At 48.8% G+C, this 72,089-nt stretch overlaps 1 protein-coding gene and 1 long non-coding RNA gene across 2 annotated transcripts; both read left to right on the top strand.

The window, feature by feature from the left end:
* The first annotated feature begins 4,857 nt into the window (after positions 1-4,857).
* Positions 4,858-16,990, top strand: LOC144952096 (uncharacterized). Its single transcript, XR_013640575.1, has 5 exons — positions 4,858-5,027; positions 6,065-8,471; positions 10,872-10,974; positions 14,506-14,640; positions 15,596-16,990. It is a non-coding gene; the product is annotated as an uncharacterized LOC144952096 (long non-coding RNA).
* Positions 16,991-28,029: 11,039 nt separating this feature from the next.
* On the top strand, positions 28,030-41,788 carry LOC144952093 (uncharacterized). The gene is made up of 5 exons (XM_078882498.1): positions 28,030-28,229; positions 34,922-35,024; positions 37,878-38,057; positions 39,077-39,211; positions 40,176-41,788. The coding sequence occupies exons 2-5, from the start codon at positions 34,922-34,924 to the stop codon at positions 41,012-41,014; spliced, it is 1,257 nt and encodes a 418-aa protein (XP_078738624.1). The 5' UTR covers positions 28,030-28,229; the 3' UTR covers positions 41,015-41,788.
* Positions 41,789-72,089: the final 30,301 nt, after the last annotated feature.

The raw sequence follows: 72,089 nt of genomic DNA on the forward strand, positions 1-72,089 counted from the left end.
ACTCATCCTCACCAATCACACCCTCACCAATCACCGCTCACCCTCACTGCTCACCCTCACTGCTCACCCTCACCCTCACCACTCACGCTCACCCTCACCACTCACCCCTCACTAATCACCACTCACAACCGCCACTCACCTTCACCCTCACCACTCACCCTCACCACTCACCCTCACTACTCACCACTCATCCTCACCAATCACACCCTCAACAATCACCACTCACCCTCACCACTCACGCTCAACACTCACCCTCACCACTCATGCTCACCACTAACCCTCACCACTCACTAATCACCTCTCACAACCGTCACTCACCCTCACCACTCACTCTTACCACTCACCCTCACCACTCACCCTCACAACAACCACTCACCCTCACAACAACCACTCACCCTCACTACTCACCCTCACCACTCATCCTCACCAATAACACCCTCACCAATCACCACTCACCCTCACTGCTCACCCTCACCACTCACGCTCACCCTCACCACTCACCCCTCACTAATCACCACTAACAACCGCCACTCACCCTCCCCACTCACCCTCATCACTCACCCTCACCAATCACCACTCACCCTCACCACTTACCACTCACCCTCACCACTCTCCCTCACCACTCTCCCTCACCAGTCATGCTCACCACTCACCACTCACGCTCACCACTCACCCTCACTACTCACCCTAACCACTCACCCTCAACACTCACCCTCACCACCACCACTCACCCTATTCCCGTTTTAAAAACTTACTTATGCGTCGCCAAGTATGCTTGAGGGTGATTGGTGATTGGTGAGGGAGAGTGGTGAGGGTAAGTAGTGAGGAATAGTGGTGAGGGTGAGTTGTGAGGGTAAGTGGTGAGGGTGAGTGGTGAGTGGTCAGTGATAGTGAGTGGTGAGTGATAGTGAGTGATAGTGAGTGGTGAGGGTGAGTGGTGATGGTGAGTGAGGGAGAGTGGTGAAGGAGAGTGGTGAAGGTATATATATTTTTGCCTATGATGACAGCAGTACATGCTGACGTTTTGTATGTTAAATGTAAAAGCTAAATGTGTGAATGTGTGTGTCTGTTGGCGACACGCAGTTTGTTAAAAAGGGAATAGGGAGATTGTAAAGTAATCTCCAACCCTCGATTCCTTCGCAACGATTGCAAAGAATCGCTTTTTTCGCGCTTGGGCGACATTTTTAATTACAGAGTTTTATTTTCATTGATATGTTATGTTTTACAGTTTTCAGGAGTTTTTAATTATATTTTTGCCCCGGTCAACGCCGGATATTTCCCATTCGTATCAGTTTATATCAACTCTATAACCAACTTATATTAAACGGGAACAGGGCGATTCTAAATGAATTTACAACCTTCGATTCCTTTGCGCGATTCAGAGAATCGATTCTTGGCGCGTCGGTTTTACATTTTAAATTACACAGTTGTATTTTCATTGGTATGTTATGTTTAAAAGTTTTCAGAAGATTTAAAATGTATTTTCCCCCCGGGCAACGCTGGGTATATCGAGTTTCTACCACAAAGTCGTCGCCTGAGACGTGTGAGGTGTCGAGGCCTAGTACCGTGCAGAGCCTCCGGCCTCGCCTAGATTGCCCACCCGGCCGAGGCTGTGTGCTGTGGCCGTTACCCCCCCCCCCCCGCGCTACAATAATACTGTCTAATCGCTATAATTTTATTATCTACCGACCCTATGATAGTAATTGCACACATTGGGGTGGGGGGGGGGGAGTGAAGAGGACGTGAAACTTTGATGAATTTACCTCAGCGTCGCGTGTTAATGCGTGTGCATATTTTTAACGGGAATTAAAAAAGGCGTCCACCCCGCAGCGACGGCGTTGCTGCCCGTTGCCAGGGGCCAACCGCCCGTTGCCAGGGGCAACCACCTTCCCGCATGCCAGTCGGCAATAGTAAATAAATAAATAAAGAGAAATCGCACTAAATCAATAATTGGTCCGATTTAAAGTTTAGAGACGAAAAATCGGAAATGTCTAAGTTTACCGCGGGGCCGGTGCGTGCCCACCGGCAAAATTTTATCTCGGCGAACCCCACGGTCCAAGAGCTAAATCCCCTGGAAGCGAGCGTATGCAGACGGACGGACGGACAGACAGACAGACAAAAAATGAATTATATAGGTTAGATGGCTGCAGTAGCTCTCCCGCTATATTTCCTTCTGCCTCAGCAGTCCGCCTGCTGTACTTTTTCACCTAAAGATGAATGCTTATGTTGCGATCGAAGCGTCGTGATTTATTTTATTTTTTATCTCCTGACTTTACCGAGAGACCCACAGAGTATACCCTAAACGGTCTAAAGCATTAAACAAATGCCAAATTGATGGAGAGACCCAGGGGTCTGGCGTGGTAGCCCTACCTAGCCCATGGACTATTTTTGTACAGGGGCTTGATATGTAATCGCATTTAGACGCTATATAACTTCATAAACTGACTCACTCATCATACACTGACTCACACATCATACACTTACTCACTCACACATCATACACTCACTCATACAACCACGAACTCACACATCATACACCGACTCACTCACTATACACTCACTCACTACCACTGACTCACTCACACATCATACACTGGCAGTGTCATGCTACCAGCTATGGCTGCAAGTTTGTGCGTACATGTTATGTATATCCTTTATACTGGTAGGAACGAAGTGGACCAGACCACCAATAGATTAATGTGTCCGTCCGTCGGTCCGTCCGTGTATCAACATCGCCCCCTACTGCAAACACTTGGCATGACCCTGTCCGACAAGATGGCCGCACGCTCCCCCTGCGATCTGTGAACTAAACAAGATGGCCATCGCTTCCGGCGCCTTACGGCAAAACTTTAAACTTCGCTTCAAATTTACTTTATTGAAACGCAGCACGTCTTTTTAACACAGATACATTTATTAACACAGAGACGAGATACATTTCATCGCCTTATTTGTGCACGAAAAGCACGGCGCGAGGCCTAGTGCGGCAGGCTTCGCGAGGCCTAGTGTGGCAGGCTTTGCAAGGCCTACTGCGGAAAAGGCATCGCGAGGCCTACTGCAGAGAAGGCTTTGCGAGGCCTACTGCAGGGAAGGCTTCGCGAGGCCTACTGCAGAGAAGGCTTCGCGAGGCCTAGTGCGGCAGGCTTCGCGAGGCCTACTGCAGAGAAGGCATCGCGAGGCCTACTGCAGAGAAGGCTTCGCGAGGCCTACTGCAGAGAAGGCTTCGCGAGGCCTACTGCAGGGAAGGCTTCGCGAGGCCTACTGCAGAGAAGGCTTCGCGAGGCCTAGTGCAGAAGGCTTCGCTCGGTCTACTGCAGAGAAGGCTTCGCGAGGCCTAGTGCAGCAAGCTTCGCGAGGCCTAGTGCGGTAGGCTTCGCGAGGCCTACTGCAGAAAAGGCATCGCGAGGCCTACTGCAGAGAAGGCATCGCGAGGCCTACTGCAGAGAAGGCTTCGTGAGGCCTACTGCAGGGAAGGCTTCGCGAGGCCTACTGCAGAGGCTTCGCGAGGCCTAGTGCAGAAGGCTTGGCTAAGTCTACTGCAGAGAAGGCTTCGCGAGGCCTAGTGCAGCAGGCTTCGAGGCCTAGTGCAGCAGGCTTCGAGGCCTAGTGCGGCAGGCTTCGCGAGGCCTAGTGCGGGAGGCTTCGCGAGGCCTAGTGCAGAAGGTGGTGGTGGGGGGTGGTGGGGTGGTGGTGGTGGGGTTGGGGGGTGGTGGGGGGGTGGTGAGGGCTGGTGGGAGGGGTGGTGTTGAGGGTGGTGTTGGGGGGTGTTGGGGGGGGGCTGTCAACTGGTGTAGGAGGCGGTGCACTTCTCTGCTTCAATTTTGTTGCGATTTATTATCTGCACACAAACAAAACCACCGAGAAGTAAGACGCGCCACCCAGCCCTGCCCCCCCGCCCTCTCCCCCCACCAATATTTGAGTGATATTATGATTAAAAACGATGATGCAGCACCCCCGCTTTTAGTAAGCAAATCACAGCAAGATGAGTTTTTTGCACACTACGAGCAACACATTTTCTCCAGTCACTGCCTTAAACCCGTTCAGTCGACCGAGTGGAACAACAGAATAGGCGGCTAAATACGGACTGAGTGGCACATAGAACACATTCCTGCGGAGGGAGCTGGTAGGAACGTTGGGTTGCTCGGTCAATGGCCAGGGTCAACGGCGGCGTGGTGTATTCCGCAAATATGCCCGACTGTGAAGGCGGGCACAAGCCGGCGTGAGTAGGTTAAACGTTGAGTTTTATAAGGACACCACGGGGTGACCAGCCCCTCCCCACCCAGCCCCTCCCCACCCAGCCCGGTCGATATCCCTGTACCGGTACTAAGTATTATTCCTACCAGCCCACCCCGCAGGGTCCTGTTTGTTAAATTTGAAAGTTGAATCACAGTTCTTATGATTACTGTTACAGTTTTTATAGCTTTATTATGGTGATTTCGAAAACATATGGTTAAGCCATGTTTCTTGCGGAAGTGAGGAGTTGGCCTGATAACTTTGATCTAAATTGGTTGTTATTGTTTGACTTGCATTTACACTGGAATTTTTGCACAGTGTTGTAATATGGTGGGTTTTTTTGGAAGATTTGCTGGTTTATCCAGGATGTTTCTGTTGCGCGTCGTCTTTTTAAGATGTTCTCTGTTCATATTTTGTTTGTTGCGGTTGCACCCGACTCAAGAGCCGCATGGCTCACAGGGCGATACCGAATAAATGAAACTTGAATAAACATTGTTCTGTCGCGTCCAGCACATTATGCTGCATCGTGTCGCTCAAATGCGATACGTTTTTGCATCTTGTCGCTGTGATGCGACGTACGTTGTTGCTGAATCTTGTCGCTTGCTGGGCAGTGAATGGGGTGGGGGAGGTCACTTTCAGACAAAGAGACGGCAGCTTCGGCTGTTGCAGACACGGGGGAGGACACGGAGACACGGACAACGCGGAGACAGAGACACGGACAGCGGGGACAGAGACACGGCCGAGCGTAGCGTCAGTCGCGTGTTGTCTGTCTCCGCACCCGGCAGGGCGCGTCCACGGTGAGCCGAGTGGGGCACGCGGACACGGCGCCGACTCGAGGCCGACTCGCAGTCTCCGTGGAGACGTCGTAGGGAGAGAGACAAACACAGAGACACACACAGTGACACACACAGTGACACACACAGTGCCACACACAGACACAGTGACGCACAGTGACAGACACAGTGACACACACACACAGTGACACACACAGTGACACACAGACACACAGTGACACACAGACACGTACAGAGACACACACAGTGACACACAGACACACAGTCATACACACAGACACACACAGACACGTACAGAGACAGAGAGATACAGTAACACACAGACACGTACAGAGACACAGACACAGTAACACACACAGACACGTACAGAGACACAGGTACATCAACACACTAATACAGCTGTAATACAGAAATGTACAGAGATCCATAGACATTCATACAGAGGGACAGACACAGTGAGACGGAGAGAGACGAGGATACGAACTCTGAGCAGATTTGAAGAGAGAAAGATACACAGACACGACATAGCCACAGATACAGACAAACATACACAAAGACAGAACACAGACAACACAGAGAGATAACAGAGAGACAGCTGTACATGGATTGACTGGAGGTGTTCTTACGAAGAGGGACACGTCTAACGAGGCCGTAGCAGCGCTACTAGAGAGACACGGAGACGAGAGATCTAGAGATAGAGCTGGATGGAGATAGAGAAACAGACACTGATGCAGTTGTAGATACGGAGAAATGAGAGGCAGGAACACAAAGGAATAGACAGATACAGAGAGACATAGAAAAACATAGACATTCATTCTCTAATGGCACCGCCTAATCGCATACTCCATCGCACACTTAGCATACGCCACCACAGCATATTTTAATTCTAGATTTTAAGTTTTCGTAACTGCAAGGATCCATACTCTTTGTTTTTTTCGGTAAAGTCACGTAGGTAAAATGTATATATAAATATTCTAAGCCTGTGATTAGCAAATGTTATATCACACTACGTCTGAACAGTTACGCTTATTGTCTTACAGCTGCGTTTACATGATGCTCACTATGCCGGTGGGACGTCGTTAAGGCAGAATAATCAATAACAATTAATCATCTGCCAAAGACGCGGTAATGATATACTCGGGTCACTTGGAAGATGTGCGTCATGAAACTGCGATGAAAAAGCACCAGGGGAGGCAGCTACCACATCTGCCTCACTGAGGGGGCGTGTCTTGAGCCCACGTGATTGACGCTCGCTCTCCACGTTAGCTAGCTCCAGCAAAAAAAAATCCAGCGGCTGCAAAAATGGAAAACGTTATATCTAACCTTAAAAATTTCCAAAAATTGGACTTTCAATCAAAGCAGGGAGTGATAAACAATGGAAGACCAATGCCTGAGCTTGAGGATCTACTTCAAACGAAGGGACAGAAAATAACACGGTCGTTTCAAATGGAGTGGTACCAACGAAAAGACTGGCTGTGTGGTTGTGCTACGAGGAATCGCCTCTACTGCTTTCCCTGCCTTCTGTTTTCCACTACCGACAACGTTTGGACTAACGCGGGATTTTGTGACTTGAAAAATCTACCAAGGAGCCTCAACAAACATGAAAAATCGACAACTCACATTCAAAGCCAAATTGCTTTAAAAACTTTTGGAGCTTCAAGGATAGATCTGGCTTTGATTGAACAGCGGAGATTAAATATCAGCATCCACAATGCTAAGGTAAAGGAAAACCGTGAGGTTTTAAAAGACCTTATTAATGCGACCTGCTTCCTAGCCAAACAGGACTTAGCATTTTGTGGTAACGATGAGAGTGCAAGCACTTCTAATCGTGGCAACTTTGTGGAACTATTACATGCTTTTGCTGAGAAAGATGAAAAGTTAGCAAGACATTTGGAGACATCCACTGTGTTTTCTGGCTTGTCAAACAGAATACAGAACGATTTAATCGAAGCAGTCGGTGATGTAATTAGAAATGATATCAAAGAGGAGATTCATGCAGCCCCATTTGTTGCAGTCGAAGTAGACGAGACAACGGATGTCATAAACAAAGCCCAGGTCTCTGTAATTTTGCGTTATGTCGCTAAAAGTGAGGTGACTTGTGAGGTGAGGGAGGCGTTCTTGGGATTTGTTGATGTCGGTGATGACAGACAAGCACCGGCTATTGCTGATTATGTTTTGGGAGTGTTGGGGAAATACAATTGCGTTGAAAAGCTGGTAGCTCAGACTTACGACGGAGCCTCTGTGATGGCATCAGATCTTAATGAGGTGCAGGCCAAGATTAAAGAAAAGGTACCTGAAGCCAGGTTTACCCATTGTTATGCACACAAATTGAACATGGTGCTCTCTCATTCAGCAAAATGTATGCCTGAGTGTAAAACGTTTTTTAAAACAGTTGAGGGACTTGCGATGTTTTTCAATAAGTCGACCAAGCGTACCCACCTACTGGACGATGTTGTGAAACGACGTTTACCAAGAGCAGCGCCCACGAGATGGAGCTCAAATTCTAGACTAGTTCAGACAATCAGCATGTACCAATCTGATCTGAGTGCTGTGTTCCGGATTATGAGCGAAAATCCCGATGGTTGGGACAATGACACCCTGATGATGGCCGCCGGATATGATCTCTGGCTGTCCAAAGCATCAACCTGCTTCTTCATAATGGCATATGAGGGCATTTTCAATGAAACCGATGCACTCTGTCGTGTGCTGCAGAATAAAGTAATGGACATTGGATTCTGCTGTGCACGAATCCGCAGCACAATGGGAGTTGTGGAACGCCAGAGACAAGAGTTTGACAGTTTCTATGATCGATTCGAGCAGAAATGCGTCACACTTGGCCTGACAGACAATACCCGAAGTAAACAGCCGATCAGAGATGAGAGGAAAATAATGTTTCATAACATTCTGGACAATATCAGTGTTCAAATAAAAGCTAGGTTTGATCATTTCAGTGAGCTAACTTTCCTTGGTTTGGTTGATTGCACGAAATTTTATGAAATGTCACAACATTTCGATGACACCAAACTGCAGAGCCTATCAAAATATGCAAGGTACTTTGACTTTGTTCGACTAAAGGCTGATCTTATCGGATTGTATAGTTCACAAATGGTGAGGAACGAATGCAAATCACCCGGACAGCTCCTCAGCTTTTTGGCCCAGAATGATCTGATGCAGACGGTTCCCGAGGCGACAAAGTTACTCCAGCTGGTGCTCACTATACCAGCTACAACAGCGTCCATTGAAAGGTCGTTCTCTGCTTTGAAACGACTCAAAACATACAGTCGGAATCGGACTGACCAAGGACGACATTCATCCCTGGCAATCATCTCTATTGAGATGGAGAGACTTTTAAAACTAAAAGAAAATAAAGAGGACTTCTACAACAAAGTCACTGACATATTTGTCCAGAAGGAAAGGCGAATGGACTTCGTAAATAAACAAGTAAAGGTAAGACCAGACAATATATTTTCATTTGTGTCGAATGAGTATGAATAGTGGAACTGCATTAGCCTATAAAACGTGAATCGAATACGTAACTTACCTGTATGCGGGTGTTGTAAAGAATGCTGATATGTATGAAACATACGGCCGCCTAACCAATAGTCATTGTGCAATCTGCCAATTGAATGGTGAATTTAAGCTGCCTCTATCGGGTTCATATGTGTGTAAATCTGGCTCTGACACTAGCCAGTGCCTCGCCAGCCATTGACCTCACCGCACGTCACTGCTCGGAACTGTTTGTTTCTCGTTCTTAAAGTCAACAGTTGTGACGATCGCTGCCTCTTGGGAGTGATACAAAATTATGTTAATTATTCAGATCCATATATAGAGTGACGGGGGCATGGCTTTGCCCATGTAAGGAATACCGGAATGGGAATCGCCGTTTTTTTTTACGATTAAATGCTCGATTAAACAGGAATCGACCAATTTTTAACGATACCAAGCTTGATCCATGTGTAGCGACTCAGAGATACGAGGAGTAGGAGGCACGCTATTTATTATCAGCCTTCACACGGGTTACAAAGGGGTAACTACAACTCTCAGTCAAGACAGCTGGCAGGCTGCCTAACTGACGACGCCGAAAAGGTGTAGACGGTGATGAAGACTCCAGCAGCACGACGGGATCCTACTCCAAGCAACAGCCCCGAGCCTTCGCACGGGATCCTCTTTTATCGTCCCGGCGTGGCCTCGCTCCGCCCCAGCCATGCCCCCCTTCTAGAACCTACTCGCGGGTTCCCCGGGCTTACCTCACGTGCCCCCTAACACCTTTCCCTTACATCCCTCTCTCTGACTTATCACGTGACCTGCTGGCAGACAGGGCTGCTGCAACTGCAGATCCCCTTCTCTGCCAGCAACCCGTGCTATGCTAGATAGTGACCCATTCCATGTCACTACACATGCTTGATCCATGCTCGAACATTCTTTTTTAATCGCTACAGTGATTCCTGTCGTGTGCTTTTCTGGATCTAAAGAAACGATTTGTGGATCAAAAAAGCCCACATTAGTACCGCCCCTTTTACGCTGATTGACTTCCTTCAACATTAACATAATTATTAATTCGGTCTCGTGTTTTATTCTGCGTGGCGCTCGATAATAATTTTTACTGGCACGTTGCACAGAGCTGTGCGTGGTGCTTAACCTTTACTGCAGCCTTGCACCCCTTTGGTTCTCAATCGTTAAAAAATATATAATGTTAATAAATACATGGCTTGATGAAACAAAGTAGTTGTATACTTATGTGCCCGTGCTAAATTTTTTCGATTATTTACCTTCTAAAATAATCTTACCATATTCTTGGGTCTTTCGGTAAAGCCACAAAGATGTATAAAATATCTACGTGGATTTACCCAAAAGACCCAAGAATATGAATTCCTGCAGTCACGAAAGCTTTAAGTCAAGATTTAATCTGACCGTGTCTCCCCAAGTTAAGAACAACTGGTCTAGATTGAAAACTGTATTTCTTTAGAACTGTTTTTTTGTGTTTAGTTAATCCATCGGATGAACTCTGTCCATCCTCTCAGCGGCTTTTGGCAAGCTGTCGCACGCTTTCAGATGTGCTTCTTCAGTTGTCTGGAATACCCTTCCGATATTAGGAAGCCACTGGGAGCTATGCACTTTTAAATCATCTAAATCATCTCGTTTCTTTAGAACGGCGTTTTGTGTTTAGTTTGTTGTCCTCCCCTCCGATTAGCACGGTTGGCTACGTACGGTGTGTGAAAGAAGTTCAACATACATGCGGACTAATATTAATGAACGATAGAGTCCTCAGCAGCAGCCAGGCGTCTACCTCATATGCAGAACAACGCGATTCCCCACAACATGAGTATAATAGGAGTGCCACGGTGGCAAGATGTTAACTACCTTGTCTGGTATGCAGGAGGTCGTGGGTTCGATCTGACCCTGATGATGCATGTTGTCTATTTAGAGTTTGAGTGTCTCTCTCTTTCCCCCCGTGGTCGTTTGGGTTTTTTTCTTCAGGTCTTCCGGTTTTTCCTCTCTACATTTAGAATCAACGTGCGTTTAAGAGTATTTGGCTGCTATAAATGTCCACGTGATGATAAGCCACTTACTTAGTTGAGCTCTCATTTTTGATGGACATGTCGCTTCTGAAAAAGAGCGACCTGGCTACATATCATAAAACTTTTTAACTGAAAGACAAAAGGTGGCTGATTGTGGTTGCTACTGGCTATGCCAACCCCCTCTTGTGTCGTGCTGACTTTTATAAGATCCTCGCTAACAGCACCTGCATTTTCCCCATCAGTCTGCATTTGTGTATGTACAATAGTAAAAAGTGTGTGTGTGTATATATCTTATTAGATGTTAGAATGTCTGTTTTTTGTTCTCCAGATATCTTCATATATGGAATGTCGGGTCATCAAACAAGAAGACGAAGAGAGTGCATGCTCTGGGATGTGTCCTGACTTCACTGTTAAATATGAAGATGCTGCTGGTGAGAAAACACTTTAAAGCCCTTGGCAATAGTCAAATATGAATCATCATTGCAGGAACAACAATTGCTTCTGCTGCTGCAATTGTGATCCCAAATGAGTAAGTTACAGGTATGGTGGCAAGGTGTTAACTACCTCACCTTGTATACAGGAGGTAGTGGGTTCGATCCTGACCCTGACGCCTACTATATATTTTTGGAGGTTGTATGCTCTCCCTGTGGTCACATGCATTTTTCTCCGGGTCCTCCGGTTTTCCCCTCCACATTCATTTAGAAACATGCGTTTAGAGTATTTGGCAGCTTTACATTTCCACGTGATAAACCACTTTGTCGAGCTACCATTTGTGGCCAGGTCGCTTCTGAAAAAGTGGTAAAATAAAATAAAAATTAAGTTTAACACAGATTTCGTGACCAATATTATCCATAGGGGTGCGGCATGTGGAGTGTGCGACCTTCTTGTGCGTTAGTATAAATTTCCACATAGGCATTAATATTAATTAAGGGGGGGGGGCTCTTTTGCAGTGACATCACGCATGGATGTAGCACTGTGCTGCGTAGATTTAATTTTACCGTCACTTTCTGTAAAGAAACGTCATATTTGAAGCGACTTTGCATGATAAATTATTTAATTCAACTCGACCTTCCTCTGCGTTAGTGTAAAAATCCACCCACTCGTGAATATTAATGAGGGGGGTGGGCCTCATGTGGAGTGACGTCACACGCGGGACGGACAGACAGACATTTCTCGGTGATTATAGTAGGTGACTAGCATGGTTTTTTTGTGACAAACCTCACTAATTGGTTGTGTTGGGTGGTGGCGGGTTTAATGACACATTTATATTTACACCATTTAACCCAAATAAAACCTCTTGTAGTTTTATACATCAAAGACAAATATTAAAGAGAAGCCACAGTGATACTGTGGTCATGCGACTAAAACTATAGAACCACATCGTAAATCATTGTAGTCTGCGCTCCTTCAACGGAGGAGTAGGAAAACTAAGCAAACATTCTCTAGAAGCCCTCTCATGGACACCAGACCTCGGCATTGACATTCAGCTCCCCGGACACATTGTTCTGAATATTTGAAGTGTCTTTTTTGAGTAACGGTACTTGAAAGCACACATGCAGACACAGGGGTGCAATGAGCTATTTCAACGAAGGAGGTCGGGGCCTATGAATTATCCAACTGTGGGCCCCCCTCCTTTCTCCCGACTCACTTTTACTGAAATTGCTATGGATGTATTTTTAACCCCCGTATATAATAATATGTAGGCTCTTAACTATATTATTTTAGTTAGACTGAGTATTGGGGTTTAGAGGAAGACAGTCTCACAGTCAGAGTATTACTAAACATATTTAAAGGTAACAATACTCACAATTAAGTTATCCTGCATCTTGGTTTTCATGCGCACGTCAGTTAGTAAAAAACCCTGATGGTGTTCAGTCACAAACATCAGCAGTAGCGGCTACTAGATTTTACGCTGTGTGTATTTTTAGGAAATATTATTTCATTTGTAACTGTTTTATAGGCATTTATGGTTAATTGTTGGAATGAACAAAATATGTATTTTACTTGTTTATCTGTTGATTCGGGGGCCCCCCTTGCGACCAACTGGGCCCCTTTGTGTCGAATAACACTGCCACATAACCCCCCCCCCATGATTGCTCACCTGTGCAGACCCACATCAAGGCCATAACTGATCAAACATATATATATTCCCACAACAAGCAAAATGCTGGCACATGCCAGGCTGTAACCGATACTATATTTACGCGGCAACTTGTGATGTCATTCATAATAGATTTTTGGGTCAGATCGATTGAGAAAAATGTGTGTCGTGCACCCTCCACCACAAGAGACAGCTTTTTTCATGGCCTTGTCTCAATCAGTTTAAAAAACATTGCATATATTATCAGAACATGTTTGTTTGCATGTTTTGTCACAAGTACGTGGTTAATGCAAACTTGATGCCTTGCAAAAGTTATCTATTTGGTGTTTGAACATCTTAATACCCAGTTTTTTTGCCAGAAGGGGTAAAACCTATTGTGTTTAATCATTTGGAATACAGCAAATGACCAATCTCCGAAGGCAGGGTATCGCTGATGAAGGGCAAGGCACGGGGCCTAGCAACAACAAGCTCAGAAGAATGCTCTCTAAAGAGCCTATTAATATTATTGTTATGCTTGTTTACCCAGGGAAGCCTCGCTGAGTCTCAAGACTCTTTTTCAGGAGGGTTCTGCTAAGTTCTACAGTAGGGGGGGATGATGTTGTTACCGCTGCTGTGTGTGATCTCAGTTGGACATCGGTGAAAAAGGGCTTCATAGCTCATCGGATTCCTCCAGTATAAATACATATTCTGATTCAATTGCGTAATTTGCAGGTAATTCTTCAGCATTGGGATGTTTTCGCCAATACCAGTTACATTGTGTGGGTTTTGTTTTGTCATGTGCGAAAACCGGAGAACCCAGAGGAAACTGATGTAAAACAGGGGGGAGAGCTTACAAACTTCACATCTAAGATCCCCCATATAGCCTGAACAGATTGTTGGGGCAAGTGCTGTGAGCGAGCAGCTATGAAGACCACCACAGCACACAAGGGGGTGGGAGGCACGATACCATGCCCAGCAACCTTTGTCTCCCCAGTGATTATGTTTACACACCGCATCAGGTACTCATTTGAGGCTGAGTCCACCTAGGGGAGGCCTATGACCAGCTTAGATAATCGTTACCAGTGTTGGCCGTGAGCAGGAATGGATCTCGGGTCGCTAGGTTTGTAGTGTAGCGTGCCAACTGTTACACTACCGCTTCCCACAAACTCGACACACACAAACACTCGCACACACTCGCACACTCTGAAGAAGAGGTGGGAGAATGTATAAACTTCATACAGAAAGATGCCCGATTCCTGGAATTTAACCTAGGCTCTTCTTCGTCTCAGGGATCAGTGTTACCTCCTGCTTCACTCTTGCCACCAACAGTTACATGCACATAGGGCAGGCATTCATAGAGAATGTTTAAGGGCTGGTATAGGACAGATTCCAATTTTTTTTTTAAACACCCATAGTTATGTAACATCATCTGTGACCGCGCTGAACTCATCAGTGATCAAGGCTCAGGCTCGGTCAAATATGGCACCAATATGGTTGCTAATGCAAGTGCTGTTGTGATTTTCAGACGGTTAAATTGCAAGCACAATTAGCTCTTATAAAAGAGGCTTACATCCACATATATATGAGCTCTGAACAAAAAAAAACGAAAATCAAGCTGGCGGTTAAAGGAAGTCAAAACACTTGCAACGAATTTGTTCTCTTGAATTTGGCTTTCCCAATGGCATCTGTGGTGGTTTAAATCTACTGCTGTAAATAAATACATAACGTGTGATTATTTGTTTGTTTTTTTAACACCCAAGACTCAAAGGGCTCATCTCGGACAATGTTGATCATTCTTAACAGGTGGGTTTGTAACTGCCTCGTTTATTTACGTGTAAGTATTTCCACTTGTGAAAGACATTTGTGTGTGTATATATTACAGTTCTAGAGTCAACGAATGTTCAAGTTGAAGAAACCAGCGAGAGGCCAGAGGAGATGGGGAATTCCTGCGGACGTGCCTACACGTCGGACCAGAATTTCATTGAGGTGGAGTTGTCGGAGGAGGATATTGCTGAAGGTGAGTCTCTCCCCTTGATCGCAGCGCTGAGAAAAAAAAATGCGATCATCCCCTTTGTTTTTATTGCAACCATATTCCCAGACGTTGTGACCATTGGGAGCCGTGCCACAAGATGAAGACGTTTTTATTACGCGAAACTTATCCCGTCGGTGTGATTAGCGTGCGTCGTGTCAAAGAACGGCCCCAAAATTAAGGCTCATTCCTCGTGCGCTCCATTTAGATAGCCCTGTTCTCAAACAACTTTTGGCAACGAAGCTAAATCATTTATAAGAACAAGGACTCCCGGGGTTGGACCAACCCAGGAAACAGTGGTCAGCCCTAAATACACTGCAGAAAAGGGGATGAAAATACGGTCTCCTTATCTTATATAGATTTATATATCAGTGCCGAATTGCAAGGTGTTTTACAACAGTTATAAAATTTTACCTTATATGATTGTGGTTGACATAACGGATGAGGTTGTTAAAAGTGGTGATGACGCTATGGTGATAGCAGGACAGGTGGGAGTGGTTAAGGAGCAGTTTGGGTAGTGATAGGGGTTGGGGTAGTGATAAGGGTAGTGATGGGGGTTGGGGTTGTGATAGGGGTTGGGGTAGTGATGGGGGTTGGAGTAGTGATGGGGGTTGGGGTCGTGATGGGGGTTGGGGTCGTGATGGGGGTTGGGGTAGGCCTGGTCATAGCTGGGGGGCAGGGGCAGGGAGTAGCAGTCGCAGGATTGGCTAGGGAGAGAAAATGAGTCACCAGAGCCAGACTTCGGATCACATGATTCAACACTGCCCGTACCGCTGATTCATGGGCAATTTCACTGAGATCCAGCAAGCCTATAGAATAGCTTAATAACATCCATACACACACAAATGCAAACCTAAGGTTATTTTTCTCGCATCAATCTTGATTGATTTCTCGCATCAGTTAATTGAACCCTCCCATTTGCATTTTTAACCATGTGTTGCAGATGAAGCAAAATAAATGGAACTCCTGTGCGAGGAGTGCGGGAAGGGAGGAGGATGCATCAACGCGATGAAAGACAAAGCGGAATGTGCCAGCAAGACCTCGCGAGCCTGCGGGCAGTGCGGGAAGTCGCTCGAAGCCACCACACTGCTCGTGGCGGTCACCTCCGATGGGAGAAAGCACACGTGCGAGGAGTGTGGAAAGGCATTTGCAACGTGGTACACCTTAAAAAAACATTCCAGGATACACAGCGGAGAGTGGTCACACGTGTGCATCGAGTGTGGGAAAGGGTTCGCAACTCGCTTTGACTTGGAGAAGCACGCTAAAGTACACACCGGTGAGAAGCTGTACGTGTGCAAGGAGTGCGGGAAAGGCTTTGCAAACGCGCCCACTTAGAGGCGCACTCCGTCTCGCACACGGGCGAGTGGCGGCATGTGTGCAAGGAGTGCGGCAAGGGATTTGCGCAATGTTCAGACTGAGAGAGGCACACGAGGACGCAAACGGGCGAGAAGCCGCACGTTTGCAAGGAGTGCGGCTAGGAGTTTTCACGGATCTACACTTTAAAGAGACATTCGGTAACGCACGCCCTAGAATGAAACTTTGAATCGAATTTTTGTTGGTGTTGAAAGCAATGGTGATTGTTTTTTTTATCCGCTGCTCCTGCCCCATCGTATACTCTTAAATAACATGTGTTTATTATTATGCGTCTTTACCATGGAGAGCCTCACTGAGTCTCAATATTTTTGAGGGATGGTCTTGCTGTTTTTTTCATAACATCCTGATTGAGTAAATTTGCAAGTCATTTGTTTTGCATCTGGATATTTATCCAATAGTTGTTATGTTTACATCGTCTCCTAGCTATGGGGAAGAAATATTGTAACCCAAAGGAATCCTATGCGGAACAGTAAAACAAAATACAAACTCCACCATAGAAAGGTGGGCAAGCCAGAGAATCGAAGCTCGGGACATGAGGCAAAATCGCTACCACTGCACAAAACCTGTGAAATGACAGTCGAGCCTACAAGTGGTGTGAGTGGACAGTAATACCTCAGTATGGTTTCTTCGATTTGCGCGAGTTCCCTGTTCCGCGTGGTTAATCTTTACATTCGTAGTAAATATGAATGCTTGGTTTTGTTCATGGTTCCTTTATCAGCGCCTGTCGTTTAACGTTTAAAACAAATTTTGTTTACTTTGGCTTGCAGTGCACTGTGGAATAAAGCTTCAGAAATTAATAATGTATGTATAGTGGATGTGTCCTCCCCCCCCCCCCCACATACGTCAATTAGATTGATCATTTTTCTTTAATACGTATAATTATTACCTTATTTGGTTCAGGCTTCCTTTGTTTCGTTACAATGTTTTTTAAAAATTCTGAATAAAAATTGTTAGTTGAAAAAAACGGTAGGAAATGCAAGTTTTGTCATTAGGCCATTATACGGACTGTACGGACTGTGCGGTCAACTACGCTTTGGTTTGTACGGATAGTACGTTCCACCACACGGGAAGGCAAAGGCTCCTACTGCCCCTCCCTCACCCTCCCAGTCACCCCTCACCACCTCACCTACTGCCCCTCCCTTACCCTCCCAGTCACCCCTCCACCCCTCACGACTTCATCTACTGCACCTCCCTCACTCTCCCAGTTATCCCTCAACACCTCACCACCTCACCACTCACCTATTGCCCCTCCCTGACCATCCCATTCACCCCTCAACACGCCACATGGCGGGCATAAATGCCCGTCATAATGTCCTGGCAGTGACTCAAAACGCAGACCACGATGATGTATGTGAAAACGGAATAGGGAAACACGACTTACCAACGATATCGCCTTTCAACTCCCCAACCAAACCCCTTTCTGAATTCTCGTTTCTCCACGCAAAACTGTGGACTGTGGGGGCACTATCTCCCACACACAATCGAAAGGTAAAAGATGCGTACTTTCAAACGGCAGCTGTGTTAGTGGAACAAGGTGCAGTGCACGGTATCATCTACTACCCATCAAGAAAGACCCATTGAATGGTGGCACCAAAGCATTTCACTGGCTTTATGACTTGGGTTGTTGAACGATAACCGGTAACCGTTTTCAAAATCGATCACAGGTTCCGAAAGTTGGGGAGCCATTAATCGTTTCTGGTGGGATATCTCATGGAATTTTATTAACAAAGGAATGCACTGATTTGGTGGTTACATCACAGAAGGGTCTCTAGCAAAGAAAGCTCTATAGCGGTGGATTCTCAACCCTTGTTTGGGTACTGTACCCCCCTTGTTGAATTTTTTTTCAACCGAGTGCACCCCGCTTGCCTGACCTAATGTGGTTCTGAGAAATAAATGTGTAGGGGACTGCAAAGAGAAAGTGTTACATTGTACAAGTTGAGTGATTGGGAACAGGTGGCCGAGAGCTGCATAAAGGAGACAGCAAAATGTACACGATGAGATAGTTGAAGACTATCGTGGGGTGGAGGGCAGTGTCCAATAGGAACGGGGCCGATAGGGTATATAAGGATTAGAGGTTGACCGAAATTCGGTTTCGCTTTCGGCACCGAAAGTTGGCAAATGGCCTCTTTCGGCATACTTTCGGTTTCGGCCGAAAGTAAATTTTTTACTTTCGGTCTGGTTTCAGTTTCGGTCGAAACTGATTTTGAAGGGGAAGAACATAACACTACTCCTAGCGCCCTGGCCGGCCGTGATCCGGATATGGCATGGTCTGTAGACGGGGTCGGAACGACTCCCCAAATCGTGAGAAGATGGCGGGGCAGCAAGGAGTGACACATCGGAGGGCCCTTGACCCCGCGAGAGGAAGTCCTTTGCGGGAGGACAGGGTGGCTGCTAACCTGGCGACGCCGCCCTTGGCGTTCACAGCGGCTACTCCTCTCGCACGAGCAGGAAGCGCTAATGCGGGGACGCCACAGGCAACAGCGACAGCCGGGGTGGTCTCCGCCCAGGATGGACCACTGGAGACGACCGTGCCAGAGACGGAGGAGCCAGCGCCACCAATGGGTGAGAGCACGGCACCACGATTGGCGGGATCCATCCTCACCGGGCCTGTAGGTCCATCGGAGGCTCCACAATCGCCACCGATAGTGCCGAGACCATAAAGAGATGAGGAAGAGTCGCCTCAGGATGGGGGGGAATCACTCTTCGTGGGGCCGACGCCGCTAGCCATTGGAACAGAAATGGCACGAAATCCCCTAGGTCACGGTAATGGCCACTGAGCTTTAGCGGTGGAGCATTGGAACTGCATGGGGAGGCACTGGGACAACAGTCATAGGCGCGCGGCAGCCGTGGCCCAGGCTGCGACTTTTATTCCACCTATGAGATTGATCCGACGACGAAGATAGGGCACCGATCGACCATGCAGGTTAGGCCACGTTGAGAAGTTTGTGGCTAAAGGAGGGGATTGGGGAGCATTTGTTCGCAGAATCGAGGTGGCGTATACTTATTTTGAATAAATGGAGCCTGAGGCACTGAAGGCTCTTCCCACGATACTTAGCGATGATGCTTTAATCATTTATTCCTCCATCCCGGCAGAAAAAGAGAACACCCTGAAAGCCGCTTATCAAGAGATGGCTGGGATTGTTGACCCACCATGCAGAGCAAAAAGACGATTCCAAAACCATCAGTGCAAAGAAGGGGAATCAGCCTTGGCCTATAGAAGCGCTCTCACGGCTCTGGTACAGGCTGCTTTCCCGGACCTGGAGGCGGGGGCCCTGGACTTTATGTTTGCTGACCATATGTTAGCTCTTGCACAGGCCTAAACAATAGTTTTTCCAGTCACTTATGAGGACGAGCAGACCTCCTTGTGGATTGCGAAAAGTATACGAGCCCATGAGGAGGTCATGAGGCCACAACGTGTGGTCGCGCAAACAGTGGACCCATCATCCCATCAAGGACTGGAGAAGGTTTGGAAAAAATGGAACATGGGAGAAGATGCCGAACCAGAAATGGATGCGGTGCTGCCCGGGGAGGAGATGTTGGCAGCTGTGAGGGGGACATACCGGGGACCGGCGCAGAAAACTTCTCATTTAATGCCCCGGGGACTTGGAGCATCCAGCCAGATCTGGGATCCGGTGACCTTCCATCGATGTGGTCACACGGGCCAGATCGCACATGGATTTGCACCGATCCTGCCCCACTGGGGCTGCCCTCACTCCAACAGCCGCTCTCCAGCCCTGCGTACAACCAGCAGGTGAGTCGCGGCACCCCAGACACCTCGGCAGTTCCCAATGCAGACCTCACACACACAACGACTGTCAATCAACCTGCTACTTCTCGACGATCACAGCCACCCTCGTACATATGCAATTTTTCACCATAACGGTGGCTGGCTTCGGGTAGGCTCGGTGGGGGAAATTGAGGTCTGGATGCTGGTAGATATGGGAGCGTGGGCGATTATTATCTCCCTGCACGTTTTTTATATGCTTCCCCACCGGGCCCCAGCGCTTGCATCCCATACAATTATCATACGTAGTGGAAAATGGGGGACGCATTGGGGATTTTTGGGCAGCTGGAGACCCAAATTCAGGTGGGAGAACTGGTCATATCTGACCCTGTACTCGTCTCCAGCACGTTGACGGTTCCGGTTTGCTGGGAACAGACTATTTGAACCAGCTCCCTATAAAAATTGTGACGGACCAAGGGTGCATTGAAATGCTGTCAGGGGAACGTCTATATTTCTTATGTCTGGACAATGGTACCCGGACGTCAGCTCAGGTGCAAGCAGTTGCGAAAGAGCTGCCCACGGTATCTCCAGCAGCTCAAATCTGAATTCCCCTTCGATATCACACACCTCTGGTGATGGCTCGACCAGACACACCCATATTGGTGTCACCGGTGATGGCGATCATGGATCGACATGCCTTAGCAGGAGCGGACACCATCCTATGTCGCTTCCAAAAATTGTTTATTCAAGGTTTAAACAAGGCAACTATGCCTGTCACAATACATGGGGGAACAGTTTTAGCACATGTGTAATAAAGGTCGTTGAGGCGACTTCTGGAATCCGGTCTTTTATTCAACTTGCATTACAGCTTTCCTTCATGCTGCTGACAGGCAGCGTGAGAGGGATAGAGAGAGAGACGCGCCGCCACGTGGCAACCCGGAGCCCCGCTCACGCGTGTCCCCTTCCTCTGTTCGTTCCCGTTCTGACCACGTGTCGTTCGTCTCCACCCCTATTTAATACCCGGGTCATATGGTACGTTTCCACCAATCCTGGTTAGCCTTCATGGAATATTCCAGGCTCCCTCGTAGGCTCCCGGGACCACGCCCCTGACTCATCTCCCCATTGGCTGTGGCCAAAGCCAGCAGAACCAATCCTCTACTTACAGCTGTCACCTTTCCATTACGTCAGGGCCACGCCCCTAGGCTTCCCCCCATTGGCTATAGACCAGGACCGGCAGAGCCAATCATCATGACGAGTTGTGATACGTCAGTGAGCCGGATATATCCTCACATTACACATGTACAGCCCATGCCAGCAGGGGGCAGAGGATTCTAGGCAGGAAAAATGGTGGATGGAACTGATCCTGCAAATGAGGAGGCCATGCTCTGGCTGGAAGCCATGACAGCGCATGATGATAACTTGTCCGAGTCACAGCGTCAGGCTCTTGGGACATTGTTAAAATATTTTGAAGATATTTTTAATTTGTGGCACACTCATTTAATGTCCCGTCACATAAAGACAGGAAACGCACCACCCATCCGCCAGAATTAATATCGCATGGGGCCGGTCGAGAAATCTCACGTACAAAATGCAATCAACGAGATGTTAAGGGCCGATATTATCTTGCCATCGACGAACCCATGGATAGCCCCTATTGTCCTGGTGAAAAAGCCAGATGGTTCATTGCGGTATTGCATCGACTTTCGTTGACTGAACCAGGTTACAATGGCAGACGCTTATCTGCTACCGCGGATTGAAGATTCCTTGGACGCCTTAGTGGGAGTCAAATACTTTTCTACATTGGACGTATCATTGGTATTTTGGCAACTACCACTGGATGAGGATTCGAAAAACAAAACCGCCTTTAGGACACCCCGGGGGTTATTCCATTTGAACTGTCTCCCCATGGGATTACAAACGCCCCCAGCCAGATTCCAATGTTTCATGGAGCTGGTACTGATGGGTCTCCAATGGGACGTTTGCCTGATATTTAGATAATGTCATTGTGTTCGGTCGATCCTTCTAGGAACACTTACACTGGTTAACACTGGTTTTCTCACAAAGCAGGGAAACTTAATTAAAACTCAAGCCACGTAGAAGGGAAGTAATAAAATAATAAAAATAAAACATAATAAAATAATTCTCACGACGTTTCGGCCACAACGCAAGCAGCCGTCCTCCGGTGAAGACCAGGGAGACAGCGTCTGTCTCCCCGACAGACCTGGTCTTCACCTGAGGATGGCTGCTTGCGTTGTGGCCGAAACGTCGTGAGAATTATTTTGTTTTATTTTTATTATTTTATTACTTCCCTTCTACGTGACTTTACCGAAAGAACCAAGAAGATGAATCCCTGCAGTCACGAAAGCTTTAAATCGAAATTTAAAACTCAAGCCTTGCAAATGCCACCTTGCACAGCCCTCTGTCAAAAATTTGGGGCACATAGCTCAACAGGGGTAGCTATTGATCCCGTGTTAGGGAATGGCCCACTCCCGTATCCTTACCAGATATTAGAAGATGTATAGGCTGTTTCCTATTACCACAGATTCGTACAGGATTTCACGGCTATTGTAAAACCCCTACACGTACTTGCAGCTAAGCGGCAGAAATTCCAATGGGGTACTGAAGAGGACAGGGCTTTAAAAAATCTGCGGACACTCCTTACGGAGGTGCCACCATTGGCATACCCAGATCTTTCACTGCCCTTGTTGCTGGATACGGATGCGAGGGATGTAGGGATTGGGGCATCCTATTCCAGGTGCAGTCGGGCAGAGAGGTGGTAATTGCATATAGCAGCCAGGTACTGTCATTGGCCGAACAATGCTACCGCCTAATGAGGAGAGAACTCCTGGCCATTGTGCATTTTGTACGGAAATTTTCGCCCATACCTATGCTGACAAAAATTTGCAATGCAAACTGACCACTCACCACTGCAATACTCGTTATGTATCGACCAAACATCTGGTCAATGGCCAGGGGGATTGACAGGCTGCAAGAATTGTCCTATGAGGTGGTCCATAAAAAGGGGGTGCGCCACACCATTGCGGATGCGTTATTGCGTCTGCGTTTTTCCATTGTTGCAATGTCCTGGTGAAATCGTTCGCCATGCTCATCGCTCACTGCTCCGCAGTTCGGTGGGGAAAAATCTAGATGAGTGCAAAAAAAATTATCTTTAGTGACGTGTTCTAACCAAGGCTTTGTATGCCTTGAAGAAGTTTTCCACCAACTCCCTGTATTTGACTGTTTTTTTGTTTCCGAGAAAATTTGTTGCCACTAACTGGAAGGCTTTCCATGCCATCTTTTCCTTACCACGCAGTGCACTTTCAAATGCATCATATCAAAAAGTTCACGAATCTGAGGACTAACAAAGACACATTCCTTTATCTTAGCTTTACTTAACCTTGGAGATTTTCCACGGAGGTACTTGAAAGCTGCTTGTGTTTTGTCCATGGCTTTGACAAAGTTCTTCATCAGACCCAGCTTGATCTGTAAGGGTGGTTACAAAATCTTCCTTGATTCAAAAAGTGGTGGATACTGAACACTTTTCCTCCCAGGCTCCAATGCCTGTCGGAGTGGCCAATCTATCTTGATGTAGTGGGAATCTCTCGCTCGACTATCCCATTCACAGAGAAAACAGCAGTATTTTGTGTATCCAGTCTGCAGATCAAGCAAGAAAGCAACAACCTTCAAATCACCACAAAGCTGCCACTGATGTTGGTCATAGTTTATGCACCTCAAAAGTTGTTTCATGTTGTCATAGGTTTCCTTCATATAGACTGCATGACCAAATGGAATTGATGGCAAAAGATTGCCATTATGCAGCAAAACAGCTTTAAGACTCATCTTCGATTAATCAATCAACAGTCTCCACTCATCTGGATCATGAACGATGTTGAGGGCTGCCATCACACCATCGATGTTGCAGGCTACAAGATCACCGTCTATGAAGAAGAATGGGACAAGATCCTTTTGACGGTCACCGAACATGGAAAACCGAACATCACCTGCCAGGAGATTCCACTGCTGCAGTCTGGAGCCCAACAGCTCTGCCTTGCTCTTGGGTAGTTCAAAATCCCTGACAAGGTCCTTCAGTTCACCGTGTGTTATGAGGTGTGGTTCAGAGGAGGATGGGAGAAAATCTGGATCATGTGATATTGATGGTTCAGGAGCAAAAGTTTCTTCCTCTTCCTCGTCTGACTCAAGTGAGAATGATTCTGGTGGATCAGGAACCGACAGTCCTCCGTGGGGTACTGGGCGTATCGCTGATGGAATGTTTGGATAATGCACAGTCCACTTTTTCTTCTTTGACACACCTTTCCCAACTGGAGTCGCCATGCAGAAATAACAATTGCTGAGTCTTGATTTGAAGCTTTCGTGACTGCAGGAATCCATACTCTGGTTCTTTCGGTAAAGTCACGTAGATAGAAAAAAATAACAAAAGAAAACGCTTCTTTGGTTCTTTCGGTAAAGTCACGTATAAAGATAAAATAATAAATTAAATTATAGCATACTACGACGTTTCGATAGCAACACAAACAATCATCATCAGGTATAAAAGAAATAGCAACAAAAATCTAACCAGAAAACTATAGACAGACATATAAGCAGACAGATATCACAAAGATACACAGAGAGAGAACACGTATCGGCACAAAGAGAGAGATCGTCTCTGTGACGAGGCCTTAAATATAGAGAGGGGGCGGGGGCGGAGAGAGGGAGGGGGCAGAGAAAAAATTAGCATGTCAATGAGTGGACGACGACGTGGCACGGTACGCAAGCTTGTGTTGCAATCGAAACGTCGTAGTATGCTATTATTTAATTTATTATTTTATCTTTATACGTGACTTTACCGAAAGAACCAAAGAATAATTCCTGCAGTCACGAAAGCTACAAAATTAAGATTGAACCACTTCTACGGGGAAATTTAAGCTTATCTTTTTTCTCTCTCTCTGGTTTTTTGTTTTCTCTCTCTGCCTGTGTCCTCTCTTTGGAATTTTCACACTTAAATTCTAACTTAGCAATCTTTGAAATACGTAATCAACCAGGCTATGCGTTAATTGTGTGTTGATCGACTCTCTGTGTTGCATTACATTACATTTCGATATTTTGCTAGGTTATTTAATTTTAGTGTGTCTTTCTCCTAATTTTCAAGCTTGCGTACCGTACCACGTCGTCGTCCACTCATTGACATGCTAATTTTTTCTCTGCCCCCTCCCTCTCTCCGCCCCCGCCCCCTCTCTATATTTAAGGCCTCGTCACAGAGACGATCTCTCTCTTTGTGCCGATACGTGTTCTCTCTCTGTGTATCTTTGTGATATGTGTCTGCTTATATGTCTGTCTATAGTTTTCTGGTTAGATTTTTGTTGCTATTTATTTTATACCTGATGATGATTGCTTGTGTTGCAATCGAAACGTCGTAGTATGTTATTATTTAATTTATTATTTTATCTTTATACGTGACTTTACCGAAAGAACCAAAGAATAATTCCTGCAGTCACGAAAGCTCCAAAATTAAGATTCAAAGAAAACACGTTTCGGTCGCAACACAAGCATCCGTCTTCAGGTGAGAAATGATCTGCTGTTGTGGCTTTATTAAGGCACGGGAGGGGGGGAAAGGGGGGGAGGAGTTTTGTCGTGTGGTGGCTGCAGGAGTTCACGGGGGAGAGGGGTGGAGGGTTTGTGGCGTGCAGGGATGGGTGGGGCTGGAGAAATTAGCATGTCAATGAGCTTGAATTGTACTTTTGTGAACAAAGCATAACTTCTGCTATGTTTGAGGTGAAGGTACTTGTGCATCACAAAAGCACAGTATAACCACTATGCTCTTTGGTTCTTTCGGTAAAGTCACGTAGTTAATGACTTTACCGAAAGAACCAAAGAGTGTGGATTCCTGCAGTCACAAACGCTTCAAATCAAGATTATAACCATTATGGTTAAGAAAGCCAAATACCTTTATTTTGGCTGCAAAATTAGAGATCAGGACAAGATGTGGGCAGAACCAACACGTCGGCGGTGGTGGATCATTGTTTCAACGCTGTGGGCACACATGCCATTGTTTTCTCCGAGACCAAGGTACTCTGCAAACCTTCGGGCCTATATCAAAGGTTTGTTCATGAAGCCATCCAGATATATAAACATAGCCGTAACTTCAACCGAGAAGATGGATACAAATTGAGCAATCATTGGAAGGATGTTATTAACCAGGTAAAACCTTAACTGCTTTATGGTGTTGCCTTCATAACCGCATCTCCAGTTTCTTCAGCCTCCCACTCCCAGCCCCGCCCACTTCCCCCTCCCCCCGGCATTTTGCCTTGCTCGTCTTCTAATCCCTCTAGCAGCGCTCCACCCCCCGCCACACTACAACCCTCTCTCTATCTCTCCTCCCTTACTCCTCCCCCCTCCCTTACCTATATAGCCTCTTGTCACGGCAGCCCTTTTGCCCACTTCAGCAATTGTTTCTTGCTGTGGTTGTCCCACCTGATGACGGACGCTTGTGTTGCGCCCGAAACGTCGTGATTTAATTTATTGTATTTTATACCTACGTGACTTTACCGAAAGAACCAAAGTGTATGGATCCCTGCAGTCACGAAAACTTCAAATCTAGATTTTCGGTTTACTTTCGGTTTCGGCCGAAATCAGAAATTCAGTTTCGGTCGGACTCTAGGTTCGACTGAACCCCATTGGCGCCTTGGGAGGTCGAAGACAGACGGACCACTTTATGCGGTCCTTGTTAGGCAAATATCCACGTATCTCCATTCCTCGCCCCAGGCAGTGTGTGGGTATCCCTCATAATCGGAGTCTTTGGGTTGTGGTAATGCCCACACTGGGCGTCGGGACTACAGATGCACGCGGGTGGAGGCTTGAAGATGTTCTCAATCTGCCTTTCTTTCCACTGTAGTTGATCCTTCACTGTCTTTTCTTTTTCTCTTCTGCTAATCAGTGTCTTTGCGCTCTTCATTCACTCCAATTTACGGAAAGATCCAATCATAATGATATAGGTGATGACATCTTATGATAGTAAATTATGGATGACTGTATTTATACTGCTTGTCCACAAGCTGTAAAGCAACACATCAAAAACTGGACAATACTTATTTACTTAGATCATAATTACTATTTATATGTAAGTACATTAAATATTGATTAATAATCAGAATTTTTATTTTATTCAGAATCAATTAAAAAACAGATATATCGTATCCTGTGACTGTTCGTTATAAAGTATATATTTTTTTGTATTGCCAATTTCTTTTTCAAGAGAGAATGAAGCTTTTAAAAACAAGTTAGGAGTCGAAAGGATGAATTGGGAACTATTGCAGGAACAAAATAACTGTAATTCATTCCAAGAGACTTCTCTACAATAGTTTAATTCAAAATGTCGCAAACAAAATGTAAAATAAATTGTGTGAATTTGAAAGCAACATATTTTTTTTGTTTTATATTTTTATTATTTTATTATTTCCCTTCTACGTGACTTTACCGAAAGAACCAAGAATATGAATCCCTGCAGTCACGAAAGCTTTAAATCAGCAATATACATCAACTCGCATCTTATCATTTAAAAATATATATTTAAACAAATATTTTATTAAATGTGGCCAAATGGGTTGAGATATGCACATGCTGTTTGTTCTTATGTACAAAAGGACATTCCCAAACGTATCTTGCCCATGCGTTTAAAAGCCACTGGCTTCAACAAATTATTCCAGTCGGGACAATAGCACCACATACCACAATATGCCCCATCGTGTGCTCAAAATAGGCCGCTCTGGGTTATCTTAATTATTAAGCGAGCAGAATTATAATCTTTTTTTAGACTAAAAATTGTATTCATACTTGAGGAATTCGATGAGCTGTGAAGCTCTTTTTCACAGATGGCCAGCAGCAGAACAAATACATTTCAACATTTGCAATGTTAAGATATGCATTCTTACTCTTTGGTTCTTTCGGTAAAGTCAAGTAGGTTTATTTTATTTTATACCTACGTGACTTTACCGAAATAACCAAAGAGTATGCATTCCTGCAGCCACGAAAGCTTCAAATCAAGATATGCATTCTTGTTTGGCATAACCTAAAGCATTCAACAAATGCCAAATTGATGGAGAGACCCAGGAGTGTGGCGTGGTAGCCCGACCTCGTCCATGGACTATGTCTGTACAGCGGCATGAAATGTAATCGCATTTAGACTCCATATAACTCCTCAAGCACCTTATGCTGCATCGTGTCGCTGAGATGCGACGTACGTTGTTGCTGCATCTTGTCGCTTGCTGGGCAGTGAATAGGGCGAGGGGGGGAGGTCTACTTGCAGACAGAGACACAGCAGCCTCGGCTGTTGCAGACACGGGGAAGGACACGGAGACACGGACAACGCAGACAGAGACACGGAGAGCGGGTACAGAGACACGGACAGCGGGGACAGAGACACGGCCGAGCGTAGCGTCAGTCGCGTGTTGTCTGTCTCCGCACCCGGCAGGGCGCGTCCACGGTGAGCCGAGTGGGGCACGCGGACACGGCGCCGACTCGAGGCCGACTCGCAGTCTCCGTGGAGACGTCGTAGGGAGAGAGACAAACACAGTGACACACACAGACACAGTGACGCACAGTGACAGACACAGTGACACACACACACAGTGACACACACAGACACACACAGTGACACACAGTGACACACACAGACACGTACAGAGACACACACAGTGACACACAGAGACACACACAGTGACAGACACAGTGACACACACAGACACAGTGACAGATACAGTGACACACACAGTGACACACAGACACAGTGACACACACAGACACGTACAGAGACACAGAGACAGATACAGTAACACACAGACACGTACAGAGACGGAGAGACACACAGAGAGACACAGTAACACACAGACACGTACAGAGACATAGAGACAAACAGTAACACACACATACACGTAAAGAGACACAGAGAGACACAGTAACACACAGGCACGTACAGAGACACAGTAATACACACAGACACGTACAGAGACACAGAGAGAGACAGTAACACACAGGCACGTACAGAGACACAGTAATACACACAGACACGTACAGAGACAGAGAGAGAGACACAGTAACACACAGACGCGTACAGAGACACAGAGAGAGACACAGTAATACACATAGACAAGTACAGAGACAATAATACACACAGACACGTACAGAGACACCTAGAGAGATAAACAGTAATACACAGACACGTACAGAGACAGTAATACACACAGACACGTACAGAGAAACACAGATACATAAACACACTAATACAGATGTAATACAGAAACGTACAGAGATCCGTAGACATTCATACAGAGGGACAGAAACAGTGAGACGGAGAGAGACGAGGATACGAACTCTTGAGATTTGTAGATAGAAAGATACACAGATAAGACATAGCCACAGATACAGACAAACATACACAAAGGGGCCGTCCATAAATGACGTCACGCACCCAAGAGGGGGGGTGTCAGCCACATTAAATACGCACTACAATGACAATAGTTTAAAGCGATTGAAGCATGTTTTATTTTTGGGGGAGGGGGGGCAGAGAGAGAGCTGTACATGGATTGACTGGAATACCGGAACGGAAATCGACGTTTTTTTTAAAACGATTCAATGCTCGATTAAACGGGAATCGACGGGTTTTTAACGATACCAAGCTTGATCCATGCTTGATCCATGCTCGAACATTTTTGGAATCGCTACAGTGATTCCTGCGGCGTGCTTTTCTGAGTCTAAAGAGACGATTTGTGGATCAAAAAGCCCATATTAGTACCGCCCCTTTGACGCTGATTGGCTTCCTTCAACATTAACATAATTAATTATTAATTCGGTCGCGTGTTTTATTCTGCGTGGTGCTCGATAAAAATGTTCACTGGCACATTGAACAGAGCTGCCCCCGGCCCCGTCGCGATTCCCGGCCCCGTCGCGATCCCCGGCCCCGTTGCGATCCCCGGCCCCGTTGCGATCCCCGGCCCCGTCGCGATCCCCGGCCCCCGACCAGGACGGTGGAGCCTGGACGGGATGGCATCACTCGCTTGGTCCCGACGGGTTCCAGGTGGAGTTGGCTGTCTCCGGCTCCGTGCTGCACCCTCTCGCCACATGCCCCTCTCAGCGCGGTGTTATAGAGGCTGCTGCCAGCGTTGTGGCGGCTGGTCGGGCCCCTGGTATCTCTGCTCCGCCAGCCCCCGGATCGCCGCGTAGACCTCCTGCAGCAATGGCTCCGGCTCAGACGCTGGAGGTCCGATCCCAGCTGCCCCATAGGCAGCCTGCGGCGACGGTGCAGGTTCGGCGATTGGCGTCATGGTCCCGGTAGCGCCGTGGAAATTGCCTGGCTGCTCCCCTCCACCGCGCCAGCCACCTGGCCCACGGGTAGTGCCCGGCCCATGACCTGTTAATGAGCTTGTAGGATCCGGGCGGCCCACAGCGAGGTACGTTCTTCCGGCGTCACCACCGGCATTACAATGCCGGCACGGCAAGCGTAGGCAATGAGGTGCTCAACCACGAGGTTCTCGAGCGCCTCGTCAGCCAGGTGAGGGAAAGCCCTCCTCGCCAACACGAGCAGCGCACCCCTGTAGGCTAAAGGGGGCTCTCTATCCCCCCGCTGGCGGTCCTGGAACCGTCTAAAGGCGCCCTCAGCTGGGCAGTAGATCTCCCCCAAAGCCTCGTAGGCTGCCTGTAGCGTGGTCTTGGAAGGTGTAAGAGGCGAGCGGATCGTCATCTAGAACGGATGGCAACGCTCATAGCGCCTCTTCATCCGACCATCCGAGAGCGTGGATGGCAGCCACGAATCGGCGGACGAACGCCTCCCAATCACCTCCCTCGGCCACAAATTTTTCGACTAGCCCCAGCCGGCGCGCCCTGCTCCCCCCGTTGGGTGTTTAGCCCTGGCGGCTTTGGCGGGAGCAGCGGCGGTGGCTGGCGTGACGAGGCTGGTTGCGGCTAATGCCCAGCTGGCTGGTCGGCCTCCAGGTCCCGTGGCGCCTCCTCCCGTAGTACGAGTGGGAGAGGGGGTCCCGGCGCCAGCGGGCCCCCCATAGGGAGCAGACGCAGTAGTTCCTGGAGTGCCTTCTCCACGTCGCCCATGCGGTCCTCCATGGGGTCCGGGCCCCCTGCTGCTGCTCCTGGTAGCAGGCCCGCTTGTTGCCCTGGACGTGGAGGATCCCTGGCCCCTGCTTCCTCTTTTGTTGACTCTCTTCCGCGGAGGTTCTTCCTTATAGCCATTGTCGATCCCACCGCTGGAGGATCCCCGGCCCCTGCTTCCTCTTCTGTTGGCTCTCTTCCACGGAGATTCTTCCTTGTAGCCATTGTCAATCCCACCGCTGCTACCAGATGTAAAGGAGAGCCGACACAAGGTTGCAGGGGGTTCGTCTTTTATTCCTTCTCCCAGTCCACACTCGTCCCCAGCCTTCTCGATACGGTTCCCACTAATTCTCCCTCTTTTTCCCGCCCGTTCTCTCTTATATCTCCTCACCTGCTCGTCCCCCTTCCCCTGTCACCGTCCCACTCCCCCTTCCTTTTGGTGGGAATCCTTCCCCTGACATCTCTTACACCAGGCATGTCCAAAGTCCGTCAGAGTTCATACGGCCCGCAGCTTCGGTCTTATAATGTGTTATTTATGGCTCGCTAGCTCTGTCAGAATAAATAAATCATTAAACTTTAAAGATATTATCCCTCTTTCAGCCACACGGTGGCAGCACCATTCTAATGCTCTCTGGCTGAATGCGCTGAATGTTAATCTTCAAGTGAAAGATGCAGTGGTGAGCCAGCTATATGCTCACACCAAGGCCTTTGGAACCAAACTGCAACTTTTCCAAAGACGCTTGTCCCAAACAGAGCCCTGCACCGCGCACTTCCCAGCTTTAAAAGAGGTCATTGACAGTTTCTCACAGGACAACATCGGTGCCTAATGAAGAGTTATGCAACAGCTATCGCATCTCTTTCTGTGGAATTTAACAAACGCTTTCGGGACTTTACAGTTATTGAAAAGAACATGTTGCTTTTCTCTTCTCCCATCTCCGTGGACCCTGATGATGCTCCTCCACAGCTGCATCTGGAGCTCATTGAGCTGCAGTTTGATGATGAGTGCCGCGGGAAACACCAGCAGTGTTCTCTTGTTGACTTTTACCGGCAGCTGGACAAAAGCAGGTTTCCAGAAATGCGGTCATTCGCTAAGAAAATGCTGATGTTATTCGGCTCTACATATTTGTGTGAGCATACATTCTCAGTCATGAACTTAAATAAGAACCGATTTAGGTCAAGGATGAGTGACTCCAAATTGCGTGGCATTTTATGCATCTCAACCACTGCCCTCAAGTCTGACCTGGTCGCTTTACTGAAATCTAGATCTCAGTATCACCCTTCTCATTAGTGTCAGCAAGTTATATGTTCCTTGATCAATCTGAAATTGAGTGTTTTGAACGGTAAAATCTGTCACTATTAACAGTGAAAAGCCTAAAGCACACTAATGCACTTGGACTTATGGCGCTTGTTTTTATTAAACTCTTGAATAAGATTTGGTTATAACTGTTGATGTTATGTACCTGTAGATGTGACACAAACTCTTGCTTTCTGAAAGATCTTGTAAAAGACAAAATTCACTTGTTTTAAAGTTTAATGATAACAGACCACTTTGCATTACTTATAACTCCTGTTTAAAATGTTCATGAGGCAAATTCATTTAACTCATGGAAATTTAAGGCATTCTATACAGTTTGTTCAATGTTATCTGACTGAATGAAAGGCAGAATTGTGTATTTAGAGTTGTTCATGTCTGCCTGAGTGGCTTATATTTGGTTACATTGTCATTTGAAAAATAAAGGTAATTGTGACAATGATAATTGTTTTATAACGGTGTGTTTTCACGTAACTTTTGTGGTAAAAATGTCGGAAGAAACTATTGGCCCCCGGGCATCTTCACTTTATCAAATTTGGCCCTCTTTGCAAAAAGTTTGGACACCCCTGCCTTACACTGCACCTTTTGGTGTCCTCTGGTCTAACACCGTTTTGAGACTAGGCTCAAAAGAAAGCTGTCTCTGGTGTGGACCAATCAGTTTCAAAGACAATGCATATATTATCAGAGTATGTTTTTTGTTTGCATTATGACCACAAGTATTGTGGTTAATGCAGACATGATTCCTTGTGAAAGGTTTCAGTTTGGTGTTTTAACATCTCAACACCTGTTTTGTTGCCACAAAAAAGGGGAAAATCTATTCTCACAAGTTCAACATGCATGCGTACTAATATTTGTGGACTAATCTGCGATTAATGAACGATAGCAGTCCTCAACAGCAGCCAGGCGTCTGCCTCATATGCAGGACAAGACGATTCCCTACAACATGAGTACAATAGGAACGCCACAGTGGCAAGATGTTAACTACCTCGTCTGGTATGCAGGAGGTCTTGGGTTCGATCCCAATCCTGACAATGCATGCTGTTTATTTAGAGTTTGTGTCTCTCTCTTTCGGGTCTTCCGGTTTTTCCTCTTTATATTTAGAATCTTTATATTTATAATCAACGTGCGTTTAAGAGTATTTGGCTGCTATAAATTTCCACGTGATGATAAGTCACTTAGTTGAGCTATCATTTTTGATGGACAGGTCGCTTCTGAAAAAGAGCGATCTGGCTAGAAATCATAAAACTATCTAGATTTGAAGCTTTCGTGACTGCAGGAATCCATACTCTCTGGTTCTTTTGGTAAAGTCACGTAGGTATAAAATAAAATTAAAATAAATCACGACGTTTCGATTGCAACATAAGCAATCATCAGGTGGGAAAACCACAGCAAGAAAAATTTGTTTTGCTGAAGTGGTAGAGAGATGCCGTGGTAAGAGGTTATATAGGTAAGAGAGGGGGGAGGGGGAAGTGAGGGGGGTAGGGGGAGCGTTGCGTGGACGCTAGGAGAGGGACGTGAAGCTGGACGGGGGGGGGTAATGGGCGGGGCTGGAAGTGGGAGGCTGAGAGAGCTGGGGATGCGCGGGGGGGGGATGCAACGACAACGCCACTTCAGCAACACTGCCAATGAAGCAAACAATGCCAATGCAGCAGCAATGCCAAACGCTGGGGATGCAATTAACTCGGCAAAATAGACTAGTGCCCGGCAAATATGATGGAACAACCATAAACAGTTAATGTTTTTTTCCTGGTTAATAACATCCTTCCAATGATTGCTCAATTTGTATCCATCTTCTTGGTTGAAGTTATGTCTATGTTTATATATCTGGATGGCTTCATGAACAAACCTTTGATAGTAGCCCAAAGGTTTGCAGAGTACCTTGGTCTCGGAAAAAAACAATATCATGAGAGCCCACAGTGTTATAGCAATGGTCAGCTACGGCAGAGGAATTGGTTCTGCCGTGTTTCAGATCTGCCTTGTGCTCGCGGACATGGTCCGAGACATGTCGTTTTGTTTCCCCAATGTAACAGCCACCGTAGGTGCAACTTAGTTTGTAGACTCCAGGATATTGCATGCCAGGAATGACATCCTTCACAGATGGGATTAGGTCATGGATTTTGTGTACTGTACTGAATCGGACCTGGATCTTGTGTTTGTTTAAGATTTTGGAAATCTTTTGGTCACACCTGCTAGGTATGGTAACGTGATGGTTTTGATCGGCTTCTCAGGGGGTTTATCCATGGTTGGAGAAACAGCTTTGCGAATAATGCGGTCCGAGTACCCATTCATCTTGAGGGCCTGGTGTATGTGTTCCAGTTCACTGGCTAGGTGGTGTTGGTTGGAAATACAGTGGGCCCTATGGTGTAGTGTTTTAATGATGGAATTCTTCTGTTCCGGATGGTGGTGGGAATCAGGTTTCAGATAGGAATCTGTGTGGGGGGCTTTCCTGTAGACAGAGTGTCCCAATGAGCCATCAAGTCTCTTCTCAAAAAAAAACATCCAGGAAGGGTAGCTTACCATTCTTCTCTACTTCCATGGTGAATGTAATGGATGGTCTATTTTAACTGAGAGACAAAAGGTGGCCGATTGTGGTTGCTGCTGGCTATGCCACCCCCTCTTGTGTCGTGCCGATTTTGATAAGATCCTCGCTAACAGCACCTGCATTTGCCCCATCAGTCTGCATTTGCGTATGTACAATAGTAAACGTACGTGTGTGTGTGTATACATCTAATTAGATCTTAGAATGTCTGTTTTTTCTTCCCCAGATGTCTTCATATATGGAATGTCCGGTCATCAAACAAGAAAACGAAGAGAGTGCATGCTCTTGGATGTGTCCTGACTTGACTGTTAAATACGAAGATGCTGCTGGTGAGAAAACACTTTAAAGCCCTTGGCAATAGTCAAAATATGAATCATCATTGCAGGAACAACAATTGCTGCTGCTGCAATTGTGATCCCAAATTAGTAATTTGCAGGTATAGTGGCAAGGTGTTAACTACCTCACCTAGTATACAGGAAGGTAGTGGGTTCGATCCTGATCCTGACGGCTACTATATATTTTTGGAGTTTGCGTGTTCTCCCTGTGGTCACATGCATTTTTCTCCGGGTCCTCCGGTTTTCCTTCCACATTTAAAAACATGCGTTCAGAGTATTTGGTTGCTATAAATTTTCACGTGATAAACCACTTCGTTGAGCTACCATTTGTGGCCAGGTTGCTTCTGAAAATATGGTATATAGCTCAGTGGGCCTTACCCGGTAAAATAAAAAAAACATTTATGTAGTTTGTTTAACACATAGAATATCGTGACCAATATTATCCATAACAGTTTTTTTTTGCGGGTTATATCACGTAAATATAACTAGCATGGTTTTTTTAAAAGTGACAAACCTTACTAATTGGTTGTGTCGGGTGGTGGTGGGTTTAATGACACATTTATATTTACACCATTTAACCCAAATAAAACCTCTTATAGTTTTATACATCAAAGACAAATGTTAAAGAGAAGCCACAGTGCTACTGTGGTCATGCGACTCAAACTATGAACCACATCGCAAATTACTGTTGTCTGCGCTCCTTCAACGGAGGAGTAGGAAAACTAAGCAAACATTCTCTAGAAGCCCTCTCATGGACACCAGACCTCAGCATTGACATTCAGCTCCCCGGACACATTGCCAGATGCAGTCATAGAATTGCAGAAGCAAAGTGACATGAAGTGTCTAACTATATTTTGCTCAAACACCAGACATTTTTTTTCCTGAATAAGCAGACGATCCTTTCTGTTCTGAATAGTTGAAGTGTCTTTTTTGAGTAACGGTACTTGAAAGCACACATGCAGACAGACACGGGTGCAACAAACTATTTCAACTGTGGGCCCCCCTCCTTTCTCCTGACTAATTTTTACTGAAATTGCTACGGATGGTTTTTAACCCCCGTGTATAATAATATGTAGGCTCTAACTACATTATTGTGTATTGGGATTTAGAGGAAGACAGTCTGCAAGTGAGAGTATTACTAAAAAATTTACCCGTAAAAACAAAGTTTTTCACTATAAATCCTTTATATGCGTGGCATCGGTTTTATTTTATTATTCATTTCTGTTTTTCTTGAGTAAGAGTTGCATTTTTATCACATTGGTATTTTAAATTAAATATGCAATTTTTTTTTCCTAAAAATTGTCATGCACAACGAGTCTGTGTGCAAAATGTCAGCTCGATTGGATCACAGGAAGTGGGTTAAAAAACGACCGAAAGATTTGCATGGTCGTAAGCGCGCAAGCAAGTTAACTTAATATAAAGGATTTAAAAATATTTAAAGGTAACAATATTCACAATTAAGTTATTCTGCGTCTTGGTTTTCATGCACATGTTAGTTAATAAGAAACCCTGATGGGCTTCTTCTTGGTTCTTTCGGTAAAGTCACGTAGAATTGAAATAATAAAATAATAAAAATATAACATAATAAAATAAAAAACAAATAATCGAAATTTAACCCTGATGGTGTTCAGTCACAAACATCAGTAGTAGCGGCTACTAGATTTTACACTGTGTGTATTTTTCGGAAATATTTTTTCATTTGTAACTATGTTTTATAGACATTTATGGTTAATTGTTGGAATGAAAAAATATATATTTTACTTGTTTATCTGTTGATTCGGGGGCCCCCCTTGTGACCAACTGGGCCCCTTTGCGTCGAATAACGCTGCCACATAACCCCCCCCCCCCCTTGATTGCTCACCTGTGCAGACCCACATCAAGGCCATAACTGATCAAAAATATATAAATATATATTCCCACAACATGCAAAATGCTGACACACGCCAGGGCTGTAACCGATACAATATTTACACGGCAACTCGTGATGTCATTCATAATAGATTTTTGGGTCAGATCGCTTGAGAAAAATGCGTGTCGAGCAGCCTCCAACACCTGAGACAGCCAATTAATAATGCTATCACGTGGTTGAACAAACGAGCCAGCTTGTTACTGCTTCAGCACCCCGCCGGTGTGTGGTTGGAGAGCGATCCACACAGACATTGAACAGTTGGCTACGGACCTTTTAGCTGGTAGTGACAGCCAGCATCATCGGGCAGTTGCCAAAATTGGCAACTGATACATGTGAACTGCTCTCCAACACACCTGTGTGCAGAAACAGTAATAAAATGGCACATTTGTTCATCCGCACAGCACTCGACAACAACTGTGATGAACAGGTTGGAGGTTAAAGTGAAATCGTCGCCGTTGTTCAGATTCTAGATTTGAAGCTTTCGTGACTGCAAGGATTCATACTCTTAGGTTTTTCGGTAAAGTCACGTAGGGGAAAAATAAATAATTTAAAATAATAGAAATAATAATAGAAATAAAATAATAAATCACGACACAAGTCTCTGTCATCAGGTGGGACCGTCACAGCTAGATTCACTTATTATTTCTATTATTTTTTATTTTTTACCTACGTGACTTTACCGAAAAACCTAAGAGTATGTTGTTCAGATTACCTAAAACAACAAAATCGGTCCAGACCAGCACATGAGTTTAACGGTGCTGCTTTTAAATACATATTTGCTGCTTCACTGGAATTTAAAGCACAAGTCCAACTATGGCAACACATTGACAATTCCAATTATTAATGGGTGGAACGTCCCTCTCCAACCTGTGTGGCTGCCTTTTTATGTAATAGAACAGTTGCCCATCAAAGTCCGTGGTATATTTTCTAAATTACAGCTCTAGATCTGAATATCGTTAAGGTTGAAGAAGGCAGCGATTATTCAGAGGGGACAGCGGATTTCCACGATGGACGTCCGGCCGCTCCAGAACTGAACTTGACCACCAAGGTGGAGGTGTGGGCGGACGACGTAAAAAAATTCATCCAGGTGGAGTTGTTGGAGGAGGACACTGGTCAAGGTAATTCTCCGTTTGAGTGCATCGCAGACCAACGTGCATAATGTGCAGCCTGTACACACGATCCACTCGCACCGAATGCGCACCGCACTAATTGCACACAAATACACAAAAACTTGCACTACTCTTCCCGCCGACTGGACAGCGCGTACATGAAGAATGCTCTCTAAAGAGCCTATTAATATTATTTTTGTTATGCTTGTTTACCCAGGAAAGCCTCGCTGAGTCTCAAGACTCTTTTTCAGGAGGGTTGTGCTAAGTTCTACAGTAGGGGGATGATGATGTTGTTACCGCTACTGTGTGTGATCTCAGTTGGACATTGGTGAAAAAGGGATTCATAGCTCATCGGATTCCTCCAGTATAAATACATATTCTGATTCAATTGTGTAATTTGCAGGTACATTTTTCAGCATTGGGATGTTTTGGCCAATACCAGTTGCATTGTGTGGGTTTTGTTTTGTCATGTGCGAAAACCGGAACTCTTGATCTGCCACCAACAGTTACTTGCACGTAGGGCAGGCATTCATAGAGAATGTTTAGAGCTGGTATAGGACAGATTGCAATTTTTTTTTAAATACCCATAGTCAGGTGAAGTCATCTGTGACCGCGCTGAACTCATCAGTGATCAAGGCTCAGGCTCGGTCAAATATGGCACCAATATGGTTGCTAATGCAAGTGCTGTTGTGTTTTTCAGACGGTTAAATTGCAGGCACAATTAGCTCTTATAAAAGAGGCTTACATCCACATTTATATGAGCTCTGAACAAAAAAAAAACGAGAATCAAGCTGGCAACGAATTTGTGCTCTTGAATTTGGCTTTCTAAATGGCATCTGTGCTGGTTTAAATCTACTGCTGTAAATAAATACATAACGTGTGATTAATTGTTTTTTTTAACACCCAAGACTCAAAGGGCTCTTCTTGGACAATGTTTATCATTCTTAACAGGAGGGTTTGTAACTGCCTCGTTTATTTACATGTAAGTATTTCCACTTGTGAAAGACATTTGTGTGGGTATTTTACAGTTCTAGAGTCAACGACGGTTCAAGTTGAAGAAACCAGTGAGAGGCCAGAGGAGATGGGGAATTCCTGCGGACGTGCTGACACGTCGGACCGGAATTTCATTGAGGTGGAGCTGTCGGAGGAGGACATTGCTGAAGGTGAGTCTTTACCCTTGATCGCATCGTTGAGAAAAAAAATGCGATCATCCCCTTTTGTTTTTATTGCAACCATATTCCCAGACGTTGCGACCATTGGGAGCCATGCTACAAGACGAAGACGTTTTTCTTACGCAAAACTTATCCCGTCGGTGTGATTAGCGTGCGTCGTGTCAAAGAACAGCTCCAAAATTAAGGCTCATTCTTCGTGCGCTCCATTTAGATAGCCCTGTTCTCAAACAACCTTTGGCGGCGAAGCTAAATCATTTATAAGAACAAGGACTCCTGGGGTTGGACCAACCCAGGAAACAGTGGTCAGCCCTAAATACACTGCAGAAAAGGGGATGGAAATGTGGTCCCCTTATCTTATGTAGATTTATATAGCAGTGCCATAATGCAAGGTGTTTTACAACAGTTATAAAATTGTACCTTAGATGATAGTGGTTGACATAAAGGATGAGGTTGTTAAAAGTGGTGATGGAGCTATGGTGCCAGCAGGACAGGTGGGAGTGGTTAAGGAGCAGTTTGGGTAGTGATAGGGGTGGGGGAAGTGATAGAGGTTGGGGTAATGGTAATGGTAGTGATAGGGGTTGGGGCAGTGATGGGGGTTGGGGTAGTGATGGGGGTTGGGGTAGTGATGGGGGTTGGGGTAGTGATGGGGGTTGGGGTAGGCCTGGTCTTAGCTGGGGGTCGGAGTAGCAGTCGCAGGATTGGCTAGGGAGAGGAAATGAGTCACCAGAGCCAGACTTCGGATCACATGATCCAACACTGCCCGTACCGCTGATTCATGGGCAATATCACCGAGATCCAGCAAGCCTCCAACGATGCTATAGATTAGCTTAATAACCTCCATATACTAGCAAATGCAAACCTAAGGTGTTACCGTTGCTGTTTCTGCTGCTTATTTTTCTCGCGTCACTTAATTGAACCCTCCATTTGCATTTTGAACCATGTCTGGCATACGAAGCAAAGGAAATGGAACTCCTGTGCGAGGAGTGCGGAAAGGGAGGAGGATGCGTCGACGCGATGAAAGACAAAGCGGAACATGCCAGCAAGACCTCGCGATCCTGCAGGCAGTGCGGGAAGTCGCTCGAAGGCACCACACTGCTCGTGGCGGTCGCCGCCGATGGGAGAAAGCACACGTGCGAAGAGTGTGGGAAGGCATTTGCAACGCGGTACACCTTAAAAAAACATTCCAGGATACACAGCGGAGAGTGGCCACACGTGTGCATCGAGTGTGGGAAGGGGTTCGCAACTCGCTTTGACTTGGAGAAGCACGCTAAAGTACACACCGGTGAGAAGCCGCACTTGTGCAAAGAGTGCGGGAAGGGCTTTGCGCATCGCTACAATTTGGAAACGCACTCCATATCGCACACCGGCGAGTGGCCGCACGTGTGCAAGGAGTGCGGGAAGGGCTTTAGGCAGCGTTCTGACTTGGAGACGCACACAAGGACGCACACCGGTGAGAAGCCGTACGTGTGCAAAGAGTGCGGCAAGGGCTTTGCAAGACGCGCCCACTTAGAGGCGCACTTCATCTCGCACACGGGCAAGTGGCGGCATGTGTGCAAGGAGTGCGGTAAGGGCTTCGCACAGCGGTCCGATTTGGACAGGCACATGAGAACGCACACGGGCGAGTGGCCCTTTGTGTGCAAGGAGTGCGGCAAGGGATTTGCGCAATGTTCAGACTTGGAGAGGCACACGAGGACGCACACAGGCGAGAAGCCGCACGTTTGCAAGGAGTGCGGCAAGGAGTTTTCACGGATCTACACTTTAAAGAGACATTCGGTAACGCACGCCCAAGAATGAAACTTTGAATCGATTTTTGTTGGTGTTGAAAGCAATGGTGATTGCTTTTTTTCATCCAATGCTCCTGCCCCATTGTATACTCTTAAATAATGTATGTTTAATTATTATGCGTCTTTACCCTGGAGAGCCTCACTGAGTCTCAATATTTTTGAGGGATGATCATGCCGTTTTTTTCATAACAGGGAGTGATTTTCTCATCCTGATTGAGTCAATTTGCAAGTCATTTGTATTGCATCTGGATATTTATCCAATAGCTGTTACGCTTATATAGTTTCCTAGCTATGGGGAGGAAATATTGTAACCCAAAGGAATCCTATGCGGAACAGTAAAACAAAATAGAAACTCCACCTAAAGAAAGGTGGGCAAGCCAGGGACTCGAAGCTCGGGACATGAGGCACAATCAAGACCGTTGCACCAAACCTGTGTAATGACAGTCGAGCCGACATGTGGTGTGAGTGGACTAGTGGCCATGGGAGGTAATGATAAGAGTATCAGCTGTGAGTGCGAAGCGACTGGTGGCTACGGGAATGATCGATAAGGGAGTGCGGTCAGGTGACGGAAGAGGACGGTAAAATCTGCTGGTGGAGCGAGTGTCCAGAGTCAGCGAGACGGTTCGGGAAGGGGGGCTTGGCCTTGGTCTGTAAATATGGAGATGCGCGGGAGACTGGGCTGTTGCAGTGGGATTTCCGCCTGTCCAAGTGAACGTGTCTTCAATAAAGAACCATCTCAAGAATGGTGTGTTAAGTTGTTTTTACACCTGTATTCAGAATGTAATGGTCCTTGCTCTTTGAGTGCAGGTAACTCTTATATGCATGTACGTTATACTTCATTCGCACCGTACATAGCCAACTATGCTAATTGGAGGTGCGGAGGAAGGACAACACACTAAACACAAAAAGCAGTTCTAAAGAAATTAGTTTTCAATCTAGATTTAAAAGTGCGTAGCTCCAGTGGCTTCCTAATATCAGAAGGAAGAGCGTTCCTGACGACCGCAGTAGCGCCTCTGAAACCGTGCGATGTGGTGGCCATCTTTGTTCGATGACAAGACAAAAGGTGCTGCAAGGATGACCGGAGTTCACATGCTGGTTTATGCTCCTTTTCAAGTTTCATTTATTTGGCATAGCCCTGTGAGCCATGCGGCTCTTAAGTCGGGTGCAACCGCAACAAACAAAATATGAACACAGAACATCTTAAAGCGACGACGCGTAACAGAAACATCCTGGAATAAACCATCAAATATTACAAAAAAAACGTATTTAAACGTTGTGTGCAAAAATCCCAATGTGGTGCAAGTCAACAATAACAACCATAAGACAATTTAGATTAACCATATGTTTTCGAATCACCAAAATAAAGCTATAAAAACAATGTAACAACAGTAATCATAGGAAGTGTGATTCAAATTGAACAATAAACGATATACATAACACGTACGACCAAACTTGCAGCCATAGCTGGCAGCATGACAATCCCAGTGTATGATGTGTGAGTGAGTCAGTGGTAGTGTGAGTGAGTGTATGATGAGTGAGTCGATGTATGATGTGTGAGTGAGTTAGTGGTTGTATGAGTGAGTGTATGATGTGTGTGAGTAAGTGTATGATGAGTGAGTCGGTGTATGATGTGTGAGTAAGTCAGTGTCGGCCCCCTCTGCTCGCGCCTCTCGCCCACCACAAACGACCCCGCCAGCCGCTGGGAGCGCGCGCCTCAGGCGGCCTTCTTTTTTTCTTCTTCACGGCCTCGCCCCCCGGCCCCGTCGGCTCCCTCGGCTCCCCCGGCCCCCTCACAAACGGCCTCACAAACGGCCCCGCAAGGTATTGTTCTTCATTTGTGACAAACACTTTGTGTGTAATGAGTCTGTGTTGGGGTCCCCCCAATATATGTCGTGGGTAGGGACTGGAAAGTTGGTACTTATAACGAAACAATGTATAACGAGGAATTTTCCCCCATGAGAATAATGTGGGGGGTAGGGACTGTGAAAGCGTCAAAATCATTGCCCATGCAATGCAAAATGGGGCAATTTCTACCATAAGAAACAATGGAATAAGTTTGGGATAGGGACCGTAACTTAGGGACATGTGTTTCATACCTAGCAACCAAGATATGTACTGTACATTTACAGTACCTGTACTATACTGTACAACAATGTACACATTTATAACCTTTTAACAGCATTTAAACTTACCAAACGATTGAAAACCATTTTTATGAGCATTACGAAGCAGCCCTGTACACTTTAAAAGTTGTCCTTTTTTTTTTAATAGAAAACGTATCCGTGACATTTTAAACCAATGACCCAAACCTAAAACCATTTTTTGTGTAAAAAAAGCACAGAATCTTAAGCATAATTTTATAACGATTTTACCCTATCCTGTCTCTGGTGTGGACCAATCAGTTTCAAAGACTGCATATATTATCAGAGTATTTTTTTTGGCATTCTGACCACAAGTATTGTGGTTAATGCAGACATTATTTCTTGTTAAAGGTTTCAGTTTGGTGTTTTAACAACTTTACACCTGTTTTGTTGCCAGAAAAAAGGGGAAAATCTATTCTCAGGTTTTACCTTAACCTACAATTCTTATTATCTTACCTTGAGGAGTGGATGAGTTATGCTTGATTGGCTTGATTGGAGGTGGAGTGAGAGGATTAGGCCAATTACAATGAGTACTCGTTACGCACAACATGAGAGAACACAATGGGACTGAGAAGCAGCAGACAGGATGCTGAGGATAGATGCTAAGAGAGCGGTGCACGCGCAAAATGTGAATTATACATTTTATATACTAAGCTAAACTGAGTCAAAACCACATTTTTGGGGGGAAATTTTACGTTAGGTTCCTCAAAACTGATGTGAGTACGAAACAACATATATCGCACCGACGTTTATCAGGAACTCCCTGTATCCAGATTTATTTTAAAATTTGGCCCCCAGCGCACGAGAATGCATACCTGCTTCACCACCGTCATCCATGCCTAGCTATAGCAACAAGCAAAGATTGTCACCAATATTGTAACCTGGTAAGCCAGGTGATTACCCAAAAACTATCAGCCATTATCCCTCCTTCATATTGATTAAGTGAACGCCCTTATAACGGCTAAGCCCCCCATCTTTCAGGCCATGATCCCAAAGGAACAGGTTCTGGATATGAGCAGGTTATTAGGTGGCCTCCATAGGACGTGTCGGTTTACTGGGGTGCGACGGTGGCAAGATGTTTAATTACCCCGCCTGGTGACCTGCGGTGACGTCATAGCCGAGTGACCAGTACTGAACCAACCTCTCTAACCACTACTGTAAATCAACAACCCCGTTTGTTCACTACACATTTTTTTTCTCTTTAGCCAATTTCTTTCTTTTTTAGCTCCAGGAGCTAAGGTGGGGGGGGGGGGGTTGTTGCTTGTTTTTTACCTTTTGGGGCAATTTATAAACTTTCCAGACCTAGGGCCTTTAGTGCACAACTCGAGTCTGCCCTCATAGCTATGCTAGCGGGTTTCCTCCCTGTAACCTTGTGCTTCATGGCGGACAGGTCCCTAGGGAAATAGTTCAATAATTCCCTGTCAATGGGAGGCCAGAGACCTTCCTGGGAGGAACGCGGGAACTTCTACAAAGCCTCCTGGACAAGACAGGAAAACACCGCCCTTTTCCGGGTTCTCAATCAGAAGTTAAGTGGGGTGAGTGGGAGGTGAAGAGGCAGTAAGCCATGATGATGACCCTTCAATCCTCACTTGAGGAACGGGGTGATGAGGTCAAGTCGCACGAAGCTAGACTGCTGGAGCTCGAAGAAGCCTATAACAAGCTAGATTTAAGGGGAGGGAGCGTCAACTTAAAGCCTTTGGCCTCCCGGAGGGAGCAGAGGGCAGTGCTGCCCAAGAAGCCCTCATCTACATTCAGAAGCATTTTGCCGATGCTCAAAAAACCTAGAATCTCCTGGTATGCAGCCTGTTAAGTCTGAATGGATAGCGCAGGTTTAGCAGGTTGGAAGGAGAGGTAGAGAGGACCTGATGGAGTCTAGCAACGTAAGGCTTCGCCCCCTGATGATCTTGCTTGCAATATGTCATGGTACCTCCGAGGTGCTGTAGACGGCGAGGGCAGCGGGAAGAAAGGGCATTCTACTGAAGGCCAACCGAGCTGTCAGACCTGGCCGATCCTGTGCAGGCCAACTACTAAACCTCACACAGCACATCGAAGATGGCTACCAACAGAAGATGATCACCGGCGCACCGTTTGTTCATCTATTTGCTGCATATGAGACTGTTCAACGCCGAAATTTTATCCACAAGCTGTACCTCATGACTGGCGACCCAGACCTTAACCAGACCATGTGTAGCCTGCTAGAGAACAGACACTTCTACGTGGAAATAAACGGGCAGAAAAGTAGATGGTGTTCCAAAAAGAACGGCTTACCACAAGGCAGTGTGCTTCCCCCACTTTTAATCAATATTTACACCAACGATCAGGCACTTCCTGCTGAATGTCAGCGGTTCATCGATATGCTGATGACCTCTATCACCACACAGCAGAGGAATTTCGAAAACACAGAGAAGATTCTGGAGAGGGCACTGCACGAGATGTCAAGATACTACCTGAATAATCAGCTCAAACCCAACCCAAGTAAACCCCAAATCTATGCTTTCCACCTGAGAAACTGGGATGCAGAGCGACACCTGAATGTCACCTGGGGAGACCAGAACCTCGAGCACCGGAGTCAGCCAGTGTACCTCGGGGTAACACTGGATCATATACTCAGCTACAAAAAGCGCACTTTAAATACCATAGCCAATGTCAACACACGAAACAACATTCCCACGCAAATTCAAAGTGGGGAGCACATTCATCCACTCTATGCACCACTCCTTAGCAATTTGTTTCTCTGTGGCTGAATATGCATGCTCTACCTGAGGACGCTCAACCCACCGTAAACATGTCGACTCCGCCCTAAATGACACATGCACAATCGTAACAGGGTGCCTGAGAACCACCCCTGTTCCCTGCCTATATGCACTATCTCATATAGTTCCCCTTAACATCAGGAGGAGGGTAGCAGGTGACCACGACTGGCAAATCGTAGAGTGGGACATCCATCATCCGATATATGGCCATCAGCCAGCACACCATCGTCTCTTATCGAGAAAAAAGCATCTTGTGCTCCACTGTACCACTGACCACATCACCATAATCTGATAGAACTTCCCTCTAGCAAAAAGAATTGGAAAAAACCAAGTGACAAAACTTCTGAATGGAGCTAGTGAGGAATCATCCCCAGTGAGGAGCTCGCATCTGGCTCCAATTCCAAATGGCTCACATGGCAGAGCCTAAACAGACTGAGAGTGGGTTTTGGCAGATGCAACTCTCTCATAAAATCATGGAGCTTCTGCGAGACAAGAAGGCTCACCTGATTGAGTCTTTAACCTTTCTCAAGAGATGCCGCGATAACAATGTAATACCGGTCGCAATTACACTCACATCTGCTGCTGTCACTTCTCCTAACGCTAAACGGATCTTGTTCAAAGCTAGCCTATCGCTAATCTCCAAGAGAATAAGATTGCTCCGATTTGAGCTTGATAATTTACACAAGACTCTCTTACAATCACACTTAAAATTAACAGATAAGATGTTCTCTTCTGATTGGGACCATTTAGATACCATGACAGTTTCTTCTGCTACTTTAATGCCAACCAAATGTAAAGTTAACTTGATCGCTAAATTCAACCTCCTGTCAAAAAAGAAGCCAGAGCCACACATGTAAAAGTTAGATGTTAACAAGATTGTTATCAATCATAGTAACATCCCAATTTCCGACAGCCTAAAATCCGTACTAGCCAAAGGGTTGAATTTCGCAGTCACCCCTAAACACATCCCAGTGGATGATATAATTGCCCAGGTTGACGTGGCCCTCAAAGGATTGGGACTCATCCTGGCAGACAATGCTAGATCTGAAATCGCTGCTATCCTCAAAAACGCTAAGAAATCCATAAGCAACATCAGCAAGGATGAGCGTTTTGAACTCTCTAAATAAAAAAAAACAGAGGTGACATTGTCATCTTCTCAGCCGACAAGGGCAATGCCACTTTCATCATGGATAAAACCACTTAAACAATAAAATTCAGGACCTTCTTAATGATGGCAGCTATACCAAAATCAACAGAGATCCCACCAACCGCCTAGCTACAAAAACCAACAATATCATCACTAAATCGACTTCTCTAATCGATCAGACCAAGCAGAGCTCCCTAAAACCTTCGGCTGCTAGACCACCCAGATTAAATGGCCTTCCAAAAATTCACAAAGTAGGTACCCCGCTCCGTCCTATTGTCTCCACCATTAACTCACGCACCTACAAACTGGCCCAATTTTTTTCTGAGACCCTGCTTCCTTTCACGGGCAAGTCCACCTCAACTGTACTTAACTCAGCTCACTTGGTTTCTCTAATCAAGCACATCTCACTGTCTCCAGATGATTTGCTTGTCAGTTTCGATGTAGTCTCTCTGTTCACCAATGTACCTGTACCTGACACCATTGCAATCAATGAAGACTTGGTCCAACAAGGACTGAATCCAGATGTACCAACTTTGGTAAGGCACTGCCTTACCAACATATACTTCACCTGGAATGGTACATTCTACAAACAAAATTAGGGTACCCCAATGGGTTCTCCCTTATCGTCAGTGGTCGCGAGTGTTTTCATGGAGAAATTTGAGACAGATGCCATCCAGACATCCTTATGGATGAGATACGTGGATGACACGTTCGTCATCTGGCCACATGGCCTGCCAGCACTGAACCAATTTCTGAACCACATCAATTCCATACATCTGTAATGCGAGCATAAACAGGGTGGTTGTTGGCCTCCGCGCCAATCACGCGGGCCGGAGCATTGGGGGTCGTAGCCGGGTCGACGGAGCGTGTGGGAGGAGCCACTGCTCATCTCGGCTCCAATGGGAGACGGGGGCAGTGCGGGAAGGAGGAGTCAGGGGTCACTGGATGGGAAGGATATAAGGGGAGAGCCGGAAGAGATCGGGAGTTGGAACGGAGTGAGAATAGGGGGAGCCACGCTGGGCGGAACGGGAGCAGCGACGCCATCTGCCACGTGGTGTGCGTGGGGTAGACGGGGCTAGCGGAGTGTGCGGGGCACCCGTGGCTAGTGAGTGACTAGCGGAGTGTGTGGGGCACACGTGGCTAGTGAGTGACTAGCGGGATGTGCGGGGCACACGTAGCTAGTGAGTGACTAGCGGAGTGTGCGGGGCACACGTGACTAGTGAGTGGCTAGCGGAGTGTGCGGGGCACACGTGGCTAGTGAGTGACTAGCGGGGTGTGCGGGGCACACGTAGCTAGTGAGTGACTAGCGGAGTGTGCCGGGCACACGGAGCGAGCGGTGTGGCTGGCGGCGTGTGCGGGGCACACGGAGAGAGCGGAGTGGCCACCAGCGAGTGCGGCCCACACGGAGCGTGCGCGGAGGGGTGCGGTACGAAGAACCTAATAAACGACACAACGGAGACCAAGAAAGCCTGACCAAGTCGTTTATTACACTGGGGTCAGAAGTTGAACGTGATGTCTAAACACCTCAAGAAAAATAATATACCGGCACCATCTTCAGAAGACGAAGAGGATCTTGCTCCGGCAGTGGCAGTCCCGACCATGGAAGGCGTGGGCGAAGCGGCGGCGAGCGACATGCCAGGAGTACAGGATGTCGTCGGGGCGGCCGGACCGCCTGCGCCGACGGGCGTCGAGGACGGCTGGCGACACGTCACAGTCCAGCTGGATTCGCTGCGGGCCGTTCTGCTGCAATTACTCACCCTGGTGGCGCCAGCGACGATGTCGGATCGCCTACGTGGGGAGCCTTCGGGTGGGGCCGAGCCGTCCGCCATTGGGGCCTGTGCGACGCTTCCCGCCCTCTCCGACACGCGGCACGACGGCGCCATCTATGGCGTGGTCGGGGACGAACGGCGGGAATTCGCAATCTTGTCACCTCCACCGCGGGAAGCCGCCATTTTGTCGCCTTCACCGCGGGAAGCCGCCATCTTGCCCCCGCCGCATGGAGACGCTATCTTGTCGCCACCGCGTGGAACACCTGCAGCGGGAGACGGTGACTCGGGGACCTGCAGCCATCGTCTGACGACGGTTAAGGAATTCTCAATCGGCGGGGATTGGAGTGCATTCGCCTGCCGTTTTGAGGCGGCGGTCCGATCCGCCAAGTGGACGGATGCGGAAGCCCTGGAGGTCCTGCCGATGCTCCTGGACGACGAGTCTGTCAGATTCTTCCGTTCCATCAAGGCCGCGAAGAAGACGACGCTGAAGGGAGTGTTCGAGGAAATGGCGGAGGCTTATGAGCTCCCAGACGACGCACATCACAGATTCGTGCAGCGGCAACGGGCACCAGAAGAATCGCCAGAAGAATCGCCAGTGGCTTTCCGGGGCGCTGTGTTGGAGCTGGCTATGGCCGCATATCTGGACACGGAGCCCGACTTTCTGGAGCCTTTAATATTGGGCAAGATGTTGGAGCTGTCCAGGGATTTGGGCATCCCCATGCCGGTGTGCGGCCATGAGCAGCTGACCTCCCGGATAGCAGCTAAGTGCTTGGACGTACAATTCAACCTACGCCGGTGGAAGGTGACGGCCTGGACGGGGAGCCCCAAAGTTGAAGGTGGTGCCACCGGGTGGGATCCGTCCAAAGCCGTCTACGTACGGGACGAGAAGGGGCCTGAGGAGCTGGCAGTAGCATCGACCTAGTGGCCTGCTCGAGGGGGAGCGGAATTGCGCTCGGGCCCACCGTTGCGGGATCGGCAAGATAGAGGGGGTGTCGGATGACGAGCCGACTCGTCGTGCTTCCGCTGCGGCCGTCGGGGGCACTTCGCCAGGGAGTGTTGGGGTTGCTCTCGGCCGCCGCTCCAGCCGGAGGCCCCTGCCGGGAACGCGACGTGGGAAAATCCACCACGACAGGCAAGTCGGTACGCATCAGACACCTGGCAAGGCCTGTCATTTCATGCATCACCATCACTACGTGGTCTGGGAGACATTCCTAACGGGGGGGCACTAAGAGATCTGCGTTGTTCGCTCACGCAGTGGCGGAAATTGGCACGGAGGGTGGTTGCGGCCACTACTGGGTCGTCGACTGTGCCTGGCTCGATCCAAGGGGTCGACGTGCGCATTTTGGTTGACTCGGGTGCGTCCGCGACCATTATCTCCGATGTGATATTCCATCTCCTGTCCATTCCACCGGGGCGGGTACGACCGGTTTACGACTCGTGCATAGCGGCGAATGGAGGGAGTATGGGCATCGTGGGTCAGGTGGACACGAGTATATCGGTTGGGGGTGTTTCGGCTTCAGGGACAGTGTTGATCTCCAGGTCCCTCGTGGTGCCATGCCCATTGGGGACCGATTTTCTCGCAAAGATGCCCATTCAAATAAGAGTGGATCAGAATTGTATCGAATTGCCGGGGGGCCAGAAAATGTCCTTCTTGCCGTCACCGTGGGGCCGGTCCGCTCCTGACTGCCAGGTGCAGGCGCTGTCCGAGGTTTCGGTTGACGTTCCACCTGGCTCGCAGATGCTTTTTCCGTTGCGGTATCGGAAGCCAGTGCCGGGAATTGAGGGCGCGGCGGGCGTGTTATTGTCGCCGTCCAAAGCGATTACGGGTGGCTTGACGCTGGTCGCAGCACAGATGATTGTTCGGCCGGGTCAGCCTCCGTTTTTGCAAGTTTTGAATGGGAGCGGGGAAAATGTCATCGTGCTGGCCGGAATGGTTTTGGCACATGCCACGACTGCTTTCACGGCCCATGACGATCGGTGCCACCGGGGCCTCATAGGGGGGGTCTCTGCCTCGACGGCACAGGATAATCGATGGATTGCCGAGTTGTGTCAGGAAAATGCGTCTTTGACTGTAGACCAACGGTCCGCGCTTCGCACGCTGTTGGGGAAGTATTCGGATGTTTTTAGTTCGGACGATTTCGATCTGGGATGTACCTCGTTGCTCTCCCACCATATTGATACGGGGGATGCCGCTCCGATTCAGATGAACCCACACCGGTTGAGTCCGGCAGAGTGGGACCACGTACGCGGCGCAGTGGAGGATATGCTGGCCGCTGACATTATTTCCCCGTCCAACAGTCCGTGGGGCGCTCCGGTGGTCCTTGTGAAGAAAAAGGATGGGAAATTGCGATTCTGTGTGGATTACCGCAGGTTAAATAAGGTGTCGGTTGCAGACGCGTACCCCCTGCCGCGTATGGATGATTCCCTCGATGCCTTGTCTGGGGCGAAATTTTTTTCTACTCTTGATCTCTCGTCGGGATTTTGGCAGCTTCCCCTGGACGAGTCCTCGAGGGAAAAGACGGGTTTCTGTACGCCGCAGGGCTTGTTTCAGTTTAATTGTCTTCCCATGGGCTTTAACGCCACCCCCACGACGTTCCAGTGATTGATGGAGCTTGTGTTGACCGGTCTGCAGTGGGACACGTGTTTGATATATTTGGATGACGTTATCGTCTTCAGCCGCACGTTTGAGGAACATCTTCAGAGATTGGACGCGGTATTTGCTAGGATGCGTTCCGCCAATTTGAAATTTAAGCCTAAAAAGTGTCACTTGTTCCAACGATCCGTGCGCTATTTGGGCCACATAGTCAGTTCGGACGGCGTGGCCACGGACCCAGAGAAGACGGCGTGCGTCCGAAACTGGCCGACTCAAGGCCACGGTGGGGGACGTGCGCTGGTTCGTTGGGTTCGCTTCCTATTACCGAAGGTTCGTTCCAAACTTTGCCCAGATCGCTAGGCCGTTGCACCTCCTTACGGCAAAGGGACGGAGGTTCAGCTGGGGGCCGACGGAGGAGGCGGCGTTTCAGGGCCTATGCGATCGTTTGGCGTCGGCGCCGATGCTGGACTATCCTGATTTTACTCGGCCTTTTATTCTGGATACTGACGCTAGTGACATCGGGATTGGGGCCGTCCTGTCCCAGTCTAAGGGCGGCGTTGAACGCGTCGTGGCTTACGGTAGCCGCGTGCTATCTCCGGCGGAGACCCACTACTGCGTTACTCGTCGGGAACTCTTGGCAATAGTGCATTTTCTTCATCAATATCGCCCGTATTTATACGGCCGTAAGTTTATTGTACGCACGGATCATGCGGCTTTGCAATATTCCCTGAGGGTTGACCAACCGTCTGGCCAATTGGCACGATGGTTGGAAACTTTGCAGGAATTTTCGTTTGAGATTCAGTATCGTAAAGGATCGCGTCACGCAAACGCGCTCTCCAGATTGCCGCAGGGGCCCCCTTGCGCCTGTGCTTCAGGCACGAATAGGCGCACGCGGGTTCTGCAGCCCCCGCGGCCTGTTATGTCCGCAGTGGAGGTGCCTGAGGCTCCCGTGTGTCCGGAACCGGCTGATGGGGTTTTGAATTTGCCACATTCTGTATGGGTTCGCGAGCAATTGCTCGATGAGTCACTGGGGGCCTTGCAGGGTCGGGCCGCGAAGGAGAGGGGTGGGCCACTGTCCGATGGGAGGCCGGGAGCTGCTCTCCATGATGGCTTGTTGTTGTGGAGGGAAGGCTTGCACGATCGCTGGCGTCTTGTTGTGCCGTCGTCGTTGCGATATGAGTTGATTCGGATTCTGCACGCTGAGAAGTTGTTACATCTCGGGGTGCAGAAAACCTTGTTAACGTTACAGTGGGATTATTTTTGGCACGGCATGACGACTGATGTCGTCGGGCACATTCGGGCGTGCTCCGACTGTGCCCGGCGGAAGCCGCCTAAACACCCATATGTCCCAACAGTCCAGTCCATACAGGTGTGCCGGATTAACGAGTTGGTGGCGTTGGATATTTTGGGGCCCTTTCCGCCGTCCGCTCGGGGGAATACATTTTTGTTGGTTGGGGTGGAATATCTTTCCCGCTGGCCGATGGCCTGGCCCTTGGCCGACCAGTCAGCGGCGTCTATCACAGAGGCCTTCCTGTTCGGATACGTAATGGACAAAGGGGCACCAGAGAGGTTGCTCACGGACCAAGGGCGAAATTTTTCTTCCAAATTGTTGAGCGACGTGTGTGCTGCACTGGGGACCAAGAAGGTTCGGACGTCTCCTTACCATCCGCAAACGGATGGGATGGTTGAACGGCTGAATCGGACCCTGTCGACCGTGCTCTGTCAAACGGTTAGCGAAAAGCAGGCTGATTGGGATTTGCATATCCCTGGGGTGCTCTCTACATACCGGATGACGCCACATGCGTCGACGGGGTATTCACCGTTCTTTTTGATGTACGGCCGCGAGAACGTGCCGCCGGTGGAAGTGCAACTGGGCACGCGGGTGAAGGGTCCTGTCAAGCCTCTCCCTGAGTATATTCGGGACACCGTTCATCGCGTGGCAGAGGCGCGGGAGGCGGCCCGATTGGCTACGGCCAAGACGCAGGCCCGGAACGAACGATGTGCATGGCGTTCGCATGGTGAGTCCCCCTGGCGGATAGGGGGACATGGCCTGGTTGCACTGCCCACAGGTACCGGTGGAGACCTCCCCTAAGTTGCACAAGCCGTGGCAGTGGCCGGTTGTGCTTATTGAGGTTCCTAGTCCGCAGTCCGCGCGTGTTCGGTTCGGATCACGGCGCTGGTTCGTTCATACGTCTCGATTGAAACCCTACGTGGCCCCGCGGGTGGATGCGTCATCTCCTAATGTTGCCTTGCCGGTGTCTGTCGCGGCCGATGCGCCACTGACCTTGCCTGTTCAACCTGCAAGCGTGCCTGTCGTGCCTCCTGTAGACGGACCGGCTGTGATCCTGCCGGACGCAGAGATTCCTGCACCGGGTGGGCCTACCACGGCGACGGGGACACTTGACCCCGCTGCCCTTCCAACCCCGCCGCGGGTGCAGTTGCAGGAGGCCCCGAGGACGGGCCTCTCTGGGGAATGAGACGCTGGGATTGACAGGCCTCCACCAGCGGCGGACGGTTCCGGTTCCGCCGCTCCTAAAACCCTGTCCAGATCACGGTCGGTGCGGGGGTCGGGCCTCGTGCAGGACGGGCTGGTGACCCGCACTCGTTCGAAGTCCCTTCCCTTTCGTTAATTGTTATTGTTCTAATCTCCGTTGTGTCTTGTGAGTCCTGACTGTTATGTTTTGCTCGCATTATTATTGTTCTGTTGCAGCCGGGGATGGCTGGCTTTTTCATCAGGGGGGGGGGGGGTCATGTAATGCGAGCATAAACAGGGTGGTTGTTGGCCTCCGCGCCAATCACGCGGGCCGGAGCATTGGGGGGCGTAGCCGGGTCGACGGAGCGTGTGGGAGGAGCCACTGCTCATCTCGGCTCCAATGGGAGACGGGGGCAGTACGGGAAGGAGGAGTCAGGGGTCACGGGATGGGAAGGATATAAGGGGAGAGCCGGAAGAGATTGGGAGTTGGAACGGAGTGAGAATAGGGGGGAGCCACGCTGGGCGGAATGGGAGCAGCGACGCCATCTGCCACGTGGTGTGCGTGGGGTAGACGGGGCTAGCGGAGTGTGCGGGGCACCCGTGGCTAGTGAGTGACTAGCGGAGTGTGTGGGGCACACGTGGCTAGTGAGTGACTAGCGGGCTGTGCGGGGCACACGTAGCTAGTGAGTGACTAGCGGAGTGTGTGGGGCACACGGAGCGAGCGGTGTGGCTGGCGGCGTGTGCGGGGCACACGGAGAGAGTGGAGCGGCCACCAGCGAGTGCGGCCCACACGGAGCGTACGCGGAGGGGTGCTGTATGAAGAACCTAATAAACGACACAATGGAGACCAAGAAAGCCTGACCGAGTCGTTTATTACACATCCGTCTATCAAATTCACCATGGAAGTGGAAAAGTATGGCAAGCTACCATTCCTGGATGTTTTAATCGAGAAGAGACCTGATGGCTCATTGGGACATTCGGTCTCCAGGAAAGCCACCCACACGGATTCCTATCTAAAGCCTGACTCCCATCACCATACAGCCCAGAAGAATTCCCTCATCAAAACACTACACCCGTTCTTAAACACTTTAGCAGTAATCAGAATAATCAATAAGCAATTGATGAATAATCTCTCGAGTCACTCGGAACTTCTTGTTGACTGCTCTTAACGTCAAACAGTTTTGATGATAGCTGCCTCTTGACTGATGTGCTGCGCATGTTTATTCTGCATGGAGCTCGCTAATAATTTTCACCGGGAGCTGCATAGTGCTGCTGCCTGTGGTGTGTCGTGTACACGTGTCCATGTTTACAAAGGGATTTCACGCTGCTGCCATGCACTTTTAAATAATTTAGATTGAAAACTCATTATTTTATAACTGATTTTTGTGTTAGTTTGTTTCCCCCCCCCCCCTCGCACGGTTGGCTATGTACGGTGCAAAATAATAATAATGGTCAATGTACATGCGTACGGCCCATGTCACTTGCCACTGACATTCGCCATGGCCAGGCATCAAACTCAGGTCACCAGGTTCATATGACAGCCCGTTATCCACTGCACCACCTCTTTATCCGTTTGTCTTTGCACGTGCCAATGTAGTTTATGTTCATTCGCGTGCTATAAAATGCTTTGTGTATATGTAATGCGAGCGTAAATGGGGTTGCTGCTGGGCTCTGGCCCAATCACACGGCCCGGGGTATTGGAGGCGGAGCCCGGTATGGGGGGGCGTGTGGGAGGGGCCGCCGTTCACCTCGGCTCGAGTGGGAAGCGAGGTGAATGGAGGTGGAGCCAGCAGGGCAGTATGGGAAGGCCGGATCGCACGATCCGGAAGGGGAAGAGTCAGGGTCACGTGGGAGAGAGGATATAGAGGGGAGCCCGGAAGAGATCGGGGTCAGTTGATGGAGTGAAGAAGCGGGACCACGTTGGGTGGCCACCGCGCCATTAGCCACGTGGCTGATGGGGCTTCGGCACACTGTCGGCCAGCGGTGTGCAAAGCGGGGAGGAGCGGAGCGACTGATGGGAGAGGAGCTGACGGGAGAGCGCGTGCTGGGCGCGCGTGAGGAGGAGCTAACGGAGGAGCGTGCGGGGCACGCGATAGGAGCGTGCGCGGCACGCGAGAGGAGACGCTGGTCCCTTGTCAGGACCAGCGGGGTGTGAGGATGAGTGGAGGAGCTGAGGAGGAAGCGCGTGCGGGGGCGCGCGCGAGACGACACTGGTCCGCGCGGAAAAGACCAGTGGGGTGCGGAGAAAGAACTTGAATAAAAGACCAACGGAGACCAGCAGTGCCTGACGGAGTTTTTTATTACATATATACTGGACGTGTTTTCGAGTACAAAATACAGTTGCATGGTAGCCAGCATCTACGGCGAGTAATATCTGAAGAGGTATTGGGTCTCCTCTAGGATAGTCTAAAATGAGCCTGAGGAGCGATGTTTAAACATCACCACTGGGAGACAAAAGTTGACCTAGCATGGTGCTTCTGCTGGCCACGCCACATCCTCGTGCGTCACGCCGACTTTCATAAGATCCTCACTGACAGCACCTGCATTTGTCCCATCAGTCTCTATTAGTGTATGTGTAGTGGTGTAACACGTGCAAGGTTGCAAACAGAGAATGCATTCACGCGCGGGGTTTGCAAACAAAAAAAAGGGGAGAAGCAGTAATTAGGTGGGTGCATTTGGTGACAGGCAGGTGCAAACGTGCAAACACGGAGTAGGCACCAAAGAGACGGGAGATGGAGACGATAAAGGAGAGAGAGCACGTGCAGGAGGCGCCGCTGAGGCGCCGGCTTAATCAGGGGCAACTGAGGACCCTTAATGAGGAAGGGCATATAAAGGGGTGTGTGGAGAACATGGAGTTGAGTTGGGTGGCACTGAAGGAACGAAGAGGACAAGAGCCGGAGACAAGAAGCCTGGGACCTCGCCCTCCACACTTCGTCCTCCCCAGCGGTGTTGGATGATCCCCTGCTGAGGGCACGGACGAGGTTGGTGTGAAAGAAGGCTGACAAGCTAGCGGAGTATTCAGTAACAAGCTAGCGGAGTATTAAGTGACAGGCTAGTGGAGTAAGAGAGAGAGAGAGAGTTTGGAGTAAGAGTGCATTGTGTACAGAGTGAGGAGCATCCGCGTGGGATGCGAAGGAATAAAGTGACACGGAGAAAACCTGACAGTGTTCGTGTGAATACACCACTACATATGTACAATAATAAACGCGCATATGAGTATGTTATTAGATGATAGATACGTACAGATATACGTAGACATTCCTACAAAGATATATCTCTCGATAAGAGACATATATTTGTAATTAGAGCCTATGTCCGGCTCACGTGGTGATTGGCTCTGCCGGTCCTGCTCTACAGCCAATGGGGGGAGAGCCTGGGAGCATGGCCCTGGCGTGATCGAGGGATGTCAGCTAGGATGATTGGTTCTGCTGCTCTTGGCCTCAGCCAATGGGAAGACAAGTCAGGGGCGTGGTCCCGGGAGTTGATGGAGGAATCTGGAACATTCAGCGCAGGCTATTAAGGATTGGCTGGAGCGTACCACGTGACCCAGGCATTAAATAAGGGAAGAGCCGGGGGACACGTGGTCAGACAAGGAATGAAGAGAGAGGGGCCACGCGCGAGCGGGGCTCTGAGTGCCATGTGGCGGTGCGTCTCTTGCAATCTGTCTGCCCACTTCCCATTGCCTGCCAGCAACAGGGAGTGCTTGTGAACTGAGGAAAGTAATTAAAAGGACCGATTCCACAAGCCGTCTCCAGAGTGTTATTACATTGGTGTCAGAAGTTCTTCTGGGACCGTTTGGACGATCTTCAAGATGTCCAAGCACCTCAGAAAGAAGAACCCACCCGACCCTTCATCGGAGGAGGTTGTGAAGACGGACGAGGATGATGTGCTGGGAGCTACGGCTCCTCTGCCTCCGGCTGCTGCTCGCCTCGATGCCGCTCATCGCCGACGGGAGGAAGAAATGACCACCTCGAGGGCGGACGAAGGATGGCGGCTGATGGCGGAGCAGATCAAGTCGCTTCGCGCGATTTTGCTCAATTTGGTGACAGCGGTTGTGTCGTCTACGGCCCTGGGTCGGCCGCCAGCGGTTCAGCTTAATGCCGAGGACCAAGATCTTCGGCGGGAAATGACGTCCGCCATCGCTCCTGCCACACGGGGGGTGGCCTCCATCTTGGGCGGGGCGGCGGCGACGGAGCCGTTGGACGCCATCTTGCACGAGGCTGACACCACGCGGCCGCCAGACGCCATTTTGATGGAGACGCGCGGAACGCGGGAAGCGGAGTATGAGACGCTCGAGGCATCTGCCTGCCACCGCGGACATCGTCTTCCACAGATCAAAGAATTTATCGCCGGGGGCGATTGGAGTGCTTTTACGTGGCGCTTCGAGTCGGCTTTTAGGCTTTTAGATCCGTGCGTTGGACGGAGGCGGAGGCGCTGGAAGCGTTGCCCACGTCCAAGAAGAAGACGCTTCGTGATGCTTTTGCGGAAATGGCGGAGTTTTATGACCCGCCGACGGCAGCCATGAGAAAATTTATGTCACGTCGTCGAGGATCAGAGGAGTCGCCTTTGGCTTCCTGGAGGGCGCTGGTGGCGTTAGCCATGGCCGCTTACACCTCGATCCTCTCATTCTTTCCCGTATGCTGGAGCTGTCCCAGGAACTCAACATCTCGCTGCCGGTATGCGGCCACGAACCGCTTACATTGTGATGGGTGGCGCGCTGCTTGGACGCTATATTTAACTTTAAGCGCTGGGATCAGATGGCGGCATGGACGGGAAAACCGGAAATTGACGGCCCACCTTTGGGGTGGTCTCCACGACGGGTCGTACACTGCTCCGATGACTCCGGCGACGACGAGGTGGTGGCTGCTGTTCCGCACTGGATTCCGAGACGACGGCTGCGCGACCAGCGCGGTGACTACGCGGGCCGACCACGTGCGGGGGCCGGGTCAACCGACCGCCGGCCGACGACGGCCACGTGTTTTAAGTGTGGCCGACGGGGCCATTTTGCCCGCGACTGCCGCTGCCGACCTTCACCTTCGCCGCTTCCGCCGAGTGGACCTCCATCTCCTCCACCGGGCGCGGAGCCGCGACACCCTCGGGCAAGTCTGCACAAATCGGACACCCGGCAGGTCTTGTCACATCATTCATCCACTCGCACACATAGTTGCACTTCAAATGATAACTGTGGTTCTTCTGTGTCATTACCACGCTCTACTACACAATGGAAAAAATTGGCTCGTAGGGTTGTGGCTGCGGCGTCGGGCTCATCGACGGTTCGGGGTACCATCGAGGGCATTGACGTCCGTATTTTGGTGGACACTGGCGCGTCTTCCACCATCATTTCCGATGTCATTTTTCATCTTCTGTCTATTCCCACGTCACGAATCCGCGTGTGTGTAGCCGCAAATGGGGGTAGCATGGGTATTTTCGGGCAAGTCGATGTGCGTATTGCTATCGGTAATATTACCGCCAAAGGATCGGTGTTGATCTCTCGCTCACTGGCCGTCTCATGTCTATTAGGCACGGATTTCTTGCGCCGCATGCCACTTAAGATACTGGTCGACCAGGATTGTTTGGAAATGCCGGGGGGTCGTAGGATGTCTTTCCTGCCTTCCCTGCTGGCCCGTTCGCCCCCGGGTAACGCAGTTAACGCCATGGTCGCTGCCACGGTAGAGGTTCCATCAGGCTCACAAATGCTTATCCCGCTGCGTTACTGTAAACCCTTTCAGGTTAGGGATGGGGCGTGCTATTATCCCCGTCGAATTCGGTGTCTAAATTTTTTTCCCTGGTGGCGGCTCAAACAATTGTACGGCCGGGTCAGGCCCCGTTCATACAGGTGTTGATTGGTGGCCCGGACCGGGTCGTTCCGGCGGGATCGGTTTTGGCTCACGCCACTACCGATTTCACCAGTTTTGACGGAAAGCCACATATTGAAACACCCACCGATGGACCGCCGCGCGACCGTTCACAGAAACGGTGGATCACGGACTTGTGCGGGGAAAATTCATCTTTATCAAACATGCAAAGGACTTCTTTGCATTCATTGTTATTATGGTATGCGGACGTTTTCAGTAAAAATGATTTGGATCTCGGCCATACCTCGCTTTTGTCGCACCATATTGACACCGGTGCTACGCCTCCGATTTGTATGCATCCGCATCACATGAGCCCTGCTGAAAGGGAACACGTGCGCGGCGCGGTAGACGAGATGTTGGCGGCAGATATTATTTTGCCGTCCAACAGTCCTTGGGGCGCGCCGGTGGTACTGGTTAAGAAGAAGAATGGTGGAACGAGATTTTGTGTAGATTTACACCGGTTGAATAAGATATCCGTGGCAGACGCATATCGTTTACCGCGGATGGACGACTCATTAGACGCTTTATCAGGGGCAAAATTCTTCTCCACCCTCGATCTGTCCTCGGGATTTTGGCAGCTTCCTCTCGATGATGCGTCGAAACCCAAGATGGCATTCCGCACGCCGCAAGGCCTTTTTGAGTTTAACCGGTTACCGATGGGCTTGAATGCGGCTCCGGCAACGTTTCAACACCTGATGGAACTGGAACTGGTGGGACTACAGTGGGAGACATGCCTCATATATTTAGACGATATCATCGTTTTCAGCCGCACGTTCGAGGAACACCTCCAACGACTGGAGACTGTTTTTCAGAGAATGCGTTCGGCTGACCTAAAGTTTAAACCGAAGAAATGCCACCTTTTGCAACACTACGTCCGTTACTTGGGTCATATCGTCAGTTCGGACGGCGTGTCCACTGACCCTCGGAAAACGCAATGTGTCCGAGAGTTGCCCACACCCACTTCGGTGGGCGACATTCGGCGTTTCATTGGGTTGCATCCTACTATCGCCGGTTTGTTAAGAACTTTGCCACACTGGCTAAACCACTGCATGTTCTGACGGGCAAAAATCAGAGGTTTAAATGGGGTCCGGAGGAGGAACGCTCTTTTCACTCGCTTCGGGATCACCTCGCCACGGCGCCTACGCTCGACTACCCAGAATTTTCTCCAGCCGTTCATCCTTGACACGGATGCTAGCGATATTGACATCGGAGCCGTTTTATTGCAACGTAAAGACGGAGTTGAGCGAGTGGTTGCATACGGCAGCAGGGTTCTGTCCTCTGCAGAAACACGATATTGCATGACGAGGCGGGAACTTTTGGCGATCGTACATTTTGTCCGGCTGTACCGGCCCTACCTGTATGGGAGGAAATTCCTCGTTCGCACTGATCATGCGGCTTTGCAATACTCGTTAAAATTGGACCAACCATCAGGCCAATTGGCTCGGTGGTTGGAATCGTTACAGGAATTTTTCTTCGATATCACGTACCGCAAGGGTGCTCTCCACGCCAACATGGACGCGCTCTCCAGGTTACCACCCATTCCCCCGTGCGCTTGTCTGATGGGTATGCACCGCTGTGCAGCGCCGCCTACCTCGCCCTGTCCGGTCATGGGAGCGATGTCGAACGAGGACAGCCAGGAGGTACCAGTGGGCACTGATGATACCCTGCGGCTGCCGGACTCGGTGTGGCTACGCGAGCAAGAGGCCGATGCCTCTCTGGCTCCGATGCGGAAACTGATCGGGAAACTGAGAGCTCATTTGGCGGGATGGAAATGGCAGATGTTCCGGGGCCGGGCGGGACTATTGATGTGTACTGATGGATTGTCTGACCGATCACGCCTGGTCGTTCCTACATCCCTTCGCCATGACCTGCTCTGCTCTCTGCACGCTGACAAATTAATGCACCTCGGCGTGCAGAAGACTTTGGCCGCAATTCAGAAAGATTTATTTTGGCCCGGCATGACGGCAGACGTTAACGACTTTGTCCGGTCATGCCATGATTGTGCGAAGAGGAAACCGCCTCGGAAACATTGTGTGCCGCCACTACGTTCCATTGAGGTATCCCGTATCAATGAATTAGTCGCTCTGGACATCCTGGGGCCGTTCCCTCCATCGGCTAGTGGAAACAAATACCTTCTGGTTGGGGTAGAATATTTTTCTCGATGGCCTATGGCCTGGCCTCTGCCTGACCAAATGGCCGCGTCCATCACCGATGCTTTCTTGAATGGTTATGTCATGGATAAAGGAGCACCCGAGAGGCTGCTCACAGATCAGGGACGTAACTTCTCCTCCAAATTGCTCAAGGAGATTCGCGGTGCGCTGGGCACCAAAAAAATCTGCACTTCCCCTTACCATCCGCAAACGGATGGCATGGTGGAACGATTTAACCGCACCCTTTCGGCTATGCTTTGTCACACGGTGAGTGAAAAACAGACCGATTGGGACTTGCACATACCGGGCGTCCTAGCGGCCTACCGCATGGTTCCGCACACGTCCATGGGATATTCTCCATTTTTCCTGATGTGTGGTCGTGAGAATGTACCCCCCATTGATGTGCAACTGGGTACGCCGAGTAAACAACCGTCCCTTTCTTTGCCTGATCACGTACGGGACTCACTTGCACGGGTTACAGAGGCGCGAGAGGCCGCCAGATGTGCGACGGCCCATACGCAGGCAAGGAACGAGAGGTGTGCGCGTCGATCGCGTACTCACATGCCCTGGTCGGTGGGCGATCTGGCATGGCTCCACTGCCCTCAGGTGCCAGCGGGCACATCCCCTAAACTGCACAGGCCTTGGCGGGGGCCTGTGACGTTGGTAGACATTCGGAACCCACAGAGTGTTCGCGTCCAATACGGAAAACGTCGGTGGTACGTCCATTTGTCGCGACTCAAACCCTTCGTTGACCCGCGTGCCGACCCCTCATCTCCACTTGTTGACCTGCCGGGGTCTGCTGTACCGAATATGCCACTTGCCTCGCCCATTGATCCCCAGCGGGACTGTGTTGTGCCACCCGCAAATGAACAGGTTTTGAGGGCTGATGAGACCCCCGCCGTTCCTCCTCCAACGGGACCTACCCCGGATACGACCGAAACCGAACATTCTTCTTCTTCACGTCAACCACTTCCTGCAGATCTGGCGGCAAGGCGACCATGCGCAGGAAGTGGAGAGGATCCCGCGGCGCGTACGCGGTCGAAATCTCTTCCGTTTCGATAGCATTGATTGCCTTGCAGTCCCTTCCCTGTTGTTACTGCGCTGCAGGGGCGCCCTAATGTATGTCTGTTGTTCATGGGTGATTTTGTTTTTGTTTCAGCGCATAGACGCCTGTTTCACCCTTTTCCTTGTTAATGCGTCTTAGAAGCCCTAATAAGCAACTTTATGGGATCGGCTTGTCACCCTTTTCCCATCCGAGACGGCTGACTTTTTCACCGGGGGGGGGGGGTGATGTAATGAGAGCCTATGTCCGGCTCACGTGGTGATTGGCTCCGCCGGTCCTGCTCTACAGCCAATGGGGGGAGAGCCTGGGAGCATGGCCTTGGCGTGATCGAGGGATGTCAGCTAGGATGATTGGTTCTGCTGCTCTTGGCCTCAGCCAATGGGAAGACAAGTCAGGGGCGTGGTCCCGGGAGTTGATGGAGGAATCTGGAACATTCAGCGCAGGCTATTAAGGATTGGCTGGAGCGTACCACGTGACCCAGGCATTAAATAAGGGAAGAGCCGGGGGACACGTGGTCAGACAAGGAACGAAGAGAGAGAGGGGCCACGCGCGAGCGGGGCTCCGAGTGCCACGTGGCGGTGCGTCTCTTGCAATCTGTCTGCCCACTTCCCGTTGCCTGCCAGCAACGGGGAGTGCTTGTGAACTGAGGAAAGTAAATAAAAGGGCCGATTCCACAAGCCGTCTCCAGAGTGTTATTACATATTGACACAGAGACCAAGATGCAGTTGTAGAAATAGAGACATAGAGGCAGGAGCACAGAGACATAGATATAGATACAAAAAAATTGACCTACAGAGAGACTGATTAAGAGAAACAGACACACATTCATTAATTACACTGGTCAACAAAAAAAACATTTTTTCTGGCCTGGACTTTTGCAGCTGTTTTAGACTGATTTCAGGGTGCTGATTCCAAATCTGATCTCAGATTTGCTCTATCACTTCTCATTTTATGCTATCGGCATACCCCATTTTCATTGATTTTACCCGAAATTAACTCTGTCACTTATGATTGCAAGTTGTTGCGAGTCAGTGACTGCTTTAGTGTTAAAATATGGTGCTGTGTTTTTAGGATAGTGTGTTTATAATATCATTTTATGTAGATATCCACATTTAACAGTTTTCTTCTGCAGTTTTTATTGAAAATGCAATATTTGATATCTCAAAAACCTGATGTGATAGACAAAAACTGATGCCATATTTGGAATCAGCACCCCAAAATTACATTAAAGCCGTTGGAATACCTTATGCCAGAAAAAGTGTGTTGACCAGTGTTATCTAATGGCACCGTATAATAAGTATAACTCCATGACATTATCGGCATAGGCCACCGCCAGATTAGCGTATTCTAACCCTGATTAGCATGTTACATCACACTTGCCAGCTGCAGGTAAATGCAGCTTCATTCATGTTATGCACAGGACGCCGGTGAGACGCCATTGTCAGAATAATCTACCGAAGCGTGGTAATGTTTTGTATTCTCGTGTTACTGGGAACTGTTGTATATTCATTTTAACTGTTGTGATCGCTGGCTCTCGAGTGATGCGCGCGTGTTTATTCTGCATGGCGCTTGTTAATAATGTTCAATGCCACCTGCACAGTGCTACCTGTGGTGTGTGGTGTACACTTGTTGATTTTTACGAGGGATTGCATGTTGCTGCCATGCACTTTTAAAGTCATCTAGATTAAAAACGTATTCTAGATTTGAAGTTTTCGTGATTGCAAGGATACATACTCTTTGGTTCTTTCGGTAAAGTCACGTAGGTGAAAAATATATATATAAAAGTAAATTGAATCACGACGTTTCGATTGCAACACAAGCAATCATCATCAGGTGTGAAAACCACAGCAATATTTGTTTTACTGAAGTGGGAGAGATGCCGGGGTTAAGGAGGTTATATAAGTCAGAGAAGGGTGGGGGGGGGTATAAGGGGAGAGGGGGGCGTTGCGTGGACGCCCCCCCCCTCTCCCCTTACCCCCCACCTCTCTCTGACTTGTATAACCTTCTTTAACTTATTTTTGTGTTTAGTTGTCCTTCCGATTAGCACGGTTGGCTACATACGGTGGGAAAGAAGTTTAAAATATATAATGTTTTATGGACTAACCTGCGATAAATGGGCGATAGAGTCGGCAGCATCCAGACCTCTGCCTCGTATGCGGAACGCGATTCCCCTTAACATTGGGTGCAGTAGGGACGCCACGGTGGCGAGATGTTAACTACCTCGCCTAGTGTACAGGAGTTCGTGGGTTCGATCCCGACCCTGGCACCTGCTGTATATTTAGAGTCCGTGGTCACGTGGATTTTTCTCTGGGTCCTCCGGTTTTGCCCTCCACATTTTGAATCAATATGCATTTAGAGTATTGTATTTGGCTGCTATAAATTTCCACACGATACGCCATTTCACCGAACTATCATTTGTGGCAAGGTCACTTATGAAAAAAGCTGTCTAACTCAGTGGGACCTTTCCTGGTTAAATACAAATAGTAAATATCCCGTCATAGGGACTCTTAACACACCTGTTTGCACTTGTATACCCGTCAGCATGGGTCATGAGCCTATTAATTTATTTTAAAATAAAATTCAGTTTGTTTCATTGATTCAACACGTGGGTCCGTTACATCACGTTGCGTCGCATCCTCAAAGCATCAGCAACATGAGCTAAACCGGTTATAGAAAGCAGGGGGGTATAAAGATGGGGAGCTGGCCCGCAGCCCCAAACAAGCCGGGGCACCACCAAAAGAGGTAAGGTAAGTATTTAAGGGAGAGGGAGTGACAAGCGAAGGGGTGTAACCAAAATGCGTCTAAAATCAAAGAAAAGCATGAGGCGGGCAAAGAGGGATCGTATTTTTCCTCCACCCATTCGAGTCCGTCTCTCAGCTAATCTAACTGGCGACGCCGTAGATGGTAAAGACGGAGACGATGGCGAAGACTCCAGCAGCACGACAGGATCCCACTCCACACGACAGCCCCGAGGTCCCCTACAGGGACCCCTCTTAATACTGTCAGTGTGGCCTGGCTCCGCCCCCGGCCACGCCCCCTTTCTGGAACCTACTAGCGGGTTCTTGATGTGCCCCTTAAGTGACCTTTCCCCTAGATCCCTCTCTGGTTTATCACCTGGCCTGCTATCAGTCAGGGCTGCTGTAAGCTGCAGATCCCCTTCCCCGCCAGCAGCCAGCGCTATGCTGCTACATAACCGATTCTATGTCACTACAACAGTAGTGGGGCCCCACAGACCGATTGCAGCACCCTCTGAGCTAATAATGTAGTTACGCCACTGTCATTAGGTAAATAAAGGTGGCCAGGTGTAGCGTTGGCAACCTACCCCCTTGTGAGCCATGTTGACCTTCAAAGTTCCTCGCTTACAGCACTTGACTCACAGTTTGTTAGGGCTATACGGATGATATTTGTGTTTGTCTGCCAATCCCACTTCTAAATAACAAGTGTATGTCTCTGCCACCATGCTCGAAGATCCCAGCACAGGCCATTACATCTTCTGGGCTCTGAGGAAGACCATGGCCCTAAGGTCAAACGAGACATCAGGGGGTGGCTCAGGCCACACATATGTCTCTATGTGCTGCACAGTAAGGCCTGCTGCTTCCACTGCCCGCAAGACACATGCCTGATCCACGGTCAGCACTTGGAAGCGCTTGGAGCCCACGTAGTAGAACGTCTCGCCCAGGTCTGTGCCAAGAACCAACCACCCGCCTGGCCTTAGCAGGTTACACATGCGTCCCAGTGCGGCCACGAATTGATCCATCGACACACGTGCCGCCTCCAGGCACAGCATTGAGAGAATGCAGTCAAAGGGGCCTTGGTTCCATGACCTGCAGAGAGGGGCGAGGGAAGAGGTAACCAGCATTCTATGGGGAGATCAGGTGCGGGGAGGGGGTGTAAGAGGAACCTCTCCTCAATTCTGGGTCCATCTCCCCTTAGCTGACGAAGGGGGGGGGGGGATTCTGCCCCTCCCTTCCTCCCATGCCCACTCCGTTATCCCGCCTCTCTCCACAATTTCTCTAATTTTAAACTCCGGAGGAAGGGGGACCACCTGGTATCAAATTCCCTTTTTCCCCCCTTTAAGTTTGTGGGGCAGGTGTTTGGTAGGCCCGTGTTTGCAAGCAGGGCGTTGCACCATTGTCCCCATGAATTGTGTTCATGGTTATTCCAGTTAGGCAATATGGTTTTCTTGGCTATGATGTTGAAAGTTTGGAGTATGGCATGTTGTTGTTTTGAAAGGGTACCCGGTTTCAAGCCCCACCAGGGCAGTTTCAATTGATGGGTGCTGCATACATCATTAAAAGGCGGCCAAGATCTTCTGCTTATAATTTTGCGATGAACGGGCATGACCAGAACACATCAAAGAAGGTTTGGGTTGTGCCTGGGGTGCATCTTGGACAGCCAGGAGGGGTCGCCATGAATGTTTCCCTTCTTTCCTTTGTCATGTATGTGCCATACATTGGGCCGGATCTTAGAGCTTGCCAGATTTGGGACCATTTCTGCAGTGGGATCTCTTGTTGAATGCTTCTGTTCCAAAGTTTCCTGATTGCTGATCTGGTTCTAGTACCTTCCCTGTGTAACGGTGTGGACAAATGCCGTCGCCCCGGGGTCAGTCGGGGTGGCCGGTTATGGGGGGAAAATCCCCCCCCCATCTCCAGAAGCCTAGGAGCCACAGTCTTGTCTGGCCCGGAGGTGGAGCATGAGTTGGCCAGTCAGGGCAGGCCGGTTGACCTGGTGTGAGAGGATTAGTTGACGAGGCGGTGTGTGATTGGTGGAAAGTGACGTCAACAAAAAGTCAGGGCTTATGTAATAATGGGGGGTGCTGCATGAGTTAAGTTGATTGACAGAGGCTGTGAGGGCAGGACCAAATGTGTATATTGAAGTGAGCGTTACCCGTGTACCAGGGCGTTCGCTGGGGCCGGGGCGGTCGGTGTTCGCCGTGGCCTGGCTGTTGCGAGAAGCTGCTGTCGCACGGCAACTCAGTGACCGTGACTGTTTTTGGGATGGGTCATTATGGGTGCTGCTGCAGTTGTCGGTGTGCCTGTGCCTGGGGCTGCTGGTGCACGGAGTCACTGCGAGTGCTGTTGTGAGCGCGATCCGGGACTGCCACTGAATTGAGTCACTCAGAGCGCTGTTGATAGCGCCAATCAAGTCCTGAGACTGCCGTTCCATACCCTGGGGCTTCTGCTGCTTTTGCCTCATCATCCGGGAGTGGAGCTTGTGTAATGGTTGGCGTGAACGGTCGTTGCGGTGTTCTCTATCTGTTTTGTCGCCGCAGTGTTTAGTGATTGACAAAATTCGGGGGCACTGTGTTAAGCTGGTGAACTACAGGGTATTACAAATGTGTCCTGTTACTGTTGTCGAGAGTTTTGAAGAATTGGTTGTATTTGGTTTTTAATAAATTATTATCCACCACAGTGTGTTCACATCCTTCTACATAGTGTTTCAATAGTGCATAATGAATCTAGGCATAGTTAATACATTCAAAATCTTGTTAAGATTAATTGTTTTCTGGATTGAGTTATTGTCCTTTCTGTCGCCAATAAAGCCCGTTTAAAAATCTGCATTGGTGCCCGATGAAAAATATTGAGGGAATTGCATGGGAGAGAAAATAAATATGAACTCCTCTCTCTAATAAAAAAATATAGCAACACTCACACCCTGCCCAGCAAGTGGTAAGCCTCTGAGAGTGTATATTTCGATCTTGGATCTTCCAGGTAGGGGGATATTGTTCTGGCGTCTCTAATCTGTAGTGTTCTAAAGAAATGGAGACGTAGGATTTTAAATTTGGTTTACACCTAATTGAACGACAGGACCTGTCCATCCTTGTCCAAGAGGTCTCCAACTTTATCTATACCTGCTTCTTTTCAGCTGGGCCATGCTATTCCCCCCCCCCAAGTTTCAGCGTCCGGTTGCCCCAGAGGGTCGATTTTCTGTGGAAGTGGGACGGGAAAGGAAGTTTCTCCTTATAGACCCCCAGTGCCATGGCCGTCGTCCATATTGGTTTTATCCATCGTGGTCTGTTACTGGTTGCTGCGAGAGTGAATGATTCAAGAGAGCATGGTGGTCTAAACAATTCATCATCCTATCTTTTGGATATCCCCCTTTTTGTTGGATCTAGACAGTGTAAAAATCTAATCTTATTAATCTGAAAATATAAAACAGCTTTTCAGGGCAGCTTGGGATGTTTATAAATATATATTGATATGTCTAATTGATGTTCCTCTATGAATCTTCTAAAAAAATGGATTAGAGCAATGGCTACTTCTGTGTGATTCTCATCAATGGCTACCATTAGCTGTGGCTCGTGATATCTCAACCAGACCAGGTTGCTTAGTAAAGACAAACAATGCTGTTAAAGTTGTGATAGGTAAGAGTTAACGTGTTTTCTTTTTTTTTTTATAGAACAATGTTATAAGAACGTGGACAAATAGACGATGGGAGGGAAATCCAAAGTGGCGGATTGCGAGGAAAGAAGCAGAAAGCAAAGTGTTCATACCTGCAGTGTGGTGGTAGAACACAGTGTGGATGCAAGAAAACAGAATCGGGACACGCCCGAATGTGTCCGACGACATCCGTCGTCATGCCATGCCAGAAGTAGTCTCGCTGCAATGTTAACAAAGTCTTCTGCACCCCGAGATGTAATAAAGTGTCGCCGTGCAGAGTCCGAATCAATTCGTACCGTAACGACGACGGTACTACCAGACGCCAGCGGTCATGCAATCCCTCCCTCCACATGAGCAAACCATCCCGGAGAGCGGCCCCCGGCGTCCCACCGGACAGCAATTTCCCCGCTCCCTTCGCAGCCCGACTCCGTAAAGCCCCCAACGAGTCGTCAAGCAATTGTTCGCGAATCCATACCGAGCGCGGCAGGTTCAGAACCCCATCGGCCGGTCCTGGGCACACCGGAGCCCCAGGCACCTCGACAGCTGACACGACAGGCCGAGGGGGTAGCTGAACCGGCGTACACCTATTCGTACCCGACGCGCAAGCTCAAGGGGACCCCTGCGGTAATCTGGAGAGTGCGTCCGCATTCGCGTGACGCGACCCCTTCCGATATTGTATGTCGAAGGAAAATTCCTGCAGGGTCTCCAACCATCGTGCCAGTTGGCCAGATGGTTGGTCAACCCTCAGGGCATATTGCAGAGCCGCATGGTCCGTGAGCACAATAAACGACCGGCCGTAAAGATACGGCCAATATTGGCGGAGAAAATAGACAATAGCCAATAGTTCGCGGCGAGTAACGCAGTAGCGGGTTTCTGCCGGGGACAGCACACGGCTACCGTAGGCTACCACGCGTTCCACGCCGCCCTTGGACTGTGACAGAACGGCCCCAATCCCAGTGTCACTAGCGTCCGTATCCAGAATAAAAGGTCGATCAAAATCCAGATAGTCCAATGTCGGCGCCGTCGCCAACCGATCGCGTAGGCCCTCAAACGCCGCTTCCTCCGGCGGACCCCAACTGAACCTCCGACCCTTACCCGTAAGGAGGTGCAAGGGCCTAGCGATCATAGCAAAGTTCCGAACGAACCTGCGATAGTATGAGGCGAACCCCAGGAAGCGACGTATGTCCCCAACCGGGGCCGGGGTTGGCCAGTTGCGGACGCACGCCGTCTTCTTCGGGTCCGTGGCCACCCCGTCCGCACTGACTATGTGTCATAAATAACGCACGGATCGTTGCAGTAGGTGACACTTTTTTGGTTTGAATTTTAAATTGGCGGAGCGCATCTTTGCAAAAACCGTCTCCAATCTCTGTAAATGTTCGTCAAATGTGCGGCTTAAGACGATGACATCGTCTAAATAAATCAAACATGTCTCCCACTGCAGACCCGTCAACACCAGCTCCATCAACCGGTGAAAAGTGGCGGGGGCCGCATTCAAGCCCATCAGAAGGCAATTAAACTGAAACAGTCCCTGCGGCGTACGGAAAGCCGTCTTTTCTCTCGAGGACTCATCGAGGGGAAGCTGCCAGAATCCCGAAGAGAGATCCAGCGTTGAAAAAAACTTCGCCCCAGACAAGGCATCGAGGGAATCATCCATACGCGGCAGGGGGTACGCGTCTGCGATGGACACCTTGTTCAATTTTCGAAAATCGACGCAAAATCGCAGTTTCCCATCCTTCTTCTTCACAAGGACTACCGGCGCACCCCATGGACTGTTAGACGGGGATATTATGTCAGCGGCCAGCATGTCCTCCACTGCACCGCGAACCTGATCCCGCTCCGTCGGGTTCAACCGATGAGAGTTCAACCGAATCAGAGCGGCATCCCCCGTATCAATGTGGTGGGAAAGCAGGGAGGTGCGTCCCAAGTCAAAATCATCGGAGCTGAACACGTCGGAATAACTTAGCAACAGCGCGGGAAGCGCGGACCGTTGTTTCTCCGGTCAGGGATGAATTCTCCCCGCATAACTCGGCAACCCAACGGTCATCCTGCCCCGTAGGCCCCGAAACCCCCCCTACCATGTTCCAGCGGGCCGGTTGTCATGGGCCGTGAACGCGGTCGTGGCGTGAGCCAAAACCGTTCTGGCCGGGATACTGACATTCTCCGCACTCCCATTTAGCACCTGTAAGAACGGGGGCTGGCCCGGCCGAACAATCGTTTGTGCCCCAACCAGCGCCGAGCCGCCCGTTATAGCCATGGACGGCGATAACAGAACCCCCGCCGCTCCCTCAACGCCAGGTACTGGCTTCCGATATCTCAACGGGATAAGCATCTGCGAACCAGGTGGAATGTCAACAGATACTTCGGACAGCGCCTGCACCTGGCAAACAGGGGCAGGCCGGCCCCATGGCTACAGTAGGAATGAAATTTTCCGCCCCCCTGGTAATTCAATGCAATTTTGATCCACCCTTATTTGAATGGGCATTTTAGCCAGGAAATCAGTCCCCAACAAACAGGGTACCGCGAGGGACCTAGAGATCTAAACGGTCCCTGAAGCCGACACCCCCCCCAATCGATATGTTGGCGTCCACCTGGCCCACAATACCCATACTTCCCCCGTTCGCCGCTATGCATGAATCATAAACCGCTCGCACTCTCCCTGGCGGAATGCCCAAAAGATGGAAAATGACATCCGAAATAATGGTCGCAGACGCACCTGAGTCCACCAAAATACGCACCTCGACCCCCTGAATAGAACCGTGGA

The sequence above is a fragment of the Lampetra fluviatilis genome, chromosome 65, assembly GCF_964198595.1.
Source record: "Lampetra fluviatilis chromosome 65, kcLamFluv1.1, whole genome shotgun sequence".
Lineage (NCBI taxonomy): Eukaryota > Metazoa > Chordata > Hyperoartia > Petromyzontiformes > Petromyzontidae > Lampetra > Lampetra fluviatilis.

What these genes read in the sequence shown, in the direction of transcription:
- LOC144952093 (XM_078882498.1), top strand. Translation starts at nt 34,922, where the DNA reads ATGTCTTCATATATGGAATGTCCGGTCATCAAACAAGAAAACGAAGAG. An exon ending in GGAGGAGGACACTGGTCAAG is followed by an intron (nt 38,058 to 39,076) that starts GTAATTCTCCGT and finishes GGTATTTTACAG; the next exon opens with TTCTAGAGTCAACGACGGTT. An exon ending in GGAGGAGGACATTGCTGAAG is followed by an intron (nt 39,212 to 40,175) that starts GTGAGTCTTTAC and finishes TGGCATACGAAG; the next exon opens with CAAAGGAAATGGAACTCCTG.